Here is a 72,089-nt window from a genome sequence, read left to right as displayed (position 1 = left end):
GCTGCGTGTTCTTCTGTGACCACTTGTATCCTTATCAGTGGCACCGGGAATCTATGTTTCTTTTTTTTGTTGTGTCATCTTGTTGTGTCTGCTCTCCATGTGTGTGCAGCGCCATTCTTGGGCAGGCTGCACTTTCTTTCACGCTGGGCAGCTCTCCTTATAGGGCGTACTCTTTGTGCATGGGGCTCCCCTATGTGGGGGACACCCCTGAGTGGCAGGGCACTCCTTGCACGCATCAGCACTGCATGTGGGCCAGCTCCACATGGGTCAAGGAAGCCTGGGGTTTGAACCGTGGACCTCCCATGTGGTAGGCGGATGCTCTATCCACTGGGCCAAGTCTGCTTCCTTGTGCCGTCTTTCATATGCTCAATGTTGAATGGTATTTTCTCCTTTTTAATTTTAATCTATGTCTTAATAAGTAATGGATTTCTAATAAATGGAATATAATTGGATCTTGTTTTTTAAAAAATAAAAATAATAAAAAATAATAAAATGACTATGTTAAACAGGTATTTTTTAAAATGGATATGAAAAATAATGTATCCAAGAAGGAAGCCACTGAAAATGATCTGCTCTTACTTTATTCTTCCCTAAAAGAATGAAACAACTTGACGGCAAAGACACTATGGGACAAGGAAGTGGATGTGACTCAAATGATACAGAGTCCACCTACCATATAGGATGTCCAGGGCCTCCTGACCTGTGTGGCAAGCTGGCCCACACGGAGTGGCATGCAAGGAGTACCATGCCATGCAGGGATGTCCCCTGCATAGGTGTGCCCCAAGCGCAAGGAGTGTGCCCCACAAGGAGAGCCGCCTTGCACAAAAAGTGCAGCCTGCCCAGGAGTGGCTGACACAGCAAGATGACACAACAAAAAAAGAGGCACAGATTCCTGGTGCCACCTGCATTTGACAAGAATATAAGTGGACACAGAAGAATACACAGCAAATTGACACAAGAGAGCAGACAACAGGGTGGTGGTGGGGGGGGAGGGGAAAGAAAGAAATAAAAAATAAATCTTTTAAGAAAAGACACTATGGGACAGAAATACATAGAGGAATCCAGATTTCAGGACTTTTGTAATTAGTTCCTGTATTCAGTTTCCCCTATTGAGGTACCCTGGTATGAGCCCGATTTCCCTGATATGATCCTGGCTAACAGTGGTACTTTTCTTCTAAGTAGTAGTATTCCCTAAATAATAAAAATTCAGATCTGTAAACATCCTACGCCTTGTATATTGAACATTTTTCTGGCTCTCTCTTCCTATGTACACTTCTTGGAATGTATCTCCTCTCATCTTTTACCAGTTACTTCATCCAGTAATCAAGAAGCTGTAGGCCAAGAGCGAGGCCCGTACTTGCATCAAAAAGGGGTTGAATCTGTCTCAGGAAGGAGATTATGGAGGGATAAACTTCATTTAAAAGTTGTTGAAAAATTCCAACTAGGAACAGTATATTCTGGAAGGCAGTGTGTGTTGCTACATGCTCACACCAGTGTTGCAGGCCAAAAGGACCATCTAATCTAGGTCCTCCATTTCTGATGGGCAGCAAAAAATTTTAATGCCATTATGCTCTTACATGAGCCACACCATATTGCAGGAATCATAACATAATTGTAATACATTTCCTTACATTACAGAGTTTCTTTAAATGAGCCTTAAGAAGCAGCAAACAAATTTTTTTTAAGTCATGTGAGTGGTTTTCTAAAAATATCAAGACTCAATAGATTGCTTTGTTCAAAATATTGAAAGAGAAACAAAGTCTCCTCCATAATCCTTTCTCTTATCTTTCTAATTTGAAAAGAAAGGCAATACAAAATTAAAAAGTAGTTGCAGCAAAGATAAGAGTTTTCAAGTACTGCCCCTCATTTTGTTCCACAAGTAGATAGAGAACTAAATGTTTCACGTGGTGGACCCGTGTCAGAGATGGGATTGAAAGTCACTCTTGTGTTTAAGATATCACTGCCTCAAGGCTATATATCTCCTTTTATGCCTCTAGTGGTGAAACTTCAACAATTGCATCAATGTTAAAGTGATGTAGAATCAGATAGGACAATTTCTGGAACCAACATAAAAGGAGGCATGCTTAGTGACCCTGCAACCTTGAGCTAAAGCAGAACAATAGTAGGTTTTGTCTCAGTGGACAGAAGCAATAGAACGTCCTCCAACGCCACAGAATGCTGATCTATGTAAAATGCAGATGAATGTCAGAAAGAGGAGAGCTGGAGTCCCACTTTCTCATCAGAATGGCTGTGAATCATTTTAGAATTATTTGGTCTACAGTTTCCCTCAAGGTTTTCCAAACTTTAATCCACTGAAGATTGAACCCATCATGTTAATAGCAAAACATGGCTTTATCCATTTCAGAGTTATTTGTATAATTATATTATCGTAAATTTAGAAATTTTCAAAGAACTTAGTTTTTGTGCAAGCATATCTTTAGTTTAGTCCTCCAGAAAACAGCTTTACCCTATTTTTAAGTTCCCATGAAGTAGGCACATAAGTATCTCGATTTTTCAGAGAGGTTTAGAGCAAGCAGGTCCATGACTTGCTTAAGGTCACATAGTAGGTGGCAGAGACAGGATCTGACCCTGATCTGACTCTTGGGTCCTTGGAGTCTTAACACCTAGTCTTTGCTGCCCTACTTTGGATGCTTACAATTTTTAACTACTATAATCCAAGTTGCAATTAAAAAATCTTTGCAGCAGAGAATTGATTATTTGTCTTTAGAATAAATTCCTGGAAACAGAACTGTGAATCAGAGGACCCCCATTTCTTCCTCAACCAAGAAACAGAAGAGAATAGGGTTAAAAGGGTAGTCTCTGGATGAAAGTGGCCAGTGTTTAAAGCCTCACTCTGCCCCTCACTGGCTTGGACAAGCAACTTCATTTCCCAGTTCCCCATCCATAAGATGAATATAATATTACTACCAAACTGAGGGTGATTGAGAGAATCAAATAAGTTAATTCATTTAAAGTTGTTATGTGTTCGGCACATAGTTGGTTACTAGTACATTACCAAATTACTCCCAAGACAATTTGTATGAACTTACACTCTGTAGCAGCAAGTACCTAACAAATGGAAGTGTAAAGCTAGGGATAAAAGACCCCCCCACACCCCCCCACACAAAAAAAAGTCCTGAAGAGTTATGACTTTAACTTGTGGAGTCTAAGGGAAAGATTAGGTGCCGAAAGAGTTGCCCAGTGATTTCTTGAACACTAATTTCAGAAGAGACCTCAGGCAAGTTCGTTTCTGCTGGGACCACGATTCTTTTAGACGTCTTCAAGGGAATGCACTAGAACCAAACATGAAAGGATGCTACAGAGAGCAGCCACAAGAAGCAGCTCAGCTTTGAACAGCAGAATGGAAAGTGAAGCTGCATTAGAAAGGACAACATGGAACAAGAACAAAGAATAAGTAGAAATATGGGAAATAGAAATAATGTTCTTTTTTGTGTTCCATAAACATTTTCAAGTACGTTCAATTGTCAAGGTGTTTGTTTAGCACTTTTCACAAAGAGAACTACTTCTCCCATTGTATTGCTGGTGAAAAAAAATCTGCTTTTCTTTGAGGAAAATAAGCTACCCTCAGTGTCTTCCATCAGGTTTACCTCAGGTCTAAGTGTTACCTAGGTATTTACTTAGAAAATTCATTGTTCCTTCCTGACAGTTACCTGCCACTGTCATTTTCATATGTTTGAATTTCACAGATCAGTAAAATTGGGGACTTCAATAGTCTCCTTTGTCTCACAAGAATGCTGAAACAAAACAAAATAAAAATATCATCTGCTACTAACATAATTTCATTTCAAAACATTAACAACAAAATGGTAAGAAGAACATAAATCACAATAAAGACTTGTCCTTTAAGTTAATTAAATATAGCTTTATGATAAACTCAGAACATTGTCCTTATGTTTCTCATTTTAAATTAGACCATTGACAATTTATCCCTAGTCATCAGACTAGCTTTTTAAAATATTTTTTTAAAAGAAGCTTTAGATGACATAAATGTTACATGGAAAATATAGGAGATTCCATTTACCCCACCCCCACCCCCTCCCACACTTTCTTCTGTTAACAATATCTTCATTAGTGTGGTACCTTTGTTGTAATTGATGAATACATATTGAAGCATTGCTACTAACCACGGTCTATAGGTTACATTATGTTTTGCCCTTTGCACCACACCATTTTATAGGTTTTGACAAAATGCAAAATGGCTGGTATCCGTCATTGTAATATCATGCAGAACGATTCCAATGTCTCAAAAACGCCCTATGTTACTCCTATTGTTCCCTCTTAGACCACTGCCTCCTCTGGAGACCACTGCCTTTATATCAATATTACAAGTTCTTCCATTACTAGAATAATAGTAAGTCTATTTTAGTCCATAGTTGCATTCCCCCCTTATGTTTGTTAGTTCTTCTATCTTGAGGATTATGGAATGGTGATGCCCACTCTGCTTCTGATTGAGAGGAGGCTTAGATCCCATGGGGCAGATAGATGGAACTGTCTTGCTTGCTGTTGAAGATACTCTCTGCTTCTTGGGTTGGGCGTTGTCCTTCTCCATCCTTTCGTTAGTTGTCCTGGGTCAGTCAGATGAACTGGAGAGTTGATGTTGGCTGCAACTCTGTTGAGATTCAAGGCTCACCTAGCATATGAAGAGCCAGAAGAGTTAAGTCTCTGGGACATATATTTAACAAGTATAGTGCTAATTATAGGTTCAAATAAATGGGATAGAAGAACCATGTGTAGGAAAATTATAAATGAGTCTAACTCTGGTACATGGGAGATGGGTTATCACATATTCCAAGGTAAGGCCCACTGACGGGGTGCTGATTTCCTGGGGCTGTCTGCCCTGCCTAGTTGTCTCGATCAGACCAGCTTTTGAAAGATACTAATCTAGGAGAACCATGGGAATTTTTGTACCCTGGAATAACCCAAAGGGAAAAAAAAGAGCTCCTGGATTTGGAGCTGCATTTATTTATTCAACAAATACATATTGAACAACTATTACGAGCTTAGGGCTTAGAGGGGAAGACAGATAATAAATCATCAGACAATTTGTGATACTCAGAATGAAAATCACAGAGAGTTTTAAAAGTTGGTCACATGGAAACATGAGTCTAATAAGCCAAGGACAGACATGCTAGGGAAATATTTGACCTGAAATCTGAGAAAATGTAGGAGTGAACTTGGACGAGTCGGGTTGGTGGTGGTAGAGCAAAGCGCTGAGATGGGAGGGAGCATGGAACCCTAGACATCCTGAAAGACCAGTGAGGCTGGAGCGGAGTGGACAAGGGGCAGGGCGAAGAGAAATCAATGAGTGTGGCAGTTTGAATCATTACCGCAATGAAAGACAAGTTCTTAACCTGATTCTAAGGGTGTAAACAGGGCCTTTTGAAGATATTATTAGCTAAGGTGTGGCTCAACTGAATTAGGGTGAGCCTTGACCCATATTTACTGGAGTTCTTTATAAGCAGAAGATATTCTGACCATTATACAGAGAAGGCCACACAGGAAGAAGGCACAAGCCAGCAGAAGGAAGCGCTGACACAAGGAGTGTGGGATTGCCATGACAGAAGGCAGAGATGCAAGCCAAGGAACCCCAAACGTTGTCAGATGCGATGTGAGAGTCTTTCCACATTTTGAAGGGCCATACTACTTTATCATCTTTAATTCCTCCTTCGTCCTCTATAAAAGAGAAAGTCTCGCTATGTCCTAGAAGAGTTTTCATGTCTAGAAACGGGAAAAGAAGTTTTTTCTTTAGAAAAACACCAAAGCATCCCTATCAGGCATCAAATGTGTAGAAGCCAGGGCCTCCTTCAGGGCTCAGGAGTGGGGCTGGGGGACTGCAGGGCTGGGGGGTGGCTTCCAACTATAAGTAGCTTCACAGGGTTTCTGATTGCCTTTCAAATGTTACCGTATTTCATGTTGTCTGGACATGAACAGTGTCAAAAAGAAGGACACTAATATGCCCAGAATATTTGTATGCATGTTGGAAAAGAATTAGATACACTGAAAAAAGAAAGAAATCACAAAGTTAATAAATAATTAGTAAGAAATGTGTGTATAAACATATTTCTAGGAACATTTTGATTAGCTCTGAAATACTTTTAGTAGAGCTATTTAATTCTGATTTAAGGGATATTTTTTAAAATATTAGTAACGAAGGTCATGTTATTCTTAACATGAAAGAGTGTCATAGGAAAAGGTGGTTACACTAAATACATATTTTTAAACCGAGAGAGAGAAACATCCATGATAACTTTTCTGTGAGTTTGAACTATTGCAACATAGTGCCCTTTGAATATTCTAGGCCATATAATTCAAACTTCATTTGGTTATATAGCTAACATTACTATAATTTATTAAGAACAATAGGGGCAGAAATGACATAATATCTAGGAGACATTAAAGAGTCTAAGATTAATACCGAGAACACAAAAGCAATTGAATAATGCAATATGTTAAGCTTGGTAGAGCAGCATTTTAAAACTATAATATAATTGATAGTATATTGTACACACAAGAATTAATGGTAGGGGAAAATTCATTGACAAACGAAAGGTTTTGTCAGTAAGCAAGTGCAATGACCTAATACTATCAGAATAAAACAACCTAATGCCTGATAGAGTACCTGAAACATCATAGAAGATAGGTTTTTGACAGAATATCTTTGTATTTTCCAAATTTATGGAGCAATTCTCTTTGAATATTAAATAACCATGTTTTCAAATTTCCACTCATTTTCTAGATTGCTGGAGGCAAGTTTCAGACTAATTTCTAACACTTTTGAAGGAAGAATGTATTTAAAGCAAGAATTTGTATTCACCAAACATCCATCTGTCTTATACATAAGGCCATTAAAATCCTCCCAGAATATGTTTTTAAATCTGTGCATCCTTTTGCTTGGAACATTACTTAAATATTCCTCCCCCAAAACACACAAGCATTATCCATGAATCAAATGGCCCTAAAGTACACAGATTTCATATTATACCATCTTTATGAACTTATGTGATGCTCCTCTCTTATTTTATTTCATTATTTCCCCCTTTTATCCTAATAATTACCACTGTCCTCCCCATCAGAGACATCCACTCTAATAATTCAACATACATTCTTATACATTCTTAAGTATCCGAAAAATATAGCCCTGAAAAATAATCCACTGTAGTTTACTGAATGTGTATTTTACGTGTACATAATTGTTTTGTCCTATAAAACTCATATAAAAATGGTTAAATATTTCTGATTGCTGTAGTGTATTCCATTGCATGCACACATAACACATTTTGGGTATCCATTTCCTAGAGAGGGATATCAAGACTGCCTTCAGCTTCTTGCCAACACGCAAAAAAATGCTATTATATACGTCCTCATAAATGTCTCCTTAAGGATTTAAACATAGTATAAACCTAGGTATAGGAATTATCTTTATATAGGATATAGGCTTAATTTCCCAAGTACTATCCATTTATACTCTCGTCAACAGTGCATAAGCGTTCTCCTTTCTCATCCTAGCTAGCACTTAGTATTAGCTGACTTTCTAGTTTTACCAATTCCTGGGTATATATATATTTATTGGATTAATTTGCATTTCTTTTATGACAAGTAAGTTGAACTTCTCGTCATATACATAGTGGCTATTGATGATTGTCCTCCCATGAATTGGCTGTTTTTATTCCTTGCTCATTTTTTATTTTTTATTTGTAGATTTTAGGAGTTCCTTGTATATTCTATATATCAATTTATTTTTTATTTTACGCAATGAAAATATATTCTCCTGATTTGCCATCTCTCTGTTGTTTGTCTATCACATTATTGTTGCATAGAAATACTTAATTTTATTAAGATCATATCCATCAATTTTTAACCCCACCCTACCTCCCCTCCACCTTAAGGTACTTGTTTGCTCTAGTTTAAAAATGCATTCACACCTCAAGTTCACAAAGTTAGTCTCATATATTTTGTTAACTTTATAGTTGTGCCTTTTACAGTTCACAAAGATAGTCTCGTACATTTTGTTAACTTTATAGTCATGCCTTTTGTAGTTAGGTTTTTTATCCATTTGGTGTTTATTTTTGCATTTGGAGTGAGGTAAGAATCTAAATCAATTTTTTGCTATATACCAAGCCATGTACTAAATAATCCCTATCAAATAAAAGACAAATTTTAAGAATTTAGAAAAAAGGGACCATTTATTTATCAAAAGAAGACAATCTGTAAATTGGGGAGTAGTCTATGCCAAGACAAAAGCCCTCCATTTTTCAGAGAAAAAGGCAGCTTATAAAGTAAATACAATGAGGTTACACAAAGAAAAGTATGATTGGTTAAGCAAAAATAATAAGGAAAGTAAGCCTTAAAAGGGAGTGTAAAGCTAACTAAGAAAATTTATTTACCCATATCAAAAGTACTGGTATTGAAAAAAAAAGACTGGTATCTGGGAAATTAAGTCCCAGGTTTAAAGAAGGTCAAAATATCCTAGTAGTTGTGAAAATTCAGGGAGTCTCAAATAACTTGTCTCACAGATAAATTGTCTTAGACGTGTAGGTGATCTCAAGATGAACAGAAAAGTTAGGTTTTACTTTAGTCTAATGCAGATAATTTGGCCTTTGCCAACGTATGGACAAGTTATCTCCAGGCCTTTGCCACTTCATTTTACATCCCTCTTTCCCGTTTGACTGTGGAGCTAATTTCTATTCTATGCCACATTCCCATACGGAACATGGAATTGTTTTTTGGTTTTCTAGTCTGTTACATCAGTTTTTTGCCAGTTCCTATAAGGGGTTTTTTGTTTTGTTTCGTTTTTGGTTTTGGCTACGATTTTGTAATATGTCTTAATATATTCAATAAGATAAGTTCCCTCTCTTTGCTCTTATTTTTCAAAATTTGCCTTCCCTATTTGTGGTCAGTTATTCTTCCATGAACATTTTAGATCTCCTTGCTCTTTTTTTAAAGATTATTTATTTCTCTCTGCTACCACCCCAGTTGTTTGTTCTCTGTGTCTATTTGCTGCATCTTCTTCTTTGTCCGCTTCTGTTGTTGTCAGCGGCATGGGAATCTGTGTTTCTTTTTGTTGTGTCATCTTGTGTCAGCTCTCCCTGTGTGTGGCACCATTCCTGGGCAGGCTGCACTTTCTTTCACGCTGGGCGGCTCTCCTTACAGGGCGCACTCCTTGTGCGTGGGGCTCCATATGTGGGGGACACCCCTGTACGGCAGGGCACTCCTTGTGTACATCAGCACTGCACATAGGCAAGCTCCACACGGGTCAAGGAGGCCCAGGATTTGAACCTTGGACCTCCCATGTGGTAGGCGGACGCGCTATCCATTGGGCCAAGTCCGCTTCCCTCTTTGCTCTTATTTTTCAAAATTTGCCTTCTTTATTTGTGTTCAGTTATTCTTCCATGAACATTTTAGATCTATTTGCCCAAGTTCCTCACAAAGTCCTCTTGAAATTTTCATTTAAATTGTATTGAATTTATAGATTAATTTGCCCCATCCATTAAATTGGTACTTTTTTCTTTTCATCCTCATCCTCTTGTAGGTCATTTAGTAGAGCTTGAAAATTGTTTATAAAGGATGGGTACTTTCTTCATTAGGCTATATTCCACATAGTATTATAAATGAAATCACAATTTCTATTGCAATTTCTAGTTGGTTATTGCTAATATAAAAGAATGTTATTGATTTTTATATGAAGCTAAAATGAGTTAATACATGTCAAATATTAGAAAATTTTTGATACTTTGTAAGTGCTATATGTTTTAGCTATTATTGTTATTCTTGTTGCAGATCTTGCATCTGCACCTTTCTGAAATCTATTAGTTCTAATAGTTTGTGTATTGTTTCCATTGAGTTTTCTAGTAGTTCTAAGAATCTGCAAATGGTAAAAGGGTAATCCATTCTATTTCAAGCCTTTTGCATACTCTTTTATTCCTGTCTTATTGTATTGACTGAGAATCCCTCACTTCGTTGAATGAGTGTAGGGAGCCACCCGCTATGAGACCTATTTATAGCCTCTCACAACATGGCGGATCTCACAACATGGCGGAGTTCACAAATCTGCCCTGTCATTTCCTTATTCTTCTTCCTCCCTGCTTCTTTGTTCTCCCCCTCCCGCCACTATTCAGGTGACCACAGCAATACGCATGCGCAAGGCGCGAAACTCCGCAGACCCGGTGCGAACTGTCGGCCAATCCCCTCCTTGGACGTCTGCCGCCCACAAGACCAGCCTATCACCTATGTACACGTTCCCTTCCCTCAGTATAAATTCCCATGTTTTACCCCCAATAAACGAGACTTGATCAGAATCCTGTCTTGTTTCCATTCTTCTCTCGACTCCTGCCCCACCCTGCTTCTTTCCACAGGTCCCTAGATTCGCCCCCACCGGCCGGAGCAAGTGGCGCCCAACGTGGGGCTGATACTGGAACAAAGTCTTATGTAACCGGAAAGGGATTCAGTGGTTCGGTGAGCACGCAAGGCTTCCTGACAAGCACTATTGGCATTTTCAAAGGCTAGCTGTTTTAGAAAATCAGAGTCAGAGGCCTCCCCGAACAGGCGCTCAGCAGCTATATGGAGGCGCCCAACGAAGTCAGAGAAAAGCTCATCGGGGCCTTGGTGGATGGAACTGATAGAGGTGAAGGACTGGCCTTTAGAAGGGAGACGCTTCCATGCCTTAAGGGCAGCTGTATGAATTTGGTCAAAGAGAACAGCAGGGAATTCAATTTGCCCTTGGTTCATACATGTGCTGGCCCCACCGCCAAACGCTCACCTTCTGCACCCAACGTGGTTATGACAAGACATATGGCGGGTGCCCCTACTGGCAATGTACCATAGACCGCCTGCAATCTTGCAGAGGCGTCGCCAACAAATGGTGTATCTACCACCAGCATCACAACGGTACTACCTGGCTCCATATTCAGGATCCCAACCATGATAAGTGGAATGTGGGAGTCACAGGGGCTCTCTACCATGAAGCCGTGCACTCCAAACCCACTGTCTTTATCTCTGTCTTCTGTACCGTCTCTAAGTACAATACTACCTGGGACATTTCAGTCCTCACAGAAGATACAAAGCAACAAGAGTTAAGCTTAAAAGCAAGCCTTGCCAGCACACCCTTACTTACATGGCCAGAGATTATTCAAACCACTCTAGACATTCTTAATAACACCAATTGGCTAAAACTCACCAGCTGTTTTCTCTGCGCTGCCTTCCAACAGTCCTTGCTAATTGCTACTCCAATCCCTCTAAGCGCCACCCCCTCATTCAACAGTTCTCTCGCCACAGATGACACCACCAAAAATTTCCCCCTTGCCCCACCTCAGGGCAATCTCACCTGTATTCTTCTCAACATGACAGTTCGCTCTGCCCCTCCCCATTTAAATGTACTCACACTCTAACTAGCAACGCTACCTGTACCCCTCCTCTACTCCTCTACTAGTGTAATGGTACCGTCTCTCGCTGCATCAATGATTCTATCCTTGTTCCCTGCATTCCGGTTCTTCTTATCCCCCACTTAACCTACTATACGCAGGAGGAATTGCACAGTCTTTTAGCCCTCCGTCAGCCCAGAGCCATTTTACTCCCGATCCTAATCGGAACGGCCTTTGTGAGCGCAGTCACTGCCCTCGGGCTTAGTGCTGGTGGATTGGCACACTCTGTCCCGCAGGGACAACATTTTGAAGCATTACGGCAGATTAACCTACAATCTACTGCCGAATCCCTTGAATCCCTCCAGAGGCAGCTTACTTCCCTTGCCCAAGTAACCCTTCAAAACCGCAGGGCCCTTGATTTACTTACAGCGGAAAAAGGGGGAACCTGCCTCTTCCTTCAGGAGGAATGCTGCTACTACATAAATGAATCTGGTATTGTTGAGCAAAATGTTAAAATTCTACGAGAATTGTGGGAAGGGATACTGCCCTCCCAGTCAACCTCCTCCCTGTCGGCCTGGCTCACTTCCCCTCTCGTGACATGGCTGACTCCTCTCCTCAGCCCCCTAATCACTCTCATATTAATCTGTGCATTTGCACCTTGCCTCCTTAAATTTCTCCAAGAAAGGATGAAGCAAATCTCGGCCCACGTGACGTATCTTGCCGCTGTTTGTCAGTACCAACCCATCCGGACTGAAGAACAAACAACTGACCTTTGAAAATGAAAATTTCTTATGTTGTTTCATTTGCTATCCTGTACCCTAATAGCATTTCTTTGCCTGTTTTCTCCTTACAGTCACCACTTCCCTTATCACGGCTTAACCTTCTCTGTTTAATTGATATCACTGAATGGCTTTGGCAAAGATCCAGCGGCTCAAACAAGCAACGGGCACCCTGGCCTGACAAGACCGGAGCGGGTGTGGCCACACCCACCAATCTCAGTACATCATGCTTGTCATACACGGTCTATGAGGGCTCCCCATTATAGCTTGCTGTAATTGCAGGCCATTTGTCGCTAAGGCGCTGGTCTGGTTAGCCAATGACGGGTAACTGGGCTGACCCATCAGTCAACCTAAGACAGGGACGTGGCCTTTTGCTGCCATGATTCCCAATGATGGGTAAGATTGATCGCATGCCAGTTAAGACGAATCACTTACCAGGTGCAGCCCCAACCTAAGACAGGCACAGCCCTCCTTTCAGCACGGGAGCACCTTGCAGCCGCATGTCACTACTGAAAATAAGCCCTGCTCTATCATGAGCCGTCGCCGGCTGTTCCTTCCTTCAATTCATTATATTAAATAGAAAAGGGGGACCTGTAGGGACCCACCCGCTATGAGATCTATTTATAGCCTCTCACAACGTGGCAGATCTCACAACATGGCGGAGTTCACAAATCTGCCCTGTCATTTCCTTATTCTTCTTCCTCCCTGCTTCTTTGTTCTCCCCCTCCCGCCACTATTCAGGTGACCACAGCAATACGCATGCGCAAGGCGCGAAACTCCGCAGACCCGGTGCGAACTGTCGGCCAATCCCCTCCTTGGACGTCTGCCGCCCACAAGACCAGCCTATCACCTATGTACACGTTCCCTTCCCTCAGTATAAATTCCCATGTTTTACCCCCAATAAACGAGACTTGATCAGAATCCTGTCTTGTCTCCATTCTTCTCTCGACTCCTGCCCCACCCTGCTTCTTTCCACAGGTTCCTGGATTCGCCCCCGCCGGCCGGAGCAAATGAGAGCAGTAATAAGTCTTGTTTCTTATTCTCTGTCTTAAAGAGGATGTGCACAAATATTTCCATTAAGTTTACATAGGTTTTTGTTAAAAAGCTTTTATCATATTAAAACAAACAGAGCTAAAAGTAAAATCTACATGTTTCAGCTTCCTAGGCAGTGAAGATTGTGAATGTCATTTAGGTTCTGCCACTAAGATGCTCTCGTGGAAGTTTTTTATTCAAAAGTGAGTCATTTGGGGACATGGTACAGCATATTCATTTTTTAGGTTTAAATTGTGAGAGCAATGGTGTAATGTTAAAGCCAGCACTGCTGGTGATAAATTCCTGATCATAAAAGAGGCAGCAGTTCTCTTGGTTACCCAGGTCTGCTGGATTTTAGAGAGCATTCTTGGAAGCCCAGCCACAGGCAATTACTTAGTCTTGCCAATAATTCTGTGATCCATATGCATTCTTTAATAATCCTTTTTTGGATAACTAGCCAAAGTGGATTTTCTTGACTACAACAAATGTTACCTGAGCAAAAGCTTGATGGGTGATTAGAAATCTTTCATGTTTAATTGGCAATTCAATTTTCTGTTTTTCTCAAGCAATGTTCTCCTGGCAATTTATTATCATTTAGATTTTCAGTATTATTGTTGTGTGGTTCATAGTTTGTTATTTTAAAAGTCTCTATTGTTTTCTATAGTTGTTTCTCTTTGGGGGAGGTTGAATTTTAATTGTAGAGTCTTTTTCATTTAGTTGATCACTTTGTCAGATTTTTGTACACATTTTAATCCCTTCAAAGAAATAACCTTTGCTATTATTAATCATCTCTATTGATTTCTTCTTTTCTAGTTCATTGATTTTTCCTTATTTGTCTAAACCTCACCCTTTTTGTTTCTATGTTTATCATGTTGTTTTCTGCTCTAATTCTTTGAGTTTAATGCTTGCTTTATTTATTCTCAGTATTTGTTTTCTGACCAAGGTATTTAAAGTAATTCATTCAACTTTAAGTATTTCTTAATTTCTCTTATTTTTTCCTTTTCTCTATTTTTAATCCATAGGTTATTAATTAATTTTAGTTCTCAGATATATGGAATTATTTTCAACTATTTTTTATTTTTTTGTTTTTTTGTTTTTTTTAGGTACAGGACCTTGTATGTGAGAAACTGGTAATCAACCACTGAGCCATATCAGCTTCCCTGGGTTGGTTTTCTCATTTATTTGCTTTTTGTTTGATTTTTTGGTTTTAGGAGGCCTTGGGGATTAAACCCAGAACCTTCCATGTGGGAAACAGGCACTTAACTGCTCGTTCCACATCAGCTCTGGGTATTTATTCTCTAATTGTACAATGATAAAGGAACTTAATGTACATTACATGAATTCTTTGATGAAATATATGACATTTTCTTTGTGACTTAACTTATGGTTGACTTTTGTGGATGTTCCATAAATGTTAGTAAAGAATATGTATTCTCTGCTGAGTATATCTTTAGCTATTAATCATGTTTATTAATCATGTTATGCAAATTTTGTATAATTTTGATTTTTTTTGTTGACTTGTTCTTTCACATTTTCAGAGAGATTGCTTAAAATCTCCAATTTCAAATGATTTACTAATTTCTTCCTGTAGTTCTCTGTTACATTATAGCTCTCTGTATTGTTTAGGGCTAGTCTGTTCACACTGCCCATTTTTTAATCGAGTGGTTTGTCTTTTTATTATTGAGTTGTGTGATCTCTTTATATGTCATGGATATTAAGCCCTTCTTGGATATGTGATTGTCAAATATTTTCTCCCATTGAGTCGACTGTCTTTCCACCCTTTTGACAAGTCCTTTGACAGACAAAATGTTTAATTTTGAGGAAGTCAGTGTGGGTATTTTTATATTTTTCTTTCCTGTCCATTTTCTTAAGTCAATGCTTAATTAAGCAACAACAACAACAAAATATGAAATTATTGCTCATCCTTTTACGTAAAAACAAATTTTGTTGTTTTCTCTGGAATTTCTCTTCATAGAGTACATCCTCTGAGAGTGTTTCATAGAAGCTTTGGTAATAAACTTTTTGCCTTTTTGTATTGTTGAGATGATCTTCTTTCCACCCTCACACATAAATGTAATTTACCTAAATATAAAAATATAGGTGAAAACTATTTTTTTATAAATCTTTAGAAAATATTACTCCATTTTCTTCTTACAGCCAAAGTGACTGAGGAAAAGGCTGATGCCAATCTGATCCTTGTAGGGGATATGCATTATCTCTCAGAAATTCTGCAAAATTTTGTGATTGTCTTTAGTGTATTGCAACCTGGGCTTGACTATTCCTTTTCTCCACCCTCCACATTATATACCAGGCCATCTGCCCCTCTGGAAACCTCCCAGTACCTTCTCCAGTGGGCACTGCTCTTTTCCAGTAACTGTTCCTTTCAGCTGTAGTTGTATAGCCCAAGAGCTGGGAGGTGGGATGAGTGCTCAAGGGATGACCAGCATTCCTGCATCTGTTGGTGTCTGTTATCAAGCTATTACCATGGTCTGGGATTGAGCTGATGTAACTGTTTTTCTGCCCTGCAAGGACAATGGGTTGGGAAATGATTGGTCAGAACAATGTGGGAGAGAAAAAAAGAGCAAATCCTCCCCTAACTAACCTCCATTCCTGATGCCTGACCTTTCTTCAGCTGTAGACTGCTATTCCTTGCTGCCATCTTCTCTCACCCCATTTTCCATCCACAGAAAATTTCTACCTTTCTAAAGTTCTAGATATAGCCTAAGAAAATAACTCTTATAAGTATCCTCAGATGATTCTGAAACACTGAGAAGGATTTAACTTTGGAGCATAAAGCTTACATACTCATGATGAAGCAGATAAAAATTGGGCTAGAGAAAATGAGAGAAAGGTGTGGGAGTGAATGAATGTGACTGAGAGAGAAGAGAACGACAGAGAAAGGACCAAGATTCTGAGGTTCTAAGCATATTCCTCCTGTGAATTTACCATCTGCCCATATGTGGGGAAAAGGTGGTCTTGCTGGATTTATTTTCATGAAGAATTATAAACTTTCACTGAGAATAAAGGTTAAAAAATACTTTTATAAATGAAAATAAAAGGAATGAAAGTTTTTTAAAAATTCACTGGAAGCCCAATTACTGGACAAATTACTCTTGAGAGCTATTCCCTGGCTCAGGTCAAAGGTTTCTAAATCATCAGGGAACAACAAGGGTTTAGTCCTTAACCTCTTAGGCAGTGTAAAATGAGGATGAAATCCCAAAAAATGAAAGGGAGAATGACATCCAAGCCATTTTGAGGGCAATTACAGTATATTTTTCAAATGGCAATGCTACTTCAGGGCCTCTGGAACAGAATACCAGATAGTGAGGGGCAGGGTGTGTCTTCAATTGAAAGCAAAACAGATAACTGGTGACCTGGTGACTTAGGATCCATGAGGCCATTATTGTAGCAACAGCAGAGGAGGGAGGACACTAAGAGAGGGCCGAGAAGACTCAGATTGTGAACATATCTAAGAGATATCTGGATACATCTTGATCCTAAAAAAAGATTTAGCTAGGATCCCATGATTCTGCCAATAGAATTGAATAAGAACATTTTTCTATTATTATTATTGCTGCAACTTTACTTAGCCACTACCATTGTTACATCTTCCTATTTCCTCTCCCACACCAATCTACTTAGATTTTTCAGTTTGGAGAGACTTATAGAGTTTCAGATTAAACTACTGATATCCAGTATTATTCAGTTTACATTCTAGACTATATACATACATATACACACATATATAATCTTACTATTACTAGCCTTGAGATAACTCAACAAAAAGAAATATTTTTCTTAATATAATAAATGAATGTTCATTCATGAAAAGTAGCCAAATTAAGATATGGATTTAAAAAAACTAATCACCTCACTCAGCAATGGTATACTAAAGTATTGCATAATCTTTATTGGTCTTTTTAAACCACCACTCAAAAAGTTATTATTGACATGGAAAATTATTTTTTTAGTCTTAATAGTAAAAGTTCATTAGTATGGTTTCGAATTTCACATAGTAACTAGACTTTAAGAAATTACTACATGTCAAGTTTCCATGAAGTATCAAAGAAGAATACCCATAATAACCTGAAAAGGATATTGAAAATTTAAAGAAACATATATCTTTCCAAAAACATATCTGCGAGATGCCAGAATTTCTTCATCTACTTCAACCAAAACAACATATCACAGCTGAATAAATGCAGGAAAAGGTATGAGTATCTAGCCATCTTTTATTAAGTCAGACATTAAGCAGATTTGAAAAAACAATTCCACTCTTCTCAAAAAAATTTTGTTTTGGAAAATAGTATTTTTTCATAAAAATATGTTAGCAAATAATGGGATTAGTTATTTTTAAATGAATTAATATTATTTTACATTTTTCTCAGTTTCTAATATCATACACAGTGACAGATATCCAAATAAATATAAATTAAGCTCTTTGATGTAATCTGTTTTTAAGAGTGTAAGGGGTCCTTCATATAAAATGTTTGAGAACCATTGTATTTTTTCATGACTTCTGAATTCATGACTGAATAATTACATATGATGGAGTACTACTGTATTAGCTTCCAATGCTGCGGTAACAAACTACCACAAACTTGGTGGCTTAAAACAACAGAAATTTATTCTTTCACAGTTCTGGAAGCTAGAAGTCCAAAATCAAAGTGTTGGCATGGCCACACTCCCTCCCAAAGACTCTAGGAAGATTCTGTTCTTTGCCTCTTCCAGTTCCTGGTGATTGCTGGCATCCTTTGGCTTGAGGCCTCATCCCTCCAATCTCTGCCTCCATCTTCACATGACCTTCTCTGCATCTCTGTGTCACCATGTGTTTCTTCTCATGTGTCTCTTGTTATTGGATTTAGGGTCAGTTGGGTAATACAGGATGATCTCATCTCAAGTCCCTTAATTACATCTTTAGAGAATATTTTCCCAAATAAGTTAACATTCATGGATTCTGCAGACAAGGAGATGTATATATCTTTTGGGGGTCACTCAGCAATAAAAAGCAATGAAGGGAACCTAGTTGTGGTACTGTACTATAGTTTTGCCAGGTTTACTATGGAACCATGACATAGTAGATGGTTACTATGTTATTTATTATGGTTTACAAATAGTTCACTATGTTACATTACATTGGGAGGAACTGGGTAAAGGGTATACAGGATCTCTGTATTATTTCTTACAAGTTCATGTGAATCTATAATTATCTCAAAATAAAAGTTTAATTTTTTTAAAAACATTAGTATTTGACAGTGTTCCCAAATATATAAGGACAGCCTTCACTTGAATACCCAACATGATATTAAAATGGAAGTTTTGGCCAGGACCGCAAGACAGTAATTATAACATTCCAAATTGAGGTTTAAAACCACCTTGTAGGACTTGTAAAAGAAGGTGAGGAAAATTGGCTGTATGACTCTAAACTTCCTTACACACTTTGAGTTTGGAGGAGAAAATTTTTGGAAATTGCTGGTTGTTGTGCTGCTCTTCTCAAGGGGAAGTGGTAGGTGGTGGTCTCTCTTTACTCTGCATCAAGAGAGGAAGATTTAAGGAGGCCATGGGGAGAACTGAAGGCTTGGGGGAAATGGGGGTGTTTACTCCCATTTGGGAAAATCTAAAGAGCTAGAAGATGGCTGGTTAGTCTCTCAGAGGGCAGATTCAAAAGGGTAATGGGGTTGCTTAGAATGACTCTTCATGATAGGATTTCCAGTTTTCCTCAATTTTTGCACTCACTGAGTAGCAGTACAATATCATTTCCAGATTCTGTTGGAGCAAACAATGTAGTTTTCCCATAGAACAAATGGCCACTTGCTTAAGAAAGAAACATGGGGTCCTATCAGTTCAGGACTAAGAGGATGGCCAGCAGAGTGAACAGTCCTCTTCAGAAAGAAACCAAGTAAATAAAGAACCATTAGGAACAGAAGCACATTAGCTCTTGTCATGGGAACTCCCTAGGTGGGTGGGATGGGTCTTGGAAGAACCCATGAAAATGCTTATGAGAAAAAGAGTCACTTTTAAATATCTGCCATGTTCAGAAAGCTCCAATGCTAGATCATGAAAGCAGTGTCGGTTGCTTCCTTTAAATCTGCTCCCTCCCCATAGTCCCTGGAGAAAGATAGAAGCAGCAGACTGTGCCCTCCTGTGTCTGCCTCTGGGATTGCCAGCTTCATATCTGCAACTGGCTTGGAGATGGGGCAGGGAGAGGAACCTTAACTCTAAAGCCAGAATTAAACTTCAGCCTCATATTTTGATTCATAAACTGAGACTGAGGCTCAGATAACCAAATTATCTGTTTCTAATACCTAAGAATAATCAGAAAAAGCATGAAGACTACTTAAATTTTTTCCAGAGGCAGGGGAAAAGCCAGTCCACAGAAAGGGTAGTAGGAAGAAAAAATTAATTTGCTTTATGATTGTACACTGTGAGTACCGCTGGTTCAATATTCTAAACACAAAGGTAATCTTCCTATATATCTTAATCAACTTTTTTCCTAATTATGCTGTTATCATATATATACATATGTGTGTATATAAATATATACACACACATATACAGAATCATATACATTTTTTCAGTATGAATATAGTATCAGTTTGCAGCAACTACCAGTCTACACTTAGATATGGATGTGGGAGAGTTGCTTCATCATAATACCATTTCCAGTTTTCCTGTCTTAGTTCACTTATTGAGCAGAAACAGCACAACAAATGGGAAACTGTATTTCAGATTGAGATAAGTCTTGCCATAAGGAATGTTGAGACTTAAGAAGAAAAGCAAATCAATTACAGTTGGAAATTTAAATTGGAATCCATCTCCTATCCAGGATGAAAAAATGTCCAATTTTTTTCCTCTTTGCATAAGCTTTTCAAGAACTGGCCGGAACAATTTTTCTCTTTCAAATCTCACCAGAGTCAATATCCTTTGGTTAATTACACACTTGACCCATAAATGGACAGGAGAAAAAAAACAGTGGCAGTAATTCAAATCAGAGGGAATTCCAAGTAATCAATAGCTAGTGAACACTAATTCTCTATCACTTGTCAATCATCTGACATAAATGGCCAGAGGAGACTGCTGGGAAGCCCAGGGCAGAACTGACTCCAGCAGTTTCTTTTAGATGTATTCAGTCATAATCTAAAACAGGTTTAGGGTGTAAGCTAATTTTGGTGTTTTTTTTAAGATTTTTTATTTATTCCTCTCCCCTTCCTCCCCCCTCCCCCCATCCCCCGGCCCCTGTTGTCTGCTTTCTGTGCCCATTTGCAGTGTGTTCTTCTGTGTCCACTTGCATTCTTGTCTGTGGCACTGGGAATCTGTGTCTCTTTTTGTTGCGTCATCTTGCTGCGTCAGTTCTCTGTGTGTGAAGCGCCACTCCTGAGCAGGCTGTGCTTTTTTCATGCAGGGCGGCTCTCCTTATGGGGCATACTCCTTGCACATGGGGCTCTCCTATGTGGGGACACCCCTGCACAGCATGGCATTCCTTGCACGCATCAGCATTGCGCATGGGCCAGCTCACCACACGGGTCAGGAGGCCCAGGGTTAGAACCGTGGACCTCCCATGCGGTAGGTGGATGCTCTATCAGTTGAGCCAAATCTGCTTCCTGCTAATTTTGTTTTAACATTTTTGTGTGTGTGTGCACATAGCTGATGACTGACTTTTTATATTCAATTGAAACTTAATTCTTTAGGGTAAAAATTGTAGTATTTAGATTTGTCTACAATAAAATGTATGTTTTAAAGAATTTTGTTTTAGTTTGCTAAAAACTGCTGGGATCAACGCTCCAGAAATGTGTTGGCTTTTTTTTTTAATGTTATAATATTGTTTTTATTGCATTTTGAGGGCAATTGCAATAAATATCATGAGTTCAAGACCTTGGCTAGGATAATACTTTTGCACTAGAAATCTGATTTATCTGGCACAATTCCATGGCCAGCAGTGGGATTTATCAAAACTACAAATGCTAGCACATTGAGTAATTCAATACTGTACTCAGTTGTTCATATCTAAGTATCTCATTATGGAAAAAAAGTAGATACAAATGCTTACTATATAGTATAGCATAGTGAATTATAGATGTTTTCTTTATGAGATTCTATAGTGTTTCCACTAACTGGAACAGTGAACTTTGGGGAACTATATCTGTAATGAATGTCTGTTTTGGCCTTCTTTATCACATCTGAAAAATTGTCCTCATTGCAGCTTATATGCTCAACAACTGGAGTTTTTTTTTTGATCTTCTGAATTCAAACTCCTTTCCTCATTTGTTGTAGAAGTTTCTGGATCCTTTCTTTTCTTCTTCAAATTTTTATCTTTGCTTTGTTTTGCGCTGGAAGCTTGATAAGATTGAAAATTTACTCGAGAATGAAATTGGTATCAACCCCTTTCCACATCACAGTATTAACAAATTACAGGGGAAGAATCATAATATAGTTATTTTTCAGAATCATAATAGAAATCAGTGCCATGTTCAAAATACAATCCAGGGTGGTGGACTTGGCCCAGTGGTTAGGGCGTCCGTCTACCACATGGGAGGTCCACAGTTCAAACCCCCGGCCTCCTTGACCGGTGTGGAGCTGGCCCCCACACAGTGCTAATGCACACAAGGAATGCCGTGCCACACAGGGGTGTCCCCCACGTAGGGGAGCCCCACGCGCAAGGAGTGCGCCCTGGAAGGAGAGCCACCCAGTGCAAAAGAAAGTACAGCCTGCCCAGGAATGGTGCTGCACACATGGAGAGTTGACACAACAAGATGACACAACAAAAAGAAACACAGGTTCCCCTGCCGCAGACAACAACAGAAGCGGACAAAGAAGACACAGCAAATAGACACAGAGAACAGACAACCGGGGTGGGTGGGGAAGGGGAGAGAAATAAATAAATAAATTAAAAAAAAAAACAACAATCCAGTGCTTCTGCATAACTAAATTCAGTCTATAATAGAGCAGCTTCTGCTGCAGCTCACAAACTTTCAGCTAATGATGAGCCTTTTAAGGATGTATCTTCAGTTGCAAATGCAGATGCTAGCTCCTGTGACTTTTAAGGTAAAATGGTCCTATTGTCCACATTTATCAATTTTTGTTCTATCAATGCCAATGTAAGCAACGTTTCCTTTTGTGACTGTTCTTTAGAATTAAAAGTAAAAGCTTCTATATCCTGACCTTGTTGAACTGAGTTCAATTGTTTTATTTGGAAGACTAACATGCTTTATAGTATGTCTGGTAATAATCTAAGATTGACCAAGGAGTGTGGTTCTCTGTTTGTACTTCTACATCAGACTTCTCTTCATTTGTCCCACAATGCAGTATTTTACTGAGCTTGTCCACCTGCATGCAGAACTAGTTGTTGCTCTTGGCCCTGGTACAGTCACCCTGTGTGATGCAGCAGCCTCTTGATCACCCATACCTGCTGCTTGCAGCTCTGCAGCTCCACAGCTCCAGTTCCAATTTCTCCACCTTCTGCCTCAGCTGGTCCAGCTCAGGCTCAGAGGAGGTGGGTGGTGACAGCTATGACCAAGGCGAACTTGGCAGCAGGAATGGCACCTCAGAAGCCATGAGGTCCATGTTAGGTTGCAGATAGGTAGATGCCAGTAGGAACAGAGGTCATGGTAGTGCGCAGGTAGTGAAAGGCCATTTCACACCAGCACAGCTGCAGTGGACCCTGGCCATGATGCCCTGGAGCTCATTGCCCATAGCCAAGTGCAGCTACAGGCAACCAGCAAAGGGATAGAGGCTGGGCCAGCCAGATCTGCACTGCCTTAAAACCAAAAACTTTGGGAAATGGATGTGGTTTAACCAACTGGGCTCCTGTGTACCATATAGGAAGTCCAGGGTTCAGTGCCCAGGGCCTTCTGGTGAGGGCAAGCTGGCCCACATGGCAAGATGGACCATGCAGAGTGCCAGCCCACGCTGGAACACCACCCGGTGTAGGAGTGCCTCCTGAGTGAGAATGTCACCCAGTGCAGGAAAGCCACCCTGTGCAGGAGTGCCAGCTGATGCTGAGAGCTGGTGCAGCAAGATGACACAACAAGAGACACAGAGGAGAGAAAATAAGAAGACATAGGAGAACTGGGGGCTGAGGTAGCGCAAGAGAGTAATCGCCTCTCTCCCACTCCAGAAGGTCCCACGATCGGTTCCTGGAGCTGCCTAATGAGAATACTAACAGACACAGAAGAACACACAGTGAATGGACACAGAGAGCAGGCAACGGGGGGTAGAATGGGGGAGGGGGAACAAGAAATAAATAAAATAAATCTTAAAAAAATAACAACAAAGAAAACTTTACCAGCAACTACCATGTTGACTTTCATAATGGGATTTTAATATGTTAAAAGTTTACAGTTCTGAGGCAAAAGGTATCCAATCAAGACATCATCAGGTAATGCTTTTCTTTCCGAGGATCAGCTGCCAGTGGTACTGCATTCCTCTCACATGGGCAGGGCACAGTGGTAGTGACTACCTGTCCCCTCTACCATTTCCTCTGGGTCATAGTGCTTTCAACTTCAGGCTCCTGTGTCTGTGGTTTTTCTCTCTCCCAGGTTCATCGACTTCTGGAAGCTTCTCTCTGTCTCTGTAGCTTTTTTCTGTGTCTGTAGCTTTTTTTCCCTCTATGTATAAAGAACTCCTGCAAGAGGATTTTTTAAAAAAGATTTATTTATTTATTTCTCCCCCGCCCCTCCCCTGTTGTCTGCTCTCTGTGCCCACTGGCTGTGTGTTCTTCTGTGTCTACTTGTCTTCTCTTTAGGTGGCACCAGGAACCAATCCTGAAACCTTCTGGAGTGGGAGATAGGTGCTCAGTCTCTTGTGCCACCTCAGCTCCCTGGTCTCCTGCATCTCTTATTGTGTCTCCTCTGTGTCTCTTTTTGTTGTGTCATTTTGCTGTACCAGCTCTCCACTCAGGCCAGATTGCTACGTGGGCCAGCTCTCCTGCCCAGCTCGCCTTCACTAGGAGGCTCCGAGAATCAAACCCTGGATCTCTCAAATGGTAGATGGGATCCCAATCACTTGAGCCACATCCATTTCCCCCCATAAGAGAATTAAGATCTACCCTAGGCCATGTCTTATTTAAGTGATCTAATCAAAAGGAAGTTTCCATAACTGAATCTAATCAAAAGGTCCCATCTACAGTAGGTTTACATGCATAGGAAAGGATTAGCTTAAGAATAGGATTTTCTGGGGTCTATCCAACTTCCAACTGTCAATTCTACCTGCTGGACCCCCAAAATACATTTTCTTCCCATATGCAAATTATATTCATTCCCATCACAATATTTTGATAACCTTAAATCATTTCAATAACAATATTAAGTACAAGAACTCATCATAGTTGTTTAGAAGCATGTCTGTCTTAGGGCAAAACTCCTCCCAGGCTGTAGACCTGTGAAACTTAGAAAACAAGTTATCTGCCTCCATTATGCAAAGGAGGGGCAGTAATGGAATAAACATTCCCTTTTCCATTGGGAGAAACTGGAAGGAAAACAGGGGTCATGGGTCTCAAACAATTCTGAAAACCTGCAGGGCATACTCCATTAGATCTCAAAGTCTGAGAAACATCCTCAGAACGGTAGTTAATTCTCCTCAGGGCTTGAAAGCAGTGGTCCCACCTTTTCCAAGGGCTTCCCCAATGGCCATGTTCTCAGCTTCACCCTCATCAAGCACATGGGAGACCAGTGAACTCTAGGACCCACATGCCAAGAACACTGGGGTGATGGTGACACTCTCCTCAATCTCCAGGGCACACTTTCAACCCCCTTAGCACAGTGGGGTGGCTACCAAATTCTCCCAAATATCTGGGGAATGTGCCCCACCCTCTCTGAAACCTAGGACAGCTGCACTCTTCCTGAACAATGGGGCAGAAGACCCACCCTCTCCACCCTCTCCAAGTGCCAAGGCATACCCTTTTTATAAACACGGGTAGGGCTCCTCTCTTGACCCAAGAAGTTGTTTGAAGTCCAGATGTCAGCTTCCATGGTTCTGCTCTTGAAGTTATTTTTCCTTTGATCTCTCCCTTTTCTGTCTCTTTCAGGCCAGACTGTCAGTGGTTCCATTCATATAAATCTCACCAAGAAAAGCTTGTTGATTTCTCATGCAGGAAACAGGGGTTCAATGTGTCAGACAGTAAGACTTTCCACAGATCCTTTCAGAATAACTGCATTTCCAATCCTGACTTGCGGCGGCTTGCTCGGTCGGTAGAGGTGGGGTCTGGCTGCGGATGAGGGGTCGGTCCAGCTCAGGACGAGGGGTCGGTCCCACTTGGGACGAGGGATCGGTTCCGCTTGGGACGAGGGGTCGGTCCAGCAGCAGACGAGGGGTCAGTCTCACAGGAGTTGCGCGGTTCGGCTGACAGGGTCGCCCGGCAAAGCCGGCGATGAAGGGGTCACCCGGAGAAGCAGGCGACAAACTGGGGACAAGGGAGGCCAGGCCCTTGTCGGGGGCTCTCAGGACTGGAGGGCGCACGGCAGAAAAACTACCGCAGAGACAAGGTAAACACGCAAGTCCAACTTTATTGAGGGAGAGGCAACAGTTTTATAGGGGCTGGGGAAGGCTGATTGGTCGAAGCCAGGCCCTGTTCTGATTGGTTGCCGGCGAAAGGTCAGTGGGTGGTACTGGACGGGGGAGGGGTGGTGGTTAGGGATTGGCTGTCGCTGTTGCTGGGGGAAGGGGCAGGGTTTAGGGATTGGTGGCTGCTGTTGCTGGGGTGGAGGGCAGACTTGAATTTCCCGCCCATGCCTGGTTGTTGCTGCTGTCGGGGGAAGGGAAAAGGGCAGACTGGATTTTTCCGCCCACGCCTGGCTGTTGCTGCTGTCAGGGGAGGGGAAAAGGGCCAACTGGAATTTTCTGCCCTGCGCCTGTGCAGGGAGAAAGAAGAAGAAGGGTGCCGCCCCTCGGGCATCGTGTGGCGCCATCTGGGAGGAGGGGCGGCCGTGGAAGCATGGCTGCCGAGAAGGGGAGACCTGAGGGCACTCTGCGCCCATGCCGAGCTCCCTTCAGGGGTGGCGGTGAGTCCGACCAGCCACCCTATTATGGGGGCAGTGGCTTGGCCTGCCGCGGCTGCTCCCCCGCCAGGCCAGCAAACCACACTTCAGCCCGAGGGGTGACTGCATTTCCCCCTTCTTTTCAAATAAGGGCCAGGATGGCAGCAGCAACAAGTAGCCGAGGCCCAAGAGGCAGTAAGCAATGAGGGAAGCGGGGCTGAAGAGGGAGGTGAGTATGACGGGGATATAAATGTACAATTTAAGGGGCAGTATCTTGCCGTTGCAAGCAAGGGTGGCCAATGTCTAATTCTTGTTGATCTCGGCGGCTATAAGATCCATCTGCTGTTAAAAGTCCAGGGTGACAGCGCGTTACAGGTAGTTGATCTCTTCTTGGCGGCGAAGACATTGTAGGAGAGGATTACTTTTTCCTGCTAGAGGCTTACTGTCCAATTAAAAGGCTGATGGCTGGGGTTGGTGAGTGCAATGGGGAGTGTGAGGAAAAGAAGGGTAACAGTTTTGGACAAGAGGAGGTTGGTGAAGTCATTATGGGAGGAAGATAAGGAGTAAAGCATAAAAGAGGATAATAAACAGAAAGGCGATGGAGAGTAGAATTCATTGGCCGAGGTTCCAATCTTCTGGGGCGGTAGCGGCTAGACAGATGGCGGAAAATATTATCAAGAAAGCAAAGGTTATGAGGAAGAAATAAAGTATTAAAGGCTGTGGGGGAAGTGAGAAGATCATTTAGAGGATAGGGTTGAGAATGGTATGTTTAAGACAGAAGCTTTGTGGTTTGTAGGAGACTGCTTTATAAACGAAGGAGAATGAGGGCAGTAAATATAGTAACGATAGATAGGAAGATGACAGTGAGGAGGAGTCTTTGTTTAAGGTTCCAATCGTCCGGCACAACAGTGGCTAGGCCGATAGCGAGGGGTGTTGCTAAATAGACAATGGCTGCAAAGACAAAATCATCTTCTGTTTCCTTAAGAATAACTTTTCTTTAAATACTTAGTAGCATGCAATATTAGAAACCGTTTCCTAAAAGCAAGTTGGCAGGGGAGCTTGGTTGCTGTTAATCTTTCCTGTTATAAAATTACCTTTTATTATTATTATCATCAATTCAGTTTTATATATATATATTTAAGAATGACCTTTTGGAATTAGCCATTTAATACCTTAATGTAAACTACTGAAGATAAATTTTATCTTTACAGAACACATTCCCCCACGTAAAGTTATCACAATACCTTTTACACTTGCCGCATGCAAATTAAGTTTCAAGAGTTTATGAAAAATTAGCCATCCTACTTTAGGACAAAATATGTCTTATTGCAAAACTTATTACATTTCCGTTAGCATTTTTACAAACTTTTAACCTTTTTAATATTCATATAAGTTTTACATTCTTCATATTATCCTGTGAAGAAAAATAAGTTATTCATTTTAATCTAGGCAAGAACAACTTTTTATGAAGACGTACAGTTAATTTTGTTAATTAAGACTTACAATTGTTTTTAATTGTAGATATCTTATTAACATTTAAACTTATGTATTAATATAATAAACTTAAGTATTAATATAAGTGCTTATTTAATTTTTGGCCATTTGAATAGAGCTCTTTTAAAGATTTCTAGTAATTTATATTTACCATCCGGAGGTATCACAATATACATTGACATTGAACGAACAGACAGACAAACACAGAACAATTACAACACATTAACAGAAATATATAATTTATTTACAGTTGACTCATAATTCTTACTTTCTGGTATAGCTGCTTTTAAATCCTTTTTTATATAGCATATCATAGATTATACCCTTCAAGATTTCTTCTGGACTTCATGTTGCCTATAATAAGCCAGGAGGGAATCTTTTACCTTCCTGCTCCACAGCAGAAGTGACCCTATCTATAAGGTGAGTATAGGTGTCCGGGTCCCAAAGCTGACACGTGGTAAGCCACGGATTAAAGGGGAGAAGAAGGTCCCAATATACTTGGAGCTGTTTCAAAGAGATCTTACACCGGTGAGTGTCTAGGAGACCGGCGAGGGCCCGAACTTGCGGGGCTTGCTTAGCAGATAGGATGTTACCCATTGCTAATGGCCTTTTGGAGCCGATAAGAAAAGGGGCCCTTACCTTGAGAGCACGGCGATGGGAGCCGAGGTGCGTGGTGAGACGAGGGGTCGGAGCCGGTGGGGCTTTGACGGTGGTCGCGGGCCAAGAGAAGGCCCCGATGAGGGGAGGGCAGAACGACGAGCAGTGGAGCAAGGCAAAGGGGAGCAAGCGCGGAGGGGAGGAGGCAGAGGTGAAGGCAGGGGTGGAGGTGCTCAGGCACGTGCTCCTGAGAGTTTTATTGGCACCTCTTAATCATAGCGGGTCGGTATAAGCCCCCGACATGGAAGGAGAAAGCCATCCAGCGATTCTCCCAGACCGCTGTGGATCGTATGAGGTAGCCAAGGCTCAGGTAGCAGCAATGTTGCACGAGAGAAGTTCCAAGGTGAGAAGAGAGGAGGGGGGGGGCTGCCAGGTTATGGAGTGAGGCTGTGATGCGGTTGCCTTGCCCCACGTTGGGCGCCAACTGCGGCGGCTTGCTCGGTCGGTAGAGGTGGCGTCTGGCTGCGGACGAGGGGTCGGTCCAGCTTAGGACGAGGGGTCGGTCCCACTTGGGACGAGCGGTCGGTCCGGCAGCAGACGAGGGGTCGGTCTCACAGGGGTTGCGCGGTTCGGCTGACGGGGTCGCCCGGCGAAGCCGGCGACGAAGGGGTCGCCCGGAGAAGCAGGCGACGAACTGGGGAAAAGGGAGGCCAGGCCCTTGTCGGGGGCTCTCAGGACTGGAGGGCGCACGGCAGAAACACTACCGCGGAGACAAGGTAAACACGCAAGTCCAACTTTATTGAGGGAGAGGCAACAGTTTTATAGGGGCTGGGGAAGGCTGATTGGTCGAAGCCACGCCCTGTTCTGATTGGTTGCCGGCGAAAGGTCAGTGGGCGGTACTGGACGGGGGAGGGGTGATGTTAGGTATTGGCTGTCGCTGTTGCTGGGGGAAGGGGCAGGGTTTAGGGATTGGTGGCTGCTGTTGCTGGGGTGGAGGGCAGACTTGAGTTTCCCGCCCACGCCTGGCTGTTGCTGCTGTTGGGGGAAGGGAAAAGGGCAGACTGGATTTTTCCGCCCTGTGCCTGCGCAGGGAGAAAGAAGAAGAAGGGTGCCGCCCCACAGGCATCGTGTGGCGCCATCGGGGAGGAGGGGCGGCTGCGGAAGCATGGCTGCCGAGAAGGGGAGACCTGAGGGCACTCTGCGCCCATGCCGAGCTCCCTTCAGGGGTGGCGGTGAGTCCGACCAGCCACCCTATTATGGGGGCAGTGGCTTGGCCTGCCGCGGCTGCTCCCCCGCCAGGCCAGCAATCCACACTTCAGCCCGAGGGGTGACCGCACTGACTTGCAAGGAAATGGCTGCCTGCTTACATGTTCAGTTAAATCTTCACATGGGGTATTATTCTCTGGGGACTTGTTTTCCAGAAGTTCAGAATTTTTTATTTCTTTGTGCCCAGGAGTTCAGTTCTCAGCTTATCTCTTTCCTCTCATATTTTACCATAAGTTACAAGGAGAAGCCAGGACATATTTTCCACATTTAGTTTGGAAATCTCCTCAGCTAAATATCCAAGCTTGTCACTTTCAAATTCTGCCTTCTATCTAACATCAGGAGTCAATTTTGTCAAGTTTGCTGCCACTTTAAAGAAAGAATTGCTGTCCTTTCAATTTACGATGACACCATCATCATTTTTTAAGTTTTCATCAGAAGTATCTTAAGCATTCATGTTTCTACCAACAGTCTCTGCAAAGCAACCTAGGCCTTTTCTATTAAGCATCTCACAATCTTATATAATCTACTCCTTACCCATTTATCAAACCATTCCAACATTTTTGGTATTTTTATAGCAGCATGCACTCCACTCTCCTGGTACCAATTTCTATTCACTTTGCTAAAAACTGCTGGGAGCAATGTACCAGGAATATGTTGGCTTTTTATAATGGGAATTTATTAGGTTTAAAGCTTTCAGTTCTGAGGCCATGAAAGTATCCAAATAAAGGCATCATTAGGCCACACTTTTCTGTCTGAGGCCCAGCTGCTGGTGGGCCTGGTTGAATTCCTCTCAACTTGCAGGGCACAATGGTGGTGTCTGCCAGTCTCCTGGGCCAATCACCTTCTCCTATGGGCCTTGTTGCTTTCAATTTTGGGCTGCTCCATCTGTGGCTTTTCTCTCTCCCAGGTTTGTCAACTTTTGGAGGTTTCTCTCTGTCTCTGCAGCTTTTTTCATTGTCTGTGCCTTTTTAGTCATCCATTTATAAAGGACTCCAGTAAAAGGATTAAGACCCATCCTCAGTCATGCCCTACTGAAACGATCTAATCAAAAGGAAGATCCCTTAAAATAATCTAATCTAATGTCCTACCTAAAATACAGGAATGGATTAGCTTTAAGAACAGGATTTTCTGGGATCCACCCAGCTTCAAACTATCACAAATGTGTACGACCAAATCCATTGTTATTGGTAGTTTGGTATAAAGTAACTAAAATATTATTTAGTATTTTTCTGATTCAAAGTTCTTCATCAGTAGCCTTCTTTATAGTAATTTTTAAAAATCGTACAGTGCTCACTAGTAGTTCATAAATTCTGAGAACATAAATTCTATTGTTTTTATTTTGGTTATAAAATGATGTATTTAAATCCAAAACAGATCTTTTTAAAAGCAGCACTTGATGATCTTGTACTTTCAATCTCTCTTTTAATGCAAGTTTTATGTTTGCTTCATGAAAGAAAAAAACTTTCTTTTTCTAATTTTTTTTTCACCATGTCAAATTTAGCTTGGGGAGGGAGAGAATACTCACCTTAAAAGAAATATATGAGTTGTAAAATCAAACAAACAAAATGATATTTTAACACATCAAGGTTGCTATTTAGCTTGCATAAGCTACATCACAAAATTTCACATTCTTTAAAATCTACAGAGTAAGCCCCCAAGAGTATTTCTTAGACAGTTTTATTTCTTATGTGATTATGATAAACTCAATGTGCTTTAATACTTGACAATTTATTTTATGAATCCCCAAAAGAGAAAGACTGTAAGCTATTCTATTCCTCTGGATGTGATACCCTTAGATTGTATTAAATTCAGTTGAGGGGACTTTGATTTTTTATAAGATTGCTATAGGGCATTTTTTTGGTCTAGGCCCCTTGCTGGGACTTGTATAAATGGGCACTCACTCAGACAGACACAGGAAGAGAGAGCTCTGCCATTTTCAATCCTGCCATGTGACAGAAAGGAGAGGCTCAAAAAGCTGAGGCTTGGGGGAGAGATGAGCGATTTTCCTGATAGCTTACAGATGAACTTGGGAAGAGAGCAAACCAGCCAAGACTGATATAGAGGGTCTGGAAAGGGACAAGCCCTATGCCAGAAGAGAGAGAACTACAGGATCACTTAAGCACAAAGCCCCAAGAGCCTGGGCCCACAGAGCAGCTCAAGGGGGATATGAAGGGGAAGGCAGAAATTTCAGCAGAGATTGCTGACCATCTTGCCTCAATGTGTGGCAGCTGACTTGGGTGAGAAAGCACTTCTTATGGTGCCTTGAGATGGGCTTTTCATGGCCTTGGAATTGTAAGATTTTACCCCAAATAAATAACCTTTATAAAAGCCAACATATTTCTGGAACTTTGCATTGGTAGCCCTTTGACAAACTAAGACAAATAAATACAGATACTTCACTAATCTTGATAAGTTTTTTTTAAAATACATTTTTTACTTATTTTTAAATAAGTTTTGTCTTTCTTTTTAGATGAAATAGACTCTATACCTTTTTTTCAAAGATATATAGATCACACGAAATGTTACATTAAAAAATATGAGGTTCCCATATATCTCATTACCCACAACTCCCACTCCTCCTACATCAACAACTTCTTTCCTTAGTTTGGTACATTCATTGCATTTGATGAATACATTTTAGAGCACTGCTACACAGCATGGATTATAGTTTACACGCTCTCCCAGTCCATTCAGTGGGTTATGGCAGAAGTATATAATGTCTTGCATCTGTCCCTGCAATATCATTCAGGACAATTCCAAGTCTCCAAAATGCCCCCATATCACACCTCTTTTTCCCTCTCCTTGCCTTCAGCTTGATAGGTTTTCAACTCAACATTTTCTATAACATACAGAGACACAGTGAATTGTTAAGGAAAATAAATTATAAAGAGATAAAAAGGTATTTAAAAAGGGATACCTTTTATTTCAAAGGGCTATTACTTATACTAAATCATACCACCAGTCTTCAATATAGTTGCATTTTAAGTGTTCTTTAAATTAGTCAATTTACAAGGATTGTTCCAGGACTTGTATGTAAACAATAAAAAGTTTTATTGAAAATAGTATTATATATGCACGTCTTCATAATTATGTTTAAATCTCTTAATTTCCTCTCTTCATAATGGCTTAAATGATTTAAAAATGTAACAAACTTTTAAAAATATTGCAGTGCTATATAAAAGAAATTCAGGGATTAGTCTATTTGTTGGAAAAGCACTTCCCTTAATCTGTTGTTTATTGTATTTACCTTTGAAACAGTTATTTTGGTCTTAGAAATAAACATTTACAGGACATTGTCAAAAGCCACAAGTCTTTCCTTTTTCTTCTTACTTTTTTTATAAATCAATTTAGGAAAAAAAACAACCACCTTTCCTTCCTTTTATATTTTCCATTGCCTTTTACTTGCCTATTTGATATTTCAGTTCATTAATGAATATGGTTTCTGACAGGTGTTTTCCCCCTCTTCATATTGCTTTAGTTTGTGCTATAACACTCTATGTTCCTATTTTTCTAATTTTTTTCTAAATGTCATGGGAAATTACCTTGATACCACTGTGGCTCTAGTATACTAAAGTCAAGCTATCCCAAACTTCACAGAACAGAAAAGTCCACAGATGCTTAAATCACAAAGTTTTTTAAATCATTTTAAAGCCAGGGTTCTTAACCAGGGATCCATGGGTCTGTGAACTTGAAATGAAAAAAAAAATCAATGTATTAACTTTATTTTCTCTGACCTCTAACTGAAATCTAGCATTTCCTTCACTTATAAATGTATGCAATAAATAAATTACAGTAGCATTCATTTTACCTGACTGGCAAAGGGGTCTGTGGAACAAAAAAGGTTAAGAACCCCTGCTTTAAAGCACACAGCCTGAAACATGAGGAAAAAGATGGGGTAAATTTTGCAACTTTTAACATAGGGTGCAAGTGGTGGAAGAATCATACTACCTGAATCTTTAGTTGCACAATGTTCTTACGTGCTATTTCTCCCTCTGCTGCATCAGCATTCTCCACTAAGGATTTAATTAAGAAGACAGATTGAAGCTTGAAAAGGTGGTCCATAGACAGAAAGGACCTGGGGCCAAAGACACACACTTGATTTTTCCTAAGAGAAGCAAGGCAAATATGGGAAAGAGGAAGTGATTTTTTTTAAATGTTGGTGGTAGAAGATGAATTTGGGTTTTATCCATATTTTAAATTTGAGATTCTGGAAGGCATCCTAAGAATATGTGCAAAAGACATTTTGAAACAAGGTTGTAGGAGTTGTTTTCAAGTAGCTTTTGTGGACAAGCATAAATTGTTATGTGGATCTCTAATTATTTCCTAGAATTAGTCCCTAGAAGTCCCTAGAAGTGCATCAAAGCATATGAATTATATGTGGGGATTTTCCAAAAATTTCTCTCTCCTACTACCTAGTGGCCATTATGTTGCCATAATGAGAAGTTATTCCTGATGGGCATGTACGGTACGGTGCTGATGAGGAAAACAATGGTTTAGAAGCAACAGTTTAGAACCATTGGCCTGGTGTTTTAAAATTCGATGATTAGAAGACAGATTTCATAGTTATATCCCTTTCTTTGTGAAAATTTTAATAATCCCTGCCACAACACTGTTGGATTCTGATGGCTTTGTAAATACCTTATCATAGCACACATTTGCATCCTTGAAAGTCCAGGATCCCGTTAGGAAAACAGGAATCATTCGAAGTATTCTAAACAGACATCATTTATTATGGAGAATTGGCTAAACAGGTGGTGAAGACCAGAAGAGCAAAAAAGGGAAAGAAGAGATTAAAACAAATTATTTCTAATTGTAGGAAGTATCTGCCAGCCCTAGAGTTGGTGGAACTGGGGCAGAAGGTGGTATTATCAAGATGTGCTTCACTTGTCTTTGCCCTTGTACTTGGGGTACTGTTGCTGCTACATTGGGGAATGAGACAGAGTTTCCTGGAATGGGAACTCAGCACTCCCTCAGTTGTCCTGTGAAACTCTACCCCCTATGCCAATACCCAAAGAACAGCCGAACATATCTACATACCCTATATGCATGCCCTGGAGAAATCCCTCCCACCCATGCATCCCCCGTCAATGACACCCCACATCAGTGCTCCTCCCCTGTCATAGTTGAACCCCTCTGTGATCTAAAACTTCTTCAAAAATGAAGTCTAATATATTGCTGAATTCAATTAATAGGAAAAGGAAATGGTCATGATAGGTTTAAAGATTACAAACAGAATATATAATAACTTAGAAAAACTAAAATAAAGTAAAAAATAAATTGGGGTATTAAAAAATGAAAAATATAAAATTTTTTTGACATTTTGCCTTTCATCACTGTAATAGGTGTTGCACTGTATGTACAGTGGCAAGGGAATCTCTTCCATTTCTTCCTCAATGTCTACATCCTTTTTTTTTTTTTTAAATGTCTTCAAAAAAGTTTTAGGTCACAGTAAAGTCACATATAGAATATAAGGAACTCCCATATACTCAACATCAAAACCTCTTCCCCCTTTCAAAACGATCATTTTACATGTGGATGTTACATTTGCAGCAACTGATGTATAGATATTGAAACATAGCTACTAACCATGGTTCCATTATGGTTCACACTTTATACTATACACCTTTAGAAATTTTTGGTGATATTTAACATGGCCTGTATCCATTATTGGAGGATCATGCAGAACACTTCCACTGCTCCCCAGTACCTCCTCTTCCAACTATTTTATTCCTCTCACCCCCTCCCCTCAGGGCCCACAGTGACAACCAAGCTTCACTCTTTGAAGAAAAATGTTCAGAGATACTTGCAACAATGCTGAGGGCTGGACACACTAGTCTGTCCGCCACCTTTGGGAGCCACCCGTGCTCTCAAGAGACACCCTCCCCTCTGTTTGAGAACATCAGAGTTCCCCAGTATGGTGACATAACCCTTCCTGCTCATTGTATGGGTCTCCACCCCCTGATATAATACCCTATGACATGATGAGCACTCACACCCTCCCTAGAAGTCTGCCTAAGTTTCACCCTGTGCCAGATGCGCCCCCCCATCAAACTCCATAAACCAGTAACCCTTCCTTATTATATTTTCTAAAAAGTTTTCTCAACATTATAGTTTCAACCTCATACCCGACAATTTACCATGTTCTCTCGCTCACCCCCAATCCTCCCCTCAATTCCTTGGATCATCTGACACATCCTCCCAACCCTATGCCCCCTCAAGCCTGCAAAGCCCAACCCAATAGTATCCCTATGCCTCCATCTTATTCCTTCACTGCACAACTTACCTCCACTTTATCACAGATTTTGCCCATAATACTGATGACTATGCTTATGAGCCTGTGTGCTTGAAATTTCAACTAGGCCTAGAGGTACATAGTGCCTAAGAGTTACCTCCTGAGAGCCTCCGTGTTGCTCAAATGTGGCCACTCTCTAAGTCAGAGTCAGCATGTAAATGCACTACCTTTCTCCCAATGTGGGACATGACTCCCAGGGATGAGCCTCCCTGGTGCTGAGGGATTACTACCATCACTAGCTGGTGATGCAACTAGAAAAAGGCCTGGATAAAAGGGAGAAATGGTAAAGACAAATGAGTTTACATGGCTTAGAGTGTTCAAAATGAGTTGAGAGATCATCATAGGGGTTGCACTTGCACACATCACAGCAGGATCCCAGAGACAGTCAAAGTAGATACAACTCCAGGTACTGGTTCTCCTGAGGTTCATAACCACAGGTTCTATGGTCATGACAGATGGCTCTGGAGTTCATTGCCATGCCAGTGGGCCCTACTTTGGAATTTGTGCTCCTGACTGTGATGGAGTTGGACTCAGATGTGACCTCTCTACACATTCCTCTTCTGTCACTTTTCCTGAACCTGTGATTGGCACTGGGGTTTGGGTATGCTCAGGAGACTTGAATCTCTGGACTGTCCATGTGCCAGCTGGGCCCTGAGCCTCAGGAGAGTTGCAACTCCTACTCTCTTGTTCGTTGGATATACCCAGGTCAGCTGATGGGGAGGTGAGAATGGTCAACCACCACACCAGGGAACCAAGAGTGTCTACAACTGCAAGCAGGAGAATCACATCCATCAGCCATGTAGGATCTAATCGCCATCTCGATTTAGACACAGAGTAGACATCGCCATCCCAGGGTCCACAATATGGAGAAATATAATACAGATTGGAGTGGACTTCCTGATATTCCACTAAGAACCGTTGTGACTCTAGCAATGGAAGAAATTGTATCATTGATGTGGGGACGGTGGCCATAGGAGTTGCTCAGGGCAAGGAGAGGGAGGAAGAGGTGTGATACATGGCATTTTTGGGACTTGGAATTTTCCTGAATGATATTGCAGGGATAGATGCAGGACATTGTTCATCCCGCCGTAACCCACTGAATGGACTTGGAGAGAGTATAAACTACAACATAAGCTATAATCCATGCTGTGTAGCAATGCTCCAAAAGGTACTCAGCAAATGCAATGAATGTACCAACTAATGAAAGAAGCAGTGGATGTGTGAGAAGTTGGGGTGTGGAGAGTGGGGTGTATGGGAACCTCTTACATTTTTTAACATAACATTTTGTATGATCCATGTATCTTTAAAAAAAAAAAAAGATAATATATATATATATGTGCTGTGGATGCCCCATGCAGTGGGAAAAAGGAAGGCAGGGTCACCAAGAAGGGGCTCTTTTCAGCAGTTTCTGGCACTTTGTAAAGGACACAGCCATTCCCAGTGATGCCAGAAGCAGAGATTAAGCGAAGTTAACAATAGCTTTTTCCATCTTCCACCTTCTGAAGGTGCTTGTGCTCCCTTGGCAGAATCTTAATACAAAGCCATCTGACAAAGAAGTCTTGGAAATGTAGGTTTCACACTCCCAGTTTCAAGATCATCTCAGGTCAGAATTTAGGTAAGTATAGGACTCAAAAACTTGCACAGCATCTTATTAGCGCAAAAAAAAAAAAAAAAAAAAATACACATACACACATACAATTCCTAAACAAAAAAAATCTATAGAGTAAATTGGCTTATTTGGTCTTTGATAGACTTTAGGGTCTTACACAATGCTTGCAATATAAAATGAATGAAACAAATGCCTATTTCCACTCATTGGTAAATAGTTCAAATCAGTATTCAACTTAAATAATTGGAAGGAAAACAGGAGAGGCTCCTTGGAAATATATACATTTTTCAAGTAATGTTGCCATTACTCAAGACGTTTTTATAACTCCTCTTTTGAAGCTGCCTTTCAGAGCTGGCTCTTGAAAAATACATTATAATTAGTAGGTTATAGTCTTGTCCCTTTTGGCATACCTTCAGTCACCTAGTTCTCAAAGAATAAAGACTGACACTAATTTTGGCAATTAATTGCCATATGTTCCAATTAATATTGAGGCAATACGATGCCCTGGCCCACCTCCACCACTATGAGTTTGGAATAAGACGATAAATGTAGTGAATAACTACGGTAATAACTTGAAAAAAAACTGGCCTTTCTTGCCTCCTGATGAAGAGAGGAGAATCGCTTTTACCTCATCCCCAACTGGCTAAATTCAGTAGATTATTTATTTCGGTATCCCAAGGTTAATTTTGTCTAAGACAAAAAGTACGAGCACGAAAAGGGCAGTCTGCAGCCTCTCATCAATCCTGATTAACCAAGCCTACTCCCTTCCCTAAAGAGAAGATCTCATAAAATGAGTTACGGTAAAATAGGAAAATTCTCAAGTACCAGTGAGGTTTGGAAGAGCACGGGCAGATGCGGAGGTTATCCCCGCCTGAACGAAAAAGTAATATAAAAATGTTACTAATACACATTCCCATAGCGTTGTGTCGTGCGCTGTTCATTTTTTCAACCTACACAACCCTCTGAGGTATGCATTCTGACTCCCATTTCTAAAACGAGAAACAGGGGCACGAAGGTGGTTAATCAGCCAACTTCACTCAGTAGTGACAGACCAGGGTTCAAATCTAAGCAATCTGATTCGAGTTCGTGCTCGATAGCAAAAGATATTTGATAATTTTTTAAAAGTGAAGAACGGCAAATCAGGAATTAATGCAAAAAAGGAATTACACAATCCACGGCTTTCAGACTCCAACCACTGGAGCGCAGAACCCACCAAGCCCGCGCTGCAGCTCCTCTCATCTCATCCGGCCTCTTTCCACGCGGCGTCAAATCGCTGACGTCACCAAGGAGGCGGGACTTCCGCGCCGTACCGAGCCAATCTTAGCTGAGCCGGAAGCCTTATTAATGAAGGGTTAAAGGATAACCGTCCGCCGGAAGCTCCTGGCGAAACTAGCGTCTCACCAACTCGGAAGACCGAATGCGGTCATATCTGCGCTTTGCGAAGTTTTCGGTGTAGTGGAAAACAGCCGTTGGACATGGACAGCCGCTTACAGGAGATCCGGGAGCGGCAGAAGCTACGTCGACAGCTCCTTGCGCAGCAGGTCCGCCGCTCGGGGTGGCCAATGCCGGGAGGGTTCGTGAATGCGCATGCGCCACCGTCTTCTCTAGTCCATTACCCTTCTCTGTTCTTGGCTTTTCCCTGTCCAGACCTTCCTGGTCTCGCGACCCTCATTCCTGATTCTCCCCTTCTTTACTCTCATTTTTCACGGAGTCTCGAAATTTTTCCAGTTCCTGCCGCTGTCGGTATGTTGGTGCCAGGATTGGTCTTCAGCAACACTAACTGAATACTCGCGAAGTGTGTGGCACGGTGCTTGATCGTGGGGTCTTTCTAAATAAGTTACCACAGTTCACGCAAGGAAAAGTGACTTTTATTATCCCTTAAATATCTCTTCGCTGTTTAAATTATTTTCTGTGACTTGCCTTTCTTCGGAGTCAGCACTGGCTTCAGTAAACCCATGGGTTTATTTTCTTTGGGATTATCTCCTCCAAAGACTGCATTGGAAGTAGCCTAAGCGTAACTGTATATTCTGCATTTTGCATATTACAGTCCACTGTGCAGTGTACCATATCATCATCATCTACAACACACTCTGCATCAGTCACAACAACCCCCTGAGAAAGATGACGTTACTATCCTCACTGTCAAAGTAGTGAATCGGAGGCCCCAGAGGTTAAGTAATTTTGCCCCAGGTCACTCAGATCTCAACCAGGAAATTAGCCCAGGTTTGTACCTCCAAAGCTTGTCCTCTAAACCACTCTGCCTAACTGCTTCTTGTGTATGACTAAGTTAACCCTTGCTGATGAGTAGAAAACACGTACAGAAAACCGAAAGGCTATACACCACAGACAAAATTAGAGCCTGTGTTATCCGTTTTACCGTTCAGATAAGTAAAAGTCATGGAGGAGATGCTCATAGACTTTAATGAGGCACTTTGCTTGTATTTCTCAGTTATAAATCTTGATTTTAGTTATGGGAAACCTGAAACCTATCCTCTTATGAACTGATGAAAAGATACATTGTGTAGTGTTAAAAATGTGGGAATTTGGGATCAGATCTATTCTTGTTCCTCTGACAGTATGATCTTAGGCAAACCAGGTTTCCTTTCTAAATCTTTCCCAACTTTAAAAAAATCATTTTGCCTGCAAAATGTTGCCACCAATTTTTACTTCTTTGTTGTGAATTCAAATTTCTAAAAGATTTAGCTCAAAATACATTCATACAACAATTATTTGTTGAGTATTTTAACTATGTGCCATGGATTTAAAGGACTTGGCAATTCAGCAATGAGCAATATAGTCCCTACCCTCAAAGAGATTATATAGTGCACAAAATTTAATATTGGCTGCCATCTATTAAGTCCATTCTAATTATGTACCAGATTCTGCTAAGCTTTTTACATTATCTTGATCCTATAAGTTACGTGTTGTCTGCATTTTATAGATGAAGAAAATAAAGCTCAAAGAATTTAAGTAACTTGCCCAAGGCCACAAAGCTGGTAAGTGTGTGAGATGGGATTTTAACTTAGGCGTTTCGGTGCTCTTTCCATTACACATAGCTGCCTCCTGAAAAACCTGTCCTCTTGTTGGATATGAACCATTCCACCTTCGTAAAGATACCCAATATAATTCATAACAGACTTCTACCTACTAATTTATTTCAGCCTTTCTTTGGCTCATTTTTGTCTTTATGAACAGGAAAGACTAGTTTATTCTTCTCCAAAACTTGATTTGTATATATACTTTGTGATATATTTTTAAAATTAATCCTTGTCTTCCTTCCTTTTTGAATTCCATCTCACCTCTGTGCTCCAGCTAAGGTCAGGACTTAGTGACAAAACCTATCCTGATCTCCCTGATTAGGTCCTGCTTCTTTTGAACTTTCATTGTAGTTACTGTCCAACCATATTATATAGTGTTAATTGTCATGTAGACTATAAACAGTTTGAGTGGAAAGTCTTTGCATTTAACTTCTATTGGGTTAATCTCACCCAACCCCCAACATTGTTTCTGGCACAAAGTAAGCTTTTTAAGATGCATTTATTGATTACTGAAATATCAGAATAGAGCACAACTTATATGTACAATTTCCTTGATGTGCTTTTGTCTGGTAGGTGAAGACATTGGAAGCAGTTAAGTTGGCTTGGGCCATGAGAGTGACAACCGATGCTACCACCAGCAATTTACACTTGCTTTTTATTATTCAGCAAACTTGGCCCTGAAAGTAGCTTTGTTTAAAAAAAAAATCGTACATGCTTTCAAAAAGATACCAAAATTGTCTTGGTTATTTAAATATCTATGTAGTGCTGCCAAAATGGAAAATCTATTATTGACTTGATCCACTCATTCCACAGTTAAAAAGATGTATAGGCACATGAGAAGACAATTCTATAAGTAGAATTTTTATTTAAAGCGTTTCTTTTATACTACAGTGTATCCTTGTCTAGGATTCATTCAGCACATATTTACTGAGCATTTCCTATGAGTCAGGCATTGTACTAGCCATTGAGCTTGTAAAGATTATCAAGATAGGGTTTTCCCCCACTAAATTAGTTTATATTTAGTGGAGGGAAAGTAAACAAAAGTAAACTAATAAAATAATTGAAGTATACAGATAAAATAATTGGAAGTTGTGATAGAGCTGAACTAAACAATATAAATGGGAAAAAGGCAAAAGATAAAACCATTGAAGTATTAAGTGTATGAAGAGATTAAGGAAATAAGCAGGTGAAAAAGAGAATAATGAAAGAGGGCTATTTATTTTATGTACAGTGTTCGTGGAAGAAATCTTTGAGGAAACAAATTGTACTCATCTGAGACACGAAAAGACATGAACATTTTAGGAAGGTTAGAAGGTTAGTGTGTTGACTGCTGACTAAAGGGAGTAGGAATTGGGAAGATTTTTATGGAGGACTTGAAATTTTAGGGACAGGCAATATACTGGAAGAAATTTACCTTTGGAGAAACCTGAAGGAAGTGATTTACTTGTTCTCTTAAAATTTAAAATGCCTTCTCCCCTTCCCTGAGCTAAATGGACTATTTAATGTAGATTTCCTCATGTCCTTCCTGTGCTTAAATATGTTAAATGATTTCTCATGACTTACATTGCCTTTACCTTCTATACTTCTTGATCTGGCTTTTCAAGCTTTACGTGAACTGGTACCACTATTTAGCTAGTCTAACCTCAAACAGTAATTTGTTTACAAATGTTGTATTTTGCAAAATTTCCCCAACTGCCAATAAATACTTGCATTAACATTTCTAAGGTATTAGAAATATTCAGTATTGTGCCTATCACCATTATAAAAACTGAGCTTGAATAAAGTTGAGTGGCTTTTTATTAGAATGTGGGATAAATAAGGTACTGTTATGTGAGCTGTTTCATGCAAAGCAGTTAACCTAGTGCCTGCCACTATATGTTAGCTGCTATTTTTGTTATTGCTACTACCACCACTAAATTTTGTTTTATTATTTACTTTAAAAGTAGGAAATTGGCTAAAGTTAAGTGTCTTAATTTCAGTTGTAGCTGAAAACATAAACTGCTTTGCTAGCTTTTGAAACTAACATAGTTTTGTTCCACGGGATTTCCAATTTGTCTCACAAGCTAATTAATCCATTTGCTTGCTCTAGTAGTTACAGATATTTATTTATTTATTTATTTATTGCCCCTTCCCCCCATTGTCTACTCTCTGTGTCCATTCGTTGTGTGTTCTTCTTTGTCCACTTGCATTCTTGTCAGTAGCACCGGGAATCTGTGTCTCTTTTTGTTGCATCATCTTGCTGTGTCAGCGCTCCATGTGGTGTGGTACCACTTCTGGGCAGGCTGCACTTTTTTCGCACTGGGCGGCTCTCCTTGAGGGGTGCACTCCTTGAGTGTGGGGCTTCCCTATGTGGGCGATACCCCTGCATGGCATGGCACTCCTTGGGCACATCAGCACTGCTCATGGACCAGCTCACCACACAGGTCAGGAGACCCTGGGTTTGAACCTTGGACCTCTTAAGTGGTGTGTGGACACTCTATCAATTGAGCCAAATCCACTTCCCCAGATATTTATTTTAATACTTGTTTTATTTAAACACTACTGCAAATGCCTATAAAGGCTGTCTGCTGCATTGTGATTAAATTTTGGGTTTTTCCTTTTCTCAGTTGGGAGCTGAAAATGCAGACAGCATTGGTGCTGTGTTAAACAGCAAAGATGAGCAGAGAGAAATTGCTGAAACAAGAGAAACCTGCAGGTCAGTGGAGTACTTTTTTTTCTGATGATATGTTAATATTTCAGAACAACCATGGTTTTAATGAACAGTAGCATTAGGTGTAAAATGTTTTATTATACAAACCATCAAAATAAAGATTTCAAAAACATTTATTTTTTTTAATTTAAAAAAATTTTTGTGGTACAGGGGATTGAATCCTGAACCTCATATAGGGGAAGCAGTTGCTCAACCATTGACCTGTATCCATTCCCAGAAATACTGATTTTTATTGTTAATTCATGAATTATGAAAGATTTTATTTCCTAAATATAGTAAGTTCGCATTTATAAAGCAATTAGAAAACGGAGTGTTAAACTAAGAGTTAGCTTATATACATACCATTAATAAGTACATTTAAACAATTTTTATAAAAGAAATATATTTTATCCTAAAAGTAGTATTCATTTGATAGTTCAAAAAGCATTTCAGGATTTTGTAGTGTTCTAGGTAGTTTGAACACCAGTGTACTCAAAAGATATTACTTATTATGAAAGGTTCTTTTGGAGGGCATCCCTTTTAACAGCTTATTTTGATATTTGACTGCTTGCTCATAAAAATAAACTATAGAATTATCAGTTAAACAGGTTATATGACTTTTTGAGTGATTTATAAACTGGGTAAATAGATACTCTTTAATCAAGAAAAATTTTTCTAGTTCTGTTTTTATAACCTGTTATTTTATAATATATTAATAGGTGCACATATATATTTTGCATAAAATATATTTGCATGTGATACTTTAGTTCTAATTTTCAGGGCTTCCTATGATACCACTGCTCCAAATGCAAAACGTAAATATCTGGATGAAGGAGAGACAGATGAAGACAAAATGGAAGAATATAAGGCAAGTAGAAAATGCGGTAATTTTATGGTTGAGAAAAAATAAATCTTTACAGTAGTAGATTCTTATCCAGGAAAACAAATTTGAGGAAAAGCTGAATTTTAGAATGTGCAACATGATTGTCAGTAGTGTGTGCATTATCAGTTATATTAAAACTTTCATATAAATTTTCCTTATTCTAAAGAGTTGTGTGGATTAAATTAGATTATGTGTGTAAAGCACATAATACAATGCTACTAACCACTAGGCAATAATATTCTTAAAGAAGAGTGAAGAGGTGAGTGTATCAGAAACTTTGGGTAATTGGTTCAGATGTTGAGAGGCTGCATTGTCTTTTATTGAATTGTATTATTCCTTGTTAACTATATTGAGTGGTACAATTAAAATATTTTGACAACTTTTGAGCTAGACAGCACTGTAGAACCATTTCTGAAGGAGGCCCAAGGAAAAGCCCAACTTCTATACTTGTAATTTCAGACTGAAATATTTAGTTGAAAAGAAAATATTACGGAAGGAAAATCTATCACCAATTTTCAAGTTACTTGTATAACTATGTTTATTAGAGGAGAGAATACATAGTTCCAGTAAATCTCTAGGAAGGTCAATGTTATAATTACCTAATCTCATGAATACCATTTTGTGTTTTGCATTTTAAGGCATGCTAATCTGTAAAATATATGTTTGTAATTGTATTAAGTTGAACCATATGAAATTGCCAATATCCTAATATTTTTAATCTGTAACAATAATTTCATATGGTTCAACCTAATTAAATAAAATTGCCCCTTTGATGGTCATCTGTTTCATGATTAGAATTGAATTTTAGTATTTGTAGTATATAATTCTAGACAATTCATTTAACAAGACATTAATCGTTTCAGGTAATTATTATTGAAGATAATGAAGAGACAATTTTTATTTTATTATAAAAATAACTATTAATAGTTAGATCTAATGATGAGAAAGCAAAGACTTCAATGGTAATTTGAAACATTTATTATATCCTAGGGAAATATTGATGCTGAGTCTTAATGTGTCATAATTAGAGAAATAATCCCTGTATATAAAATGTCTACTTGATCTTCCTTTTTCAAGGATGAGCTGGAAATGCAACAGGAGGAAGAGAATTTGCCATATGAAGAAGAGATTTACAAAGATTCTAGTACTTTTCTTAAGGTAAATAAATAATTTTCAAATCTTAACTCTTCCTATATAAGCTCTGTGCCTGAAAATAATTTAAATACTTGGGGGTTTTTGTTTTTGTTTTTTGTTTTTTAAGATTTCCTTCAGTAATGAAGGAATTACTATAAAATAGAGATCATTTAAAATTACTGATGAAATATTCTTCTGATATTGGCTATTTGGTGTGAAATAGTTGTATATTAATGTCTGCAGGTCCTGTCACTTTGGCTATGGTATTTTCAAATAATACTAATCTTAAAATTTACCTACCTAGTTACCTCCTTATATTTTTGTATAGCCTCGAAATAGAAAACAAAATATAGAGTTAGTGTATGTTCCATCAACGTGTATGTCATTAACTAAATTTTAACTTTTCTTTAGGGGACACAGAGCTTAAATCCCCATAATGATTATTGTCAACATTTTGTAGACACTGGACATAGACCTCAGAATTTCATCAGAGATGTAGGTATGTCAGATTGGTTGGGAATATGCTATAGTTAACTCTGATCACATACATGTAATTCATCCATTTTGTGGATTATCTCTGACAAAATTATTTTCCTAGGTTGTGTTCTCCTTTCTGTTCTCAGCACTTCCAGTACATTTTCCATCAAGCAGTGTTACCCTTTCTTTCCCTCTCTTGCTCTTCTCTCTTTCTTCCTTTCTTCCCTTTGCCCTTTCTTTTTTCCAATTTGATCCTGTTACTATCCCTGCATTTTTTAACAGCTTTACTGAGGTATAATTTGTATATTGTGGAGTTTACCCATTTATGATACACAATTCAATGTTTTTTTAAAAATATATTTGCAGGGTTGTGCAGCCACCGCCACAATGTAATTTTTTAACATTTTCTTCTTTCCTAAGGAAAAAATCTCTCCAAATAAGTAGTTAGTCCTCATTTCCTTCCCTCATTTACATCCATTCTCCTCTGCCCTTATCTACTCTCTGTCTTTATAAATTTGCCTATCTGGGCATTTCATTTAAGTGAAATCATATATGTGGTCTTTTAGCATAATGTGGTCATATATGTGGTCATTTAGCATAATGTTTTCAAGGGTCATCCATGTCGTAGCATGTATCAGCACTCCATTTCTTTTTATTGCCAAGTAATAGTCCATTCTGTTGGATATACCATACCACATTTTGTTTATCCATTCATCTGTTGATGGACATTTGGGTTGTTCCCACTTTTGGGCTATTATGAACAGTGCTACAGTGAATACTCATGTACGCATTTTTGTGATAGACACAGGTTTTCATTTCTTCTGGGTATATACCTGGGAATACAATTGCTGGGTCATATAAGGTAATTCTGTTTTTACTCTTTGAGGAAATGTCCACCTGTTTTTCAAAGTGACTGTACCATTGTTCATTCATAACAGTGTATAAGGTTCTAGTTTCTTCACATCCTTGCCATTTCTTATTGCCTTTCTTCTTGATTGTGGCAATCTTAGTGGTTATGAAATGGTTGGTTTATTTTTTTAGGACGTACCAGGTTGTAAACCCAGGACCTTGTACATGGGGTCCAAGGTGCTCAACCATTGAACTGCATCCATTCCCGCATTATCGCTTTGATTTACCCATTTCAGACTAATGATATTGAATAACTAATGATATTGAGCAGCCTTTCATGTGCTTATTTATGTATCTTTGGAGAAATATCCAAGCCTTTTGCCTATTCTTTAATTGTCTATTGGTCTTTTAATTACCAAGATGTGAAATTTCTTTATATATTTTCTGGGTACAAGTCCCTTACCAGGCATATGATATACAAATATTTTCTCCTATCCTATGGGTTGTCTTTCCTTTTTTTTTTGATGGTATCACTTGGTGTGCAAGAGTTTTAAAATTTTGATGAAATTCAATGCATTTATTTTTTTCTCTTGTCATTGGTAAGCAATATTTTTTTTAATGTTTTTGTGACAAAAATGTAAATGTATTTTAAAGAGTTAGGATAAATTGTATAACCAAACATTGATATAAATCTTTCTGTTTTTAACATATTTCCTTCCCCAAGTCAAAGAAAATATACTTAGAAAATTGTTATAGATTGAGAAAAAATTGTACCATCTGTTTTGTAGATGATTGAGAGCTGACTCTACTGTGATTAAAACCTGACTATAATAAAATCTTTAAACTTTTTAACTTTAAATTTAATTTATAACCATGGAATGAGAAGCCTTTAGAAAGTCATTTATACATTTTGATATTAAAGTTATTAAATATATTTACATTTAGTTTTTAAATTAGGAGGCTTACATAATTTAAATTGCTATGAATATGCTTCCTATAGGGTGGGGAATAAAAACAAATAAGAGCTTTAAGAAATCTTTATGCATAGCCCTACTCATCCCTATCTAGAAGTTCTTCTAGGCTTCAAAGATCCAAAATATTTGAGGACATGGGAGCAATGAGTCTCTGTTTTAAAATACCCTTGTATTTAAAGATTTGTAGACTTTTTTCAAGCTCCTAAGCCTGAAAATATATTGAAGGTTTGGTTTATAATAATACTGAGATGTGATATCTCTAAAACTGAAGATATTGATACCATTAGAAAATATTTTTAGACAAAGTGACTTATCTTGGAGTTGGTAGTACATTAGATAAGGAATCAGCATGATTGAGGTGAGGTCAGCGCTAATCTACTGTCAGGGCCTCATTATCTTCCTAACTTGATTTGACTGGAATTGTTTCTGGGCATAGTCTATTAATTTTTACTCATCAGTATTTTTCTCATCTCTGCTCTTTTTTTGCTCTTACTTTATCTAATCATAGACTAGGGAGAAGAAATTACTCAGTTCTCTGCTCTGCAAGAAATTACTAAGAAATCTCAACAATCATCAAAGTCTTTAGAGGAGAGTTTGTTTCTTTGTTTTTGTTGTTGCCTTTTTAGTTAAAACAAAAGGAGGCAAAAGGCACATAGACTGGCACTTGTTTTTTTCCTGAGAAAAGAATGATTGACCTTGATCCTCTGAGCAGATTGTTTAACTTAGTAAATATGAAAAATTAAATGGTTTATTGACTTGAATGGAGCTTTAGAGCATCTTGGTTTTTACCGCAAGTAGGGTTAGTGTCATTAGATATAAAGTGTGTATATGAAATTTTTAAAAATACTCTACTGAAATGAACTGTTCAAAAAACAAGTGAGGGGAGTGTATATAGCTCAGTGGTTGAACACATGCTTCCTGTGTACAAGGTCCTGTGTTCAATCCCAGATACCTCCTATATATCAGATGAGATTTGCTTTAAAAAAAAAAGAAGTGAGATTTAAGTGGTGTATATTGTTTTGTTATGTTTTGTTTTCTTGAGAGGACTAATAACTTTTGAATTCACTCATACTAGCTTCAATTTGTATTGAAATTTAGAATTTACTCTTTTTTTCCCCTCAGGTTTAGCTGACAGATTTGAAGAATACCCTAAACTTAGGGAGCTCATCAGACTTAAGGATGAGTTAATAGCTAAGTCTAACACCCCTCCTATGTAAGTGCTTTTATTCATTTAGATTTTTGTTCCTAACTCAGGTTAATATCAGTTGTTTATCCATAACCTTTTGTTAAAAAAAAACTTAAAAGATTAACATACTCTTATTTCTTCTTAATAGTAAAATGTATTAGTTTAAAACTCTAGGGCTGAGTACATTCATTTAATTTTTTTCTCCAGTTTTCTAGATAATTTGCTTGAAGTGTTTAGATATTTTTTTCTTTAAAAAATAAATTATATGTTGTATTCTTGATAATTTGCTTAAATTGCCTTTATATAAATTTTTTCTTCTCACAAGTTTATTATAGAAAGTTTAGAAAGTTTAGATGAAGGAAAAGAACAAAATAAAAGTTAATTTTACCTCAGTATCTGGAAATAGCTATTTTTAACACTTTGGAATAATAATCCATTTTAACCTTTGGTAAATAGAATGAGTTTTTTCTTCAGATCTGAGTATGAGGTTCCTGAAATCAGAGAGTCTATTCTATGTTTAGCTGATTTTGAATGTTTTGTACAATTAACAATTTTATATAATGAATCTTGTTAGTAATTAGAAGAACCAGAAAGAAGCCTGTGTGGGAAAAAATCTGAGCAGGCTCTGATATTCATTGTATTTTAAAATGCTATTTTAGATTTAAAATACTTTAATACTATTGTAGTAATAGTCTTTCAGTAAAGGCTAGTGGTAATTTATACTAGGTAGCTTGAGAGAGGACTATTAAGATAATGATTATAGGATTATGAACAAACTACAATCACATCCATGTCTAGGAACTTTTTTTAGAGGGAGAATTAAAAAACTTACAGAGAAATAGTTTTTCTAACTGAACCTAAACAGTTGAGAAAAAAACTAATATTTATTAGAAATTTCTGAAGGTAAAAAATGTTCAGAGACTTTTGAACATATAAATGTGAAATTTCAATGTAAAAGTGAAGAAGTATATATTATATAAGTACAAGGGGAATATGATTTTACCACATAGGATAATTATATCCATTCCCTAGGGAAGCGCACTAGTGAATGGTTTACTATCTGTTCTTTACTAAAGAAAGATACCCCTCTATTAAAAGATATTTAGTAATTAGCTCATGATTATTTTGTCGATAGTACTTAATATCTAAGAAATTTTTTTTCTTACCATCTGTAAGGTATTTGAAAATCTCTTACTCATTTTTTTATACTTTATTCAAATAGGTACTTACAAGCAGATATAGAAGCTTTTGACATCAGAGAATTAACACCCAAATTTGATGTGATTCTTCTGGAACCTCCTTTAGAAGAATATTACCGAGAGACTGGTATTACTGCTAATGAAAAATGCTGGACTTGGGATGATGTATGAAGAACTTCCTTTATTGTAATGAATTACTTATTTTAAAATTGATGATGTGTTTATTTGATCAGAAAGTGATATTAAAAATACCATCCCTACTATATAAGGATAATAAATAAAGATTTATATTATATATTGGCTGGAAGTCCAAGGTAAACTGACAAATATTACCCTATCTTTAGGCTGATTCTCTTTTTTTTTTTTAGGCAAAAATTGAGCATGTAGTAAGTGAAGAGGTTATAAAAGACTCATAGTCCCAGTCTTCGAGTCCTTGACTATGTAGCTAGAAAAGTCTAAAAACAGAACAATAACTCATCTTGTATCTGGTTAGGCTTTTTAAACACTGGAATATAAAGATAAATAAAACATCATCCCTACCCTTCAAGGAGCTTATAGTGGATAAAAAGGATATATACACACTTAATTTCAGTATAATGTAATTAATGTGAAAAATTTTCTTTTCTCAAATAAAATTAAGCAAGCTGATACTTCAGTTGGCTACTTTACATTTTTACTGCTCAATTACAAAAATGAGAAATATTTGTTGAGCACCCACTCTGTACTACACATTGTGCTAGGTGCCAGAGATTCAAAGATGAATAAGACTTAATACTTGGCTTTAAGGTGCACACAAATTGATAGGATGAGCATTGACCTAACAGATAATTATGTTATAATTTTGTTAGTTTGATAATAGAGTAATGCATAAGATGCAGTGAGAACAAATGACCAAGCCTAGGGAGGTGGGACACAGGAAGAATATAAACTCATCCTTTATGTTGGTTGGAATTGACCAGATGAAGGGTGTTGGAAGGAGATTCCAACATAAATAATAGCAAAAGCAAAGAGATGGAAGCAAAACACAATCTCTGATGTACTGGGGAGGGCGTTCTGTATGCCAGTTGGTATTTGAGCATAGATTGTGACTTTCTTGGCCTGATACCTTCTTAGGAGCTTGGATCTTGATTTTGAAGCCATTAAGGAGCCTTTGAAATACTTTTACAGTTTACTCAAAGTAAACTTTTAATAAAAATGGTCAGATTGCTACATGGAGGCTGAGTTGGAGGAAAAGAAGCTTGGAGAAAGGAGAGCAGTTAGAAGTCTATTGCAGTAACCTAGTTATGAGATAAAGGAACCCTGAATTCAGGAGCTGGTAAAAGGACTAGAAAGAAGGTAATAAAAAAGGAATGTGTAGGAGATACATATTTAAGAATTCATGATTGAGATGAGAGGAGGAGGTGAGGATGACTTAAAGGTTTCTATCTCGGGATAAGTGGATATAGTTATCACCAACTGAGAGAGCAAATACAAGAATAGTTGTAGGGTTAGAACGATTAGGTAATGTTAAACAGGTTGATTTTGAGGTGTGTGTGAGACATTCAAGTGGAGGAGGTAATAGGACTATGAAGCTCTAAGGACAGACAGATCTGATCTTGAAATGTAGATTTTGGAGTGATGAGCACATTAAACCTGTAAGAATAGATGCTTGTCTTGGGATAATGTCTCAATTAAGATTAAAGAATGAACTGAGGCTTTAGCTTCAGAATACGTTTACATTTAAGGGGCAAGTATAAAAGAGATATAATAAAGAAGGGTCACAGAGGTAGGAGAATCGGTATAAATGTCAAGAAAGCCAAGGGCATAGGGAATTTCAGGGAGAGAATATTTAGGGATGTCGTGTACAAAAGAGAGAAAAGAAAGGATTGGAACTATAGGACTAGTGTTTTATTGGAAACTGCTTTGAGTCTTTATATGTCCTTTTCTGAGTTAATGATACTATTCTTAATAATAACAGTTATTTTTAAAGATTTATCTCAGTTCTTCATCCTTCATGAAGCTTTTCCTATTGGTTTCAATATCCCTGGCACTTTTATTTCTTACATTTTTATGGTACTTTTCCCCCTCCCTTGATTATAAATGTGTTCTGTGGTTATTGTTAAAAGGTCATCTCAGTGTACAAATATGGTATCAGTTTGGCCGAAAGGAAAGAAATTTTTTAAAAATGAGTCTCTTACCAGTAGTTAGGTTGAACTTTATTTTCGATAGCCAATGTGTTTGTGAAGTTTGGTCAGTAAAAGTATAAGAGCTTCAATTATATATGACAAACTACTAGTGTTTTTGAAATAAAGAAATTCTATTTAATAGGCATATTCTTGACTTCAGTTTAATTTTACTGAACTTCAGCTTTGGCCATTGTATTGAAAAAGTTTTCTCTGGTCTTAGAGCCCCAAGTTTTGCTGCACCATGGTTTCTGAAATTTCTTGATGCTTAAAGAAAGCTAAATTCAAACAAACAAAAAAACTACCAAAGTCATAAAATGACTGCTTCTATAGTCATTTAGAAGAATATGTGTTTCCAAAATTTAGAAATTTAATTAAGAACTTTTTAAAAAATATGACATACTCAATTCATATAAATCAAACAAAATGAAAGGTTATAGATTTTTGTTTTTTCAGACTTAGTCATATATTTTAATTATGTATATTAACTTATTTAGAGCTGTTCAACAGATACTTGAGTCATAGTCTTCCCAAACAGTGTTATAGTTCATTTTAATTTTGTCCCTAAATATGGGGTCCTTTAACCTCTTTTCATATCAGTCTCTCTTTTCTGTAAAAGAAAGACTTGCTCTAGATTATCTCTCAAGCTGCATCTTACAAAATTCCCTAATTCTATAAATATATTTTCCTATAAGCTTGTTGTAGTATGCATGCAAGTGTGTGTGTTATTTATATATGGAATCAGAAAACAATGCTAGAATCAAGAAATTTTAAGGATAAAATTTGTTTTCCATTGTTCTTTCCAAATTAAAATGAGTACATTTAAAGAATACTTCTTGAGGGTACTAATAAATCACAATAAACATTCTTTTGGATTTATGATAAATGGGAAACAGAATAGTTTTGTATGATGCTATTTTGATTTCTTATAGATTATGAAGTTAGAAATTGATGAGATTGCAGCACCTCGATCATTTATTTTCCTTTGGTGTGGTTCCGGAGAAGGATTAGACCTTGGAAGAGTGGTAAGATGGTGGTTTTTGACAGTGGATTTTTAAATTCATAAGAAAAAAATGTAAGACAATATGTAGCTTAAATTTTGAAGATTAATGTTATTTTGTCCTTTATTTCTCTAGTAGTTCTGAAGAATCCAAAGATAAACAAAGTTCAGAAAAGAATGTAGGAAGGGCAATACTCCTAAGTCAGTTCATACTCGAGATGAATGTAGCTCTTTCAAAATATGATTTATTATAACTTAAGGAAGAGAATACTTTAGAGATTTGAAACTCCAAATTGCAGCTCGAATGAGCTCTTTAAGTGTCATTTACTAAAAGTAGCTAAAAGTTTTTCTAAATAGCATTGACTCCTTAACTACAAAAGTAAGTCAAGTCAAATTGTGAAAGTGATAGAGCATCTGGAATACATTTTAGTTTGAGTGAATAAATGACAGCAAGAAAGAATTATGTCAATTTATTTTTTTAAGTACCTTATATTTAATTTATTTCAGAGATTTTCTCTTTTTTGTTTTTGATGATAGTATTTTGGATTTCTAAATGGAAACAAAATAATATATGCTGTTTTATTTGAGAATAAAGGGAGTGTTGTGCCTAGTTGTCAGACATCTTCTATTTTGGTTTAAATTCTGCTGCTATCTGACTGAGACTTTGGGTAGGAAGGTATTTAGTCTTATGAGTCTCCATTTTCTCACCTGTTTGAATGGTAGTTTCCATTTTCAGAACATCTTACATGTTACACAAGAAATGATGTCATTTAATCATGCTAATTTGGAGAAGTGTCCTTTTAATAGGTAAAGAATTTAAGTAGGATTATTTGAGATACTAAAGTAGAATTATATTGAGATAAATTTATGCCCAAGTTCTTTAAAAATCTATAATCACTCTATAGTCTATGTATAAATCACAAGTTTGAGACTGTTGGGTAACATCATTGCTTCTGTCATTTATTAACCCCAAGGCAAGAGTACAACTATACTCGGGTTGGGTATCTCCATTCTTTCAGTGGCAGCTCCCCAACATACTATGCGAAAGCTCAGGAAATAGAAAAATGCTGTTTTTTACAGGCATTGGTAGTTACCTTTTTTAGCTCCAATATCTGGCCTTGGCATTTTCTTCCACCCCCCAAATTAAGTTGAAGGTGTTTAGGAGGAGGTTTTATATTATTGGTTGCAACAGTTTAGCATATTGGTGAAAGCAGGTTTTGGCCAAAAATAATTATAAAAATAATTCAGCATGAGAAATTGTCATGAACTTTTGGTAAATTAGTGGATTAGAGCATGTAGGGTTTCTACCCTTGTGGCGTTTAATGAACACCCAGTATGAAATAACTATTTGGTAACAGATTGATTTTGATCTTTGAGATTTAAAATAAAAATCTGAAGTTTCATTTTGAGGTGTATCTCACTTTACACAATTAAAGCATTCCTGAAAAGTGAGTGTATTCTATACTCAATATATTTTAAATGTACTTGATCATAGCACCAGCAATACTCTACTACACAGTTTACTTATTCCCCCCACTTACCCTTAAGTCAACAGAGAATAAGGACTATGGTTTATTTCTTTAATCCCAGCAGCTAGCCAGTATCTACATATATTAGGTCATCAAAAATACCACTTTGAGGAAAGCGTTAGGTTAGTATGTGTTATATGTTCATACATAACAGATACTAGGACACTAAGATTCAAATCTCTTTATTTTTTAGATTATATAAAGATGCCCCATAAAGAGATCTGCTTAACAATTTTAATAATCTTTGAATTTTTTGAAGTTCTTTGTATTAAATATAGAAATAGAGGTTTATAGCATACTCCCCTCTGAAAAGTTATCAGTTATAAAATTTTCAACAGATGGTGGAAAATTAGGGTGACCGAAATCAAATTATTTTTTAGATTATCTTGTAATTATAGAGAAGCTGAGTGTTTATGAGTAAAACTCAGCTTCTGTTGATGGCAAGAGAAGATAGTATTAAAGAATTGAGAAATTATTTAATTCTTTTCATGTCTTGGTATTTAATATTATATATCATATTTTATTCTTTAATATCCAAAAAGTATATATGTACTCTGTAACATGGTTATGTATTTAAAGACTGCCTTTCCTTTACTTCTGCAGTAAAACAAAATTACCATGCCCCTTTGGAATTTAATGTCTCAAATCTTTAGGAAAGTTTTTTAATGCTATTTGATTATTAAGTTAAGGTTTTTTAAAAAACTTTCATTTCTAGTGTTTACGCAAGTGGGGCTACAGAAGATGTGAAGATATTTGTTGGATTAAAACCAATAAAAACAATCCTGGGAAGACTAAGACTTTAGATCCAAAGGCTGTCTTTCAGAGAACAAAGGTATGGGCTTTACTGCTTTGTTTTCGTTATTTTCATTTTCTCTCAGGCTTTTTCAGCTCACTGTATACTGCTTAATTAATTTGAGTGGAAAGGTCCTTTTCTTAAACTTGTAAAAATGGCATTGAACAATACAAGAATATATCTGAAATTTAAAGTGTTTTATTCACTATATTATATCACCCTCCACTGTGCTAAAGACAAGAATATATTCCTGCATGTCCTAAATTTCTGGAATTCTAAGTCAGATAAGAGTTTTCGGCACCCTGGCTCCCCAAATATTTCCCTTTGTCAAGGCCCAGGAAAAAGAGACTCATAGTTGGCCAGCTAGGAAGCATAGTACTTTCCTTTTTTCCCTTTTCCTTTTTCCCATATAAAAACCCTGAGAACCTGCATCAGAATCCTGGAGAACCTCTACTTCATACGATTCAACCTGCTAGCATCTGGCATTAACAGTTTGTGTTCTTTGGTCTCTCCCTCTTTAGGAACCACTGGTGGGAAGATCTTTCTTAAGTCTTGGACTAGAAAATTCTTTTGTAGGGAAACTAACCCACCATTACCACTATTGAATCATGGCAGTTAAATTTATTTAACCCACCCTCCTCCACTCCCCATAGCCAGATTTAATAGGGAAGGTCGAAAAGAAAAGAAAATGGTTCGATTTTAATGTTTTCTTGAGTATTTTAAGTCTGTATCGATGTTTCCCTGTAAGTATAAAAGGACATATGCCTTCCCTATTGTTTTGATCTTGGGTCATATATGGTCCAGTATAGCATCATTTGAAGATTTGAGGTCAAAAGCCATCTTTTCACAACTGGTGAAAACTAATTTTTAACAAATGCTGCAGAGGAGATGACTACACGTTCCTTGGCAGACTTCCATATCCACAGATCCAGACTTTCCTATTCTGTTTTTGTTTTTTTTTTTTTTTTGCCCATAGAACTGTATCACAAAGATTCAGAGAAATGAATTATTTGGAATTGGGGCATCAGAAATATAAAATGTTATGAATTATAAGTTGATGAAAAGACATTAATTGTTCTGTTCTTATTGTTATTTAGGAACACTGCCTTATGGGGATCAAAGGAACTGTTAAACGTAGTACAGACGGGGACTTCATTCATGCTAATGTTGACATTGACTTAATTATCACAGAAGAGCCAGAAATTGGCAATATAGAAAAACCTGTAGAAATATTTCATATAATTGAACATTTTTGCCTTGGTAGAAGACGTCTTCATCTTTTTGGAAGAGATAGTACAATTCGACCAGGTAGGAGTTTAGTGGGTTTTTTTTAAATCTTTGTAGTTATTTGGGATATGAGTGTCAAGAAATAGGATACGGTGCTGTGTAAAATAAAATTATGCTGCGTTTAATATGCTTTCTTCTATGCCTCAAATATGCCTAGCTCATTCTTGCCTCCGTGTTCTTCCATGATTCTCTCTTCCTGCATTCAAATACCTACTAAAATGTCTGCTTCTCAGACAGGCCTCTTTCCACAACCCTATATAAACCAGCCAACTTCCTACTCCACTCCCTCTTCCCTTCGCTCTCTTTCCCTTTATTTTCTTTTCTTCATAGCACTTGTCACAATCCACATTATAGAGTCATGTGGGCGTATGTACATAGTCTTTGTATCATGGAAGGCAAAGACTGTCTTATTCACTTAATTCCCAGCACTTAGATCACTCAGTAAATATTGTGTTGAGTGAAGGAATGCATAAATGAGTAATTAAACAATCCTACAGAAAACAGCTGTACATTTGTGAAATACAGTTTGAAGTCTTAGTTTTGTCAGAAACTAAAAAACAAAATTTTAACTTTTTACTAAATTGGTATAATGTCAGTTTCCTATTTCGAAAAAAAAATGGGTAGAAAATCATTAGGCTTTCATGTTATAGAATTTTCCTTTTATGGGACACAGCTCTTATTGACAGTGTTAAAATAAGAGTAATTCTGTTTCTTTTGTTACTTTCTCAGAAAATATAAAACCATGTTTAAAGAACATTACATATTGCTTTAGTCACTATTAAAGAAAGAATAAAAATGAATATTTCATTGTACCGTGCTAGAAATATAGTTTAAAGATGGAAAGAGCTAGAATCTTGTTTTTGTTTTTTTAAACAAGTCTACATTTTTTGAGAAGGTAGTAAGAATAATTGAAGAAGTTACCATAGAATAATTGGCCTTAAAAGTACCTGAGAATTTAAAAGGAACTCTGATGTCTATTCCAAAAAAATAATCCTTAACATTGCCTTAATTTGTGTCTACAGCATAATCCCCTCCACCCCCACAGCTATTTCTTTGTAAGCATGTTTTGGTGATTACAATAACTTGAAAATGTTTCCACAATAGAAACTAATGGTCTCTAATTTCATAAAATTACTAAAAATAATAAAGAGAAATGTAAATCTGAAATCTCTTTACAAAGACTTTTTTTTCCCATGTTAAATGTTTGACTTTAGAGAAAGTGTCCTCTATGTTTAAAAGCAAATTTTTCAGGGCAATCTGTCAAAATTCATGCTAAAAAAATATTTCAATTCTAGGTATATAGCTCAGTGAACTATCTCAAAGTGATCACAACTCTGTAACCACTATTCAGGTTAAGAAGTAAATAATTCCCAGCATCCCTTTTGCTTTGTACTTATCACTGTTGGCTGCCCAAAGGCAGTCTCCTCTCTTGACATAAAACACTATAGATTACTCTTGGATTTTTATTTTTCCAATATTGACCTTTCTAAAATAATTTGATTTTAGTAGTTTGTTGATTTGTTTTTCCCTGTGCACATAATCATGCCATCTCCAAAAAAAAAAAAAAAAGAGTTTTTCTTTTTCCTTTCCAATTCTTATTCCTTTTTCTTTCCTTGCTGTACTGTCTAGGATTCAGTACAGTGATGAATAGAAGTGGTAATGGCAGGTATCATTGTCTCAGTCCTGTTCTCTGAATTTCTCCATAAAGAATGACCTTTACTATAGGTCATTTTGCCTTTTAACAGAAAAGAAAGTTTCCCTTTCAGCCTTAGTTTTCTAAGGTGTTTTTTATTTTGAATAAAAAATAGGTGGTGAATTTTATCAAATGCTTTTTCTGCATCTATTTAGATTAGGGGTTGGCAGAATTTTTCTATAAAGGGGCCAATGCTTAATATTTTACATAGACGATATGTAAATGAATGAATGTGGCTGCTTTCCTATGAAACTTTGAACCCCAAAACAGGTGACCTGATTTTGCTCAGGTCAGTTTGCTATCCCCCTGATTTAGGTGATCATATGGTATTTCTCCTTTACTGTGTTATGTGGTGAATTATATAGATTGATTTTCAAATGTTAAAATTTGACAGATTCCTGTTTTAGATTTCCTTGAATAAACCTACCTTGGTTGTGGTATGTTATCCTTTATATACATGTATCTCATGATTTTATTTTCTATACAGTGTTTTAGATTATTGCATTTATATTTCTGAAGAAGTTTTAAATTCTTATATTATCCTTACCAGGTTTTGGCATCCTTGTCTGGTTATTTTGGCCTGTTAAAATAAGTTGGGCATCATAAAACTTCTCTGGAAGACTGTATACAAGATTGGTGTTATTCTAAAATGATTGCATGAACCCATCTAGGCTTCAAGTTTCCTTTGAAAGGAAGTTTTAAATTATAGATCCAGTTTCTTTATTAATAAGAGGACGGTTCAGATTTTCTGTCTCTTATGTAAGTTCTGTTTTAGGGATTTGTTTCACCTAAATTTTCAAATATATTGGCATGAAGTTCATATTATTTGTATTAGTCAGCCAAAGGGATGCTGATGCAAAATACCAGAAATCGGTTGGTTTTAATAAAGGGTAATTATTTGGGGTAGGAGCTTACAGATACGAGGCCATAAGCATAAATTACTTCCCTCACCAAAGTCTATTTTCACGTGTTGGAGCAAGATGGCTGCTGATGTCTGCGAGGTTCAGGCTTCCTGGGTTCCTCTGGGCTTGGCTACTAGTTTCTCCACAAGGTCAGCTGTAGACTATGAGGCTTTCTAGGCATTGCCTCTCTCCACAAGGTCAGTTATAGATTATGAGGCAAATGACTCTGTGTCTCTCCCTGTGGCTTCAGCTTCAGCATCAAACTCCAACATTGAAAGCCCTCCAACTCTGTCTTTTCCCATGCCTTTTATCTGCGATTCCCCATGCAGTAGACTCAACGCCCTACTGACACAAGAGGTTTACCTGATTAAGTAATCAAGTAAACCTCTGACTCCACTATAATCTCATATGCCCAAAGGGAAAGACCACTATACAAACATAATCCAATATTTCTTTTTGGAATTCATCAATAATATCAAACTGCTTTATTCTTCTCTTATCTTTTTAATGTCTCTGGGATTTATTGGTATGTCTTCTTTTCAATTCCTAATATTGATAGTTTGTACCATCTTTGTTTTCATTTGATGAGTTATCAATTTTAATATTCATTTCAAAGAACAGATTTTTGTCTTTGTTAATCCTCTCTCTCGCATTTTTTTAAATTTTTTAATTTTTTAGGAGAACCACGGATTGAACCCAGGACCTCATACATGGTAGCAGGTGCTCAACCACTGAGCTAAATCTGCTTCCCAGTGAAAGTTGTGTGTGTGTATGTGTGTTTTAACAAATCAATTTTACTGATACATATCAACAAAGCCAATAATTCATCCAAAGTGCACAACCAGGGGCATTGGGCACAGTCACACAGTTGATGCACTCATCTCCCCACGCATCATGAAAGTGTTTGCTTTTGTTTTTAGGAGGTACGGGGATTGAACATGGGATCTTGTACATGAGAAGCGGGTGCTCAACCACTTGAGCTACATCTGTTCCTTTCTTACATGTTTGTTTTAATCTCTTTATGGTCTTTTTTAATCTTATTTTCTTCCTTCATTGGGTTTATTTTGCTGTTTTTCTATTTGAGGTATATGTTTAGTTCATTGATGTACACAGCTTTTCTTTGGTATATTGTTTTGTACTTTATTGTATTTAGAGCTCTCAGTTTTTTGAAGCACAATTTTATTGCATTCCAAGTTTGACACATAGTATTCTTATCATTTCTTTCAAAGCATTTTTTAAAATTTTCATTTTTACATATTTAATCCACTGATTATTGCTTTGTTTTTTGCTTTTTGACTTAATATCTTTGCAGTCAAATAACATACACGTAAGATTTCACTCCTTTGTTATTTGTTGTGATTTGTTTGCTTTATGACCCAATTTTTTTTTTTAAGATTTATTTATTTATTTATTTCTCTCCCTTCCCGGCCACCCACCCTGGTTGTTTGTTCTCTGTGTCTATTTGCTGCATCTTCTTTGTCTGCTTCTGTTGTTAGCGGCACGGGAATCTCTGTCTCCTTTTGTTATGTCATATTGTTGTATCAGCTCTCTGTGTGTGCGGCACCATTCTTGGGCAGGCTGCACTTTCTTTTGCACTGGGCGGCTCTCCTTATGGGGCGCACTCCTTGTGGTGGAGCTCCCCTACATGGGGGACACCCCTGCGTGGCATGGCACTCCTTGTGCTCATCAGCACTGCGCATGGGCCAGCTCCACATGGGTATGACCCAATTTTGACAAATGATCCAAGTCCAATTGAAAAGAATGATTATTCCGTTTTTGTTGTTAATTGTAGTAGTTCTTCATTGTGGCTTAGATCATCCATATCTTCATCAATTTTTTTAAACTGCTTATTTTATGAAGAACATCTGTTAAAATCTATTATGATTAAGGATTTGTTTTTTTCCTCATTTACTTGATCAATTTTTTGTTTGCATGTATATCAGTGTGTGTGTCTGTATTTGAGGCTGTGGTGTTATATGTATGTGAAATGTAGATTTTTAGACTTTATAGGTGGATTGACACTCAATATTATGAAATGTACTTCATTATCCACTGTTTTTGAAAATAGCTATTCCTGCTTTCTTTTGGTTTGTGTTTGCATGGAATATTATTTCCTTCCTTTTACTTGCAATTTTTCCACATTCTCACATATAAGATGTGTCTCTTGTGAACAACACATGGCTGCTTCTTCACCCAGTCTGACAAGTCTTACCATTTAATTGAGCTGTTTAGTCCAACTTTATTTAATGTGATTCCCGACACATTTGGGCATAAACTACCATCTTACTGTTTGCGTTACATTGGTATACATCTGTTCCATCTTCCTTTTCCTCTTCTTTTGGATTAAATATTATTCCATTTTCCTTTCTACTAGCATGCTAGATATTCTTTTATTGTTCCTTTAATGGCTATCTTGGAGATTGCAGCGTGTATCCTTGAATGACTGAAGTCTAAGTTAAAATAGCATATTGATTTTTAAAGGGTGGAAATGATGTGGTTAAATGTTATAGTTTCATTAATTTTTTTCAAATAAATTTCTCTCAAGGTACATGTATTTCATGCCTATATTATACACATAGTTTAAATATAGCTATAGAAGGAACTTTGAGTTGTTTAGACTTCATCTGCAAATAATATATGGACATCTTGTTTGGAAGTTCTGTGGATGAATTTACTCCTTTATCAAAATGAAAACATTTTGGCAGCAGAGCTTGTAGCAAGCAAGTGTTCATCTCCACCAGCTTAAAAGAAAATAACAGCACTAGACACTCAATTGGAAGGCTGTGTTTGTTCAGAAAACATAGATGTTCATTTATAATGAATATCAAGATTTTTGGCTCTAGTGTTTAAGTAAATAAGAAACAGATTTTTCTTTTCCATCATTAACCTGTCCTGTCCCAAATTAGCTGCTAAATCTGTGAACAATCACCAGTGGCAATTCCTGTTTTAAGGAAACAGAAAACATAAAGAAAAACCAAAATTGAGACTATTTGAGGAGTGAAAGGAAATATCAAACAGATGGCAGTCTTTTCATAGTTGAAAAGTCAGTGTAGCAACATGAAAGAAATTTTGAAGAGGAAAAACGGCTCATAATCTTTTTATTTCCAAGAATTATTTTCATATAATACCTTCAGTTCCTGTGCATATGAATTTTTATATAAATGACACTATTTTGAATTTTTCCCCTCACTTGGTATTATGTCAAATATTTTAAATAATTATCCATAATTACTTTAATGGTTTCATAGCATTGTTGTAATGATTTCATTGAGGGTATTTTCTTTGAAATAAGTAGAAGAAGCTAAGGAGTAGAGAGAGTAGATAAATTGTTAGTTAAGTGTACTTGTAGTATATGCATTGGAAGCAACTAAATTAGAGATTCTGCTTGATACCAATTTTTATTTATAATTACAATTTAAGTTTCAATGGAGTTCTTCTCTACCTATTTAGCTGTGGCCACTTTACCCACTTTAGATTGTAGATATCTTTCATACAGGATTTTCTTTTTTTTATATCTATACTAGTTGAACACAGTCTTAGAAGTACAAATACTAAAATTTGCTTGCAGACTGTCATCTAGACCTTTATGATTGCCCATTCTTGCAAAAATCATTTAGATCAAGAATCCAATTTTTAGAGATTACCTGATAAGTCGCCAGTGTCTCTTATAACACTCCATAAGCATATTTCCATGGTCCCCCAAAATACGTGTCAGTTACACAGATCACACCAGGGAAGCCCAAAGCATGGTGTCAGCTTGGGCATTTATAGTTAATTTGTAGTTCTTTTCATTCCAGACGTTTTAATCCAGAAGTCTATAAGCAATGTGGCCTAGCAGTGTCATTGACAGAAATACCCACAGAGGTTCAGTGCAGTGGAAATTCTGAGGAGAGGAATTATTTCATTTAGTGTATTAAGTATATTTGAATTGGATATTGATGGGTGGGATTTTCAGGAGGTTGATAGGATGGGAAAGAAAATATGAGGTAAGTATGGAAGCAAGCACTGTATTTTACTGAAACGTAGGCTTCATGAGAAACATTAATGAGAAATGTGATTGAAAAGTTAGGTTCAACCCCCATTGTAAAAGAAATAATGTTCAATATTTATGAATTTGGGCTTTGTGGAAAGCCTTAGAAGGTTTTTGATCCAAGAAGTGACATGTTTTAAGGTTTGCTTTAGGCTCTCCACTTTTAGAGGGAAGAGAAACTAGTTGTTGAGAGATCATTACAACATAGATGTTATCTGTCATATGTGTTTGGTATGGTGGGGGCTGGCCTAGTAGAAAAAGAAAGCTTAAATTTGAGGGTGGCAGTAGAAACAGAGAGAAGGGTAATGAATAGAAGCAACATGGTAGTTACAGAGTTTTTAGCACTTACTAGTTAAATATATGTTATAGTTGGGAAGAGTAGAAGCAAAAGTTAATTCCAAGATTGTGATCAGAAAATGATGGTACTGTATGTGTAAGTAAGAAGGTTATATATAATTTATTATAGTTTGATCAAGGCCAAACTCAGCATATAATAATTTTTTTCTAAGTGCTGTTCACACAGAATGTATAACATGGATGGTGACAATAAGGAGAATATATTACAAATGTTACCACCAGGAGAAATGAGATAGATTCCTATGAAATATTTAACATGTGACCATGATTCAGTGCCATGAGTCCTGTAAAAGAGAGCAATACTGGGTGAGTGATAGGGACATCTTTACTAGTGCAGTAGGGAATTGAACTAGGCCCTAATGGATCAATAAGAGTTGGGGGGAGAAAAAGATAATCTTTTTTCCCCTCAATTTCAGGCTGGCTTACTGTTGGACCAACTCTTACGAACAGCAACTACAATGCAGAAACGTACGCATCCTATTTCAGCACCCCTAATTCCTACTTGACTGGATGTACAGAAGAAATTGAGAGACTTCGACCAAAGTCACCTCCTCCCAAATCTAAATCTGATCGGGGAGGTGGAGCTCCCAGGGGTGGAGGGAGAGGTGGAACTTCTGCTGGTCGTGGACGAGAAAGAAATCGATCTAACTTTCGTGGAGAAAGAGGTGGCTTTAGGGGAGGCCGTGGAGGAGCACACAGGGGTGGCTTTCCACCTCGATAATTTCTGAAGAACTGATCCTGTTACCACCCCTCTATTTTCATAATTTCAGTTTGAATTTCAGTTGAGAGACATATTTTAGAACTTAATTACAGCTCTTACTTTGCTTATTACTCTAAGCTGCAGGGGTTTCTTAGCCAGCCCCCCCTAAAAATGTCACATGCTGTCTAGTTTTGTGCAGGATAAATGAGTGCTCATGCCCTTTGTCATATGAATGTAACTGAAAAGAATGGAACAACACAAATACCTTCACCTTCAGAGACTGCCTGAGTTTTATTCTGATATATTCCAACTAATTGCAATGGCTTTCGCTTTTTAGAAATAGTTGAACAGCGAAGAAGACCCACTTTGTAGTGCCGACAGGAGTTGAGATATTGTACATCCTGCCACTGCTGTCACAGCAAATGGGAAGCTGTTTGGGAGCCTTGATAGAATGGCATTCTATCAAGACAGTAAACTTCTGTGTGGATTTTAACATTTTATTGAGATAGACAGCTTTTTTTTTTAATCAACTCAGATATTATTTGAGTATTGTGGCAGACTCAAAAAGCTCATCATCATATTAATGTAGCTACAGATGATTCTTGATCATGCTACCTTAGAAGCAGACACAAGGACAAAAACCACGTGCTAGAACATTAGTATGGACTTGAACTTAGATTGACCTTTGAAACAGTTTTATATTCCTTAGCAAAATTAACATAACAGAGACAACAGCAAAGACACCTGGTTATCAGGTGTTTGGTTTAAACATTTTGAGGAATAAAGTACTTGGTGATGAGGAAATGACATATATCTTTAAACTTATGGAGAAAGCTTAATGTGCAAACCAATTACAGAAATCTGTCAAGAATACAGCTTGGAAAATGGAACTGTGGTTGCCTTTTATTAAAACCATATGTTGTGATGTTTGTAAAAGGGACTGGTTTTGCATATCAATTTGTTGTCTAAGACTCTGCTGTTAATTCTCTTTCTTTAACTCATGTTTTAAATCAATTTGCTAGATTTTATGAATGAAGTATTCTTGATAAATACATTTTTTTATTTTGTGTATGATTTTTCTAATGAAACCTTAAACCTTTAATATCTGGGAGTCTGTATTCTATAAGTGGAATTACTGTTGTTGTCAAATGAAGAAAGGACTAACATAAAATCAAATACTTCTTTTTGGTCTCTGATGCATTTTAGTGGCCATTCTGTTTTTCATTGGCTCATTTTATACAAGGTAAGGTTCTACCACTAAAGACATAACTGAAGATAAGGACTGAATTTTAGAAATAGTGTTGAGATCCTTATAAGCCTAATGAGTTTAACTTGCTCAAATTGCTAGTACTGTATGGAGCGGGTATTATTTGACTAATTCCTTCTTGGATGTAGATGTTATATGTATTATGGATGGTAGAATTTTTGCTGTTAGACTGATGCTGTTTTCATCTTCATTAATTACAAATTATCTAAAACAGAACTATATTTATTAAAGTTGACCTGTGAATGAAGAGAATAGAATGAAGTTCCATTTGCCCACTCATGGGTCCTTAGAATTGTCTGCTTATGAGTGACCCTATCCCATGCATAGGACTGTAGTATGTCCCATGCCCTTACCCTAAAGGAGGGAAGATGGCCTTCCTGGTGCTCACCTGCCCCAGTCACCTGTGAGATCTCTATTACAAGGACATCTTTCTGGGAGTCAGGGCAGCTTGTAGGTTGAAAGTAGAGAGGAGCCAGAGCCCACCGTATTTAGAAGAGAGCAAACAGTGTGGTTGGTGGAAAAAGAAGATCAAGAATTTATCCTTTGGACAGTATAGTATGGACTTTTTAATAACAGGATGGAATACTTGCTAATTTGACAACCTTTCACCTTTAGTAAAGATCATGGTATCATTTTTACAATAGAATATTTGTTCATTGAGGAATGGTTTCCAAGGAAGAGTCATTAATCTTTTCTTCTAATTATATTTATATCTTATATTTTCACAGAATTATTTATAAATCACCAAAAATAAATTAACTTCTAGTTGCTACAATTACTGATTTCTAATATATACAATTGTATATATTTCTAATTTCTAATATATATAATTACTGATTTCTAATATATAGATAAATTTTTCAGTTTAAAAAGTTCCAAGATCAGCATATCTAATATTACACAAAATTACAATTCTAGATGTTCTAAGACTGGTGCTAATAATTTATCCTCATTGGAAACTGTTCTCCCTGTTGACTCCATTCTTTTAGAAGATGGGAATTGGAAGGCCTAAAGTGCTGCCTAAATAGGAGTCCTTTTCTGCCTAACTGTAGAGAACAGAAAAGGGGAGGAGGTTGATGATGTCAGATAGAAGATTTTGTGATGGAGAAAAGGGTAGCATGGTCACCAAACGGCAGAGAGGCAGAAGGCAAAGTGTTGGCCAGGAAGTGGAAATCAGGCATCAAGTCGGTGTTGTTGCCAGCTCATATATCAGATTTGGAATAGATCAGTACTGCAGCAACAGTATACTCTTCTGGTATCATTGGTAAGTAGAAGAGACACTTTAGCAGAAGGGCCCTTAGATCATAAATGTAGAAATTTAATCTCCTGCTATAGTTTCATTTTAAATTAATGTAGTTGTAATGGCAGGGTATCTGGGAGTTAAGTGTGCTATCAATCAGCTGAAATCCTTGCGTCACAGCTGTTACTAGAAATGATCCCTTTTCATGTCTTTTAAAATACCTTCTACCTATCTTAATTGCTAAGTCATGTCTTACTGATAAGAGTTGGACTTTGAAGTATAGCTCCAGATCTTACTAATTTGTTAAATAGAATCCTTATTACTTGACAAAATGATAGCCCAATTGGAACTCATTCTAAACAGCAGGCTTCGATCTGAAGAGTCATTTTTGTGAGCTATTGAAAATAAAAACCTTTGCTTCTTAGAAAGGTCTTTCTTAGAATAATCGTGTAATCTTTTGGCCCATGTAGGACTTTTAGCATTATCCTGCTTTGATGTTTAGTGATAGGGGCTGAACTTTAGTTGGAGTCTCAAATTATCTGTAGTCAGTTTTGAAGCTATTATATAAATCTTAAAGGCTTCCTAGAGGTCCAGTAAATAGTCCATTCTGTCTCTTGAAATCTTTGGAAACTCCACAATGGTTCTGCTCTCAAGACCTCTTATTTACTTAAAACACTATCTAGATAAGTTGGACATCTTTTTCCAGTAAACCCTCTTTACAATATTTTAAAATGTTTTAAATTATCAGTTTCAGTATGAGTTTATAATTCTTGCCTCTCTGAATGGAGTTGCTAATAAACAGTGAAATCAGATAAGGTAGGTTTTACCAAAAATAATTCTAAATAATTGAGACTGTAAAGATGAGCAATGTAAAATGGATAAAGGAACCCAGCATATAATACAACTCAGTGAAGCAAGCCATCATTGCTTCACTTATTTATTTTTCCCCTTTTAATCACAAAAGACCGTTTTCACCCTTTGAGTTTTCTCAAGTCCTCTGTAAGAAAAGCAGGGCAGTACAAAGTGCTGTAATAAATGGCCACTGACTCTTGGTCTCAGTGCCATGAGATAATATAGGGAGAGGTGGGCACTGGAAAACATGTGTCTTGGGTAAGATGGATGTCACTTGTCAGCCCCAGATAACTTTCACCATGGAGGCATGAGGGTAAATTTGAGATTGTCATGTGAAATCGCCCTCATTTTTAGATGCTGACATTTAAAATAGTTTGCATCCTTTGCTTACATTTTCCTTTCAGGAAACTAAAATTTCTTAACAGTAGCTTAGTTAGCTAAATCATGCATTGTTTAAACTCTGACTTTTAAGTAATGTGACAAACTTTACTAAAATAAGAGAGGAAAATGTTACTTATTTGGGACAGGAAACCATCACCTTTGAAAGTATATAGTTAGCATATTTTAGAACAGGCAAAAATAAGATTAAAGGCATAGACTAACTTGAAAGGTACGTATATATTGTGACTAAAAGCAATTCATCTGCTGGTGGAAGAAAATGTAGAGGTTCAGGCCTTTATTGTCAAAACACATTATATAATCCTACAACTGTACAAGCTTTTAGTTTATAATTACAGTTGTTAATGGTCATAGAGAATGACTACCTTATCCTGTTTGTTGCTGTTGTCTTTTTGAAAGTGGAGGACAAAAAGCCAAAATTGAATAATTTGTTTAAAGATACCTAGTTGTTTATGCTTATTAAATTACCAAGGCAGTTGCTTAAATGTCTTGTGGAATTTGCTATCATTTTATAGGTTTATGCTTTTCAAGACAACTTTTAGGTGAAGGAGAGGTGATTTTTTAGTAAGAGTAGTGCCCATAGATCAGGTAAGTTACAATAGGTAGATCAGTTTTTGGCCTTGTCCAATAAACATATGCACGATAAGTGGAAGTTCAATAGCTTTCTTACCCACTATTATGTTTTACTGAAAAAAATTTTAATGCATATAAGCATGATTAAGAATATATTTATAAATATAATTCCAGAGCAAAATTTGAGAAAATATAAGCACATATATCAGCCTGTTAGTTAATTAGCTCCCTGAATCTTAAATTCCTTCTTGAGATGATGCCGACAATATATTGAATCAGAAAGTCTTCAGAATCGTTGAATCGTTTTGGCCCTCATTCCCAAGTGTAATTGCTTTCATTTATCCTGATTCCAGTGAAGACTAGCCATTCCATCTGATACTGCCTTTGTCTACTAATTTAACCCTAAGCTTATCACGCTGTTGTTTGGGCTCTTAGATTTTAGTCTTCATCATTTACTTCATGAAAGCAGTGGTGTGCTTTCTCAGCTTCTAGTGTGTGGAGTATAGTAAATGCTCAATAAATAGTCTCTTACTCTCTTGCTTGGTTAATAATTCCCAGAGGATTTTTAATAGCCTTTTTTGAATTCTTTTGTCTTCAGCTGATGCGTCTTGCTGCACGAGAGGACTGTTTCTCTATTAAGAATTTTTTATCTCTCAGGAAAGAGGACATTGTTCTTTGAGGCTGAGGAAACCACATTACTGAAGTAATTTCCACTGAATTATCAGTTTTCAGTAGTCCTGAACAGGACTTTGATCTGATCTGACTTTAAAGTCATCTGACTCTGTCCTCAGGACATACGTTTCTAAATGTTGTTGTTTAATAGGTTGCATTTGGCAACCTATTAAAATAAGTAATTTAACCACATCCATCTCACCTGATTTAATGATAGTCTAAGTAAAAAATTAGACTACATTTTTCTTATGAGTACAAGCGGACCTAAAGGAGAGGTGATTGCCCAAAAGTAAAGATGGAACAGGATGGAGAGTAAGGGTAAGGAGGCATCCAGGAGTCTCAGGAAGTTGCCACAGATCAGTAACATGCCCCAGGGAGGGATAATCTCACTGGCAAATAGTTAAGTGGTTCACCTGCAGTCTCCAGACCACATATTCATGTTCCCCCAAGTATGGCATGAAAAGAAGAGAGCTCTGAACATCAGGAAACTGGGGAGCTTTGACACTGGGCATCAGTGTGGACCAAACACTGTAAATTTCCCTGCCAGTTCTGTGGGATAGAGATTGAGATTCAGTTAAGTTGATTTTAAAAATAGGACTTTTTTTTTCACACACCAGAGTTTATTATTGCAAATTCGTATCTGCTAAGTCTGATTTTCCCCAATTCATACATGTAACCTTTTGCCACATGGGCATATTTGACCCCTGAAACACTAATTAGGTAACATTCATCTAAAACATAGGGTATTCTAAAACTACATTTTTCAAATGTGAATAATATGTGTTTAAATAAAGATTTTCATTGATCTCAGGAATACATTTTGAAAAATACCAACTCAAAGAAACTATCTTATTCCATAAAAGAGCTTGAATTTGCAAATTACTACAAATAATTACACTTACTATGTGTCAGGAACTTTTCTGAGTCCTTTAAGTTTTATATTTATAACAATTTAAAAATATATCAGAAGAATACACAGCTCAAAAATTCTTGTAAAATTCATTAACCTTGAGGCTAAATCTGCAGTTACTATTGCTTGAAGATAGTTTCCCTAACTAGATATACTAATTTTGCTTCTCTAAATTATTTTGTTCACTATGTGATTTAAAATTGAATTTTCATGTATTAAGTTCAGATGACGGGTCTGGAAGTCATGTTTGGGAGGAAATGTTTTGGGAAAGATAGTTTGATCTGGACAAGAAATGATAGGGAGACGTGATTACCTTTGAAAAGATCTGAAAACTGCTATCAAGTAAAGGAGGAATTCAACTGTGGCCTCAAGAGACACAGAGCTTGCACCAAAAGGGAGCCGTTTCAGGATAATCGTCTGCTAAATATAATTTTCTTGCAAATAAAATTGTTTATAAATAGCTCTTTGGGAAAGGAGTGAGCCTCACATCACTTTCTCAAGCAGAGGCCAAGGAAAATACTCATTTGAGATGATGACTAGGGGATTGCTCTTGCCTCTTCTAACTAAAATTTTGTTTATCTTCTTATCCAGATTAGTTGTGGTAATAAATCTTGTGTTTTCAGCAATTAAATGTGTATAGTCAAATCCTACACTCTCCACCAACCCCCTCAGACCTCCTCCCCTCCCCCTCAAAGAATTGCCTTTTCTGGAAGATGACTCACTTTAACCTTACAGGAAGGTTTCAGACAGTGTGTAATGCCTTCTAGTGGAGCTGAAATGCAATTTCAGATTACCTTTCCATGTTGGAAAAAATTGGTCTAAAATTTGATCTTGACTTATTAAAGATTTATTTTAGGGACGCATATGTGGCTCAAGTGATTGGGCTTCCCTCTACCATATGGAAGGGCCCAGGTTTGATCCCTGGAGCCTCCTGGTAAAGGCGTGCCCACAGGGCAAGCCAGTGCCCGTTCGGCAAGCCACGCAGCAAGATGATGCAACAAAAGAGAGACTAAGGGGAGAGTCAAGGTGGGATGCAACAGAAACCAGGAACTGAGGTGGTACAAGTAACAGGGAACCTGTCTCCACATCGCAGGTCGCCAGGATCAAATCCCAGTGAATCCTAGAGGAGAAAAAAAAGACAAAAAGAGAAACACACACAGAAGATCACACAGTGAAAGGACATAGCAAGAAAACAAAAAACCCCAGCAGAATGGGGAGGGGAAGGGGGAGGGAGAAGGGGAGGGGAAGATTAAAAAAGATTTGTTTCTCCCCACCCCTTTGTTTTTCACTTGCTGTGTCTGTCTTCCCTGCTTTAGGAGGCACCGGGAGCCAAACCTGGGACCTCTGATGTAGGAGGGAGGTGCCTAATCACTTGAGCCACCTCATCCTGCTTTTCCTCCTCAGGTCTTTTGTTGCATCATCTTGCTGCATCAGCTCGCTGTCTTTAGGAGGCACCAGGAACCACTGCTTTTGTTGTGTCTCTCACCATGCTTTTTTCCTTCTTGTGTCTCTTGTGTCAGCTTGCCATGCCTGCCCATTGTGCCAGCTCACTGTCTTATCTAGGAGGCACTGGGATCCGAGCCAGCGACCTCCCATGTGGTAGGTGGGAGCCCAGTTTCCTGAGCCACATCTGCTTCCCAACTTTTATTATTCTATTACTAGAGAAACATAACTTTCCAACGGGATGAGCATTTCTTAATTATCCTCAGTCTAATGTCATTAGGTTTCAATATCTAGGAAGTAAAGGTGATACTATTCAGTAACATTCCTCAAAGATGTGCCTTGAGTGAGTGAGTGAACTATTAATTTTTCATAACGGTCCCCCAACATTCAAAATACAAATTCTTGTTTTTGGTTTATATAATATTGAGGTGTT

The 72,089-nt window shown here is 37.9% G+C and overlaps 1 protein-coding gene across 8 annotated transcripts; it reads left to right on the top strand.

Annotated features, from left to right (window-relative positions):
* Positions 1-34,928: 34,928 nt before the first annotated feature.
* Positions 34,929-65,814, top strand: METTL14 (methyltransferase 14, N6-adenosine-methyltransferase non-catalytic subunit). 8 transcript variants are annotated; one of them, XM_071214952.1, is made up of 13 exons: positions 38,750-38,959; positions 39,466-39,641; positions 40,360-40,414; positions 43,063-43,151; positions 43,926-44,013; positions 45,106-45,186; positions 45,574-45,661; positions 48,585-48,675; positions 49,871-50,012; positions 52,942-53,034; positions 55,254-55,370; positions 56,429-56,639; positions 64,017-65,814. In XM_071214952.1, exons 5-13 carry the CDS (start codon positions 43,999-44,001, stop codon positions 64,319-64,321), a joined length of 1,143 nt encoding a protein of 380 aa, XP_071071053.1. In that variant the 5' UTR covers positions 38,750-38,959; positions 39,466-39,641; positions 40,360-40,414; positions 43,063-43,151; positions 43,926-43,998; the 3' UTR covers positions 64,322-65,814. The 8 variants fall into 8 exon arrangements, with proteins under 8 accessions (XP_058149432.1, XP_071071054.1, XP_071071053.1 ...); XM_071214953.1 differs by lacking the exon at positions 39,466-39,641 and having other exon boundaries at positions 38,741-38,959; XM_071214954.1 differs by lacking the exon at positions 40,360-40,414 and having other exon boundaries at positions 38,813-38,959.
* Positions 65,815-72,089: the final 6,275 nt, after the last annotated feature.

This window comes from Dasypus novemcinctus, chromosome 1 (assembly GCF_030445035.2).
Source record: "Dasypus novemcinctus isolate mDasNov1 chromosome 1, mDasNov1.1.hap2, whole genome shotgun sequence".
In the NCBI taxonomy this organism is placed as follows: domain Eukaryota; kingdom Metazoa; phylum Chordata; class Mammalia; order Cingulata; family Dasypodidae; genus Dasypus; species Dasypus novemcinctus.
This window is presented reverse-complemented; position numbering and strand designations above follow the sequence as displayed.

What these genes read in the sequence shown, in the direction of transcription:
- METTL14 (XM_058293449.1), top strand. Translation starts at nt 38,894, where the DNA reads ATGGACAGCCGCTTACAGGAGATCCGGGAGCGGCAGAAGCTACGTCGA. An exon ending in AATGCTGGACTTGGGATGAT is followed by an intron (nt 50,013 to 52,941) that starts GTATGAAGAACT and finishes GATTTCTTATAG; the next exon opens with ATTATGAAGTTAGAAATTGA. An exon ending in AGATAGTACAATTCGACCAG is followed by an intron (nt 56,640 to 64,016) that starts GTAGGAGTTTAG and finishes CCTCAATTTCAG; the next exon opens with GCTGGCTTACTGTTGGACCA.